This window comes from Chlorocebus sabaeus, chromosome 14 (genome assembly GCF_047675955.1).
Source record: "Chlorocebus sabaeus isolate Y175 chromosome 14, mChlSab1.0.hap1, whole genome shotgun sequence".
In the NCBI taxonomy this organism is placed as follows: Eukaryota; Metazoa; Chordata; class Mammalia; order Primates; family Cercopithecidae; genus Chlorocebus; species Chlorocebus sabaeus.
Window position 1 is genome coordinate 104,015,026 of NC_132917.1, and position 72,089 is coordinate 104,087,114.

The window sequence follows — 72,089 nt, forward strand, 5'->3', positions numbered from 1 at the left end:
TCACCTGGCTCCCTTGTGCTTAATCCTCTGGCACTGATTTCTGGTTTGTTTGTTTTCTCAGGTGCAGTTGATGGCTCCTGCTTCTAAACCCACGGATGCACTTTCCTGTGGTGGCTACCTACTTGGAGTTCAGAATTTCACCTGTCTTTGGACTGCCTGTTTCTGAGTTTCACTCGCCTTTTGAGACCTATTGCTACTTGTTCTAGACCTCCTGTCACTCTGTTGGCATTTGTCTATTCGTTCATTATCAAATTTTTCGGATTGATAGGTTATTCTGCCTCCTGGTCCCCAGAAACTCCCCAGGTCTACTTCAAGATTATGTTTACCTAAATAATAGGTCAATTTTTACATTCTTGTTTCTCTCAAGACCTGATCATCTCAGTTTATTTATACAGGTTATTGATAGTTATTCATATAAGTCAAACGTATCAACTGCCTGCCATATAATGAACATGATAGATTCAGATTATGATTTTTCTTGAAACTCAGGAGGGTAATTACAGACAAAAACAAGAGAAAGTAAGCCATGGTAGAACCTTAAGCAGATAAACGAGTTGATGTAGAGAGTATTTACAACAGAATAGTCTAACAGTTCTATGAAGAATAGATTGGCAAATACGGCAAAATGGCAGAGATCAATAAAAGCCATTTTAGTAAAACAGTGAAGAAAATAGCATGTGGGATTGAGAAAGAAAGGAAACTATGAGGTATATTTCAAAGGAAAGAGTGATAGCTCTTTATTCATTAATCCTTCATCAGGCAGTCATTCAGTAAGTCAACACAGATTGAGCATATTTGTTAGGGGTGGAATTATATGCCCTCACACCTGTGTTGAAGTCTTAACCCCTAGTACCTCAGAATGTGAACTTATTTGAAAATAGGGTGCTTGCAGATGTAATTAATTAAGATCAGATAAGAAAAATTCTCTTATTTTTCCTTAAATATTGAGTAAGGTGGACCGCTAATCTTATATGGCTGGTGTTCTTATAAAATGGGGAAACTTGGGCACAGACAGACGTGCATAGACAGAAGATGATGTGAGAAGACACAAGGAGAAGATGGTCATCTACAAGCCAAGGTGAGAGGCTTGAAACAGATCCTTCCCTCACATCCTTCACTTGGAATGAGCCAACTCTGCCGACACCTTAATCTCAGAATTCTACCCTACAGAACTGTGGGAAAATAAATGGTATTTGACCCACCCCATGTGTGGTATTTTGTTAAGGAAGCCCTAGAAAATTAATGTAACATCGAAGGTGGGAAATACTCTTCTAGACACAGGAAACATAATGGGTGGGGATGTCCACAGCTTGGAGGAACCACTTAATTCATTGTTCAGGCAAATAAAAGTACACACCATGGTGACTGTCACTGCAGAAATAGGAAGTAATTGCACCTGGAAAAGAGGCAAGTTCCACTGAAGAGGTGATATTTGATCTGGAATTTAAGGATGGGCAGAGGCCAGGGTTAGTGGCTCACTCCTGTAATCCCAGCACTTTGGGAGGCCGATGTGGGCAGATCACCTGAGGTCAGGAGTTTGAGACCAGCCTGGCCAACATAGTGAAACCCCGTCTCTACCAAAATTACAAAAATTAGCCAAGCATGGTGATGCATACGTGTAATCCCGGCACTTTGGGAGGCCAAGGCGCGCAGACCCTCTGAGGTCAGGAGTTCGAGACCAGCCTGGCCAACATAGTGAAACCCCCCTCTCTACTAAAAATACAAAAATTAGTCAGGCATGGTGGTGCACACCTGTAATCCCAGCTACTCAGGAGGAGGCTGAGGTAGGAGAATTGCATGAACCCAGGAGGCAGAGGTTGCAATGAGCAGAGACCGCACCACTGCACTCTAGCCTCGGAAACAAGATCGAAACTCCATCTCAAAAAAAAAAAACCAAAATAAAAATAAAAGGATGGGCAGAAATTTATGAGGAGGAAGCGTATTCCAAAAAGAGGCAAAGATATGGGACTTGAAATGACTTAGAGAGCTACAAGAATGTGAGGGTGGCAGGAGGGGATGTGTCCCGGGTGGGAGCTGAGAGATGACAGACCACCGAAGGCCAGAATAAGGGTGGTTCAGCTAGAAAGTGTTTATCCTAAAAACGAATCTGGAATTAGGATTCAGAATTCGAATTTAGGATTTTTATCCAAAAACTAATTAAGAATAATGAACATTTTAGAATCAGATCAGTGACATGAATGTATTGGATATTTTTGGAGGATAACTTTAAGAGGAATGTAACAGGTAGGAGGAGTGACAAAAGAAAGCAGCCTGGGCTGGGACAGGAGGCTGGCCAGGTGTCCGGTGAGAGAGCATGAGGCAACAGACTCAAGCAGTATCAGAGTGGTTAGAGGGGGAAAGGCAAGAACCCAGGGGCATTTATGAGTACAATTAGCTTGAGTTAGAATCCGAGGATGCAGGTGGTGAGAGGCAGGAGTGAGATGAAGATAATTCTAAATTACCTAAACTTTCAGGACTTAGCATAACACCTGGCAAATAGCAGGGGTTCTACAAAGGTTAATTATTCATGTGACTCCCAGTCACCCCAGGTAGAAACCTAGGTGTAAACGTAAGAGGCAGGATCCACTTAGAGGAAGAATTGGAAGGGGTGAGGTTGATTTGTTCCTTCACTCATTAAAAACGTACATTGAGTGGCCGAGTGTGATGGCTCATGCCTGTAATACCAGCGCTTTGGGAGGCCGAGGCGAGCAGATCACAAGGTCATCCTGGCTAACACAGTGAAACCCTGTCTCTACTAAAAAAAAATATATATATATATATATATATTATATATATATTATATATATATATTATATATATATAATATATATATATATGCCGGGCATGGTAGCGGGCGCCTGTAGTCCCAGCTACTTGGGAGATTGAGGCAGGAGAATGGCGTGAATCCGGGAGGCGGACCTTGCAGTGAGCCGAGATTGTGCCACTGCACTCCAGCCTAGGCGACAGAGCAAGACTCCATCTCAAAAAACAAAAAACAAACAAACAAAAATTACATTGAGTTTCTGTTCTCTGCTGGAGATTGAAAATGGATAGAGAGTTTCTTTTAAAACAAAGTAGATTACAGTATCAGGAATATTTTGAGAATTAGTAAAAAACACATATTGCTAATGCTAAGAATATTCTGATCTACAGTTGACTTCCACAAAAGCAAGAAACAAACAAAAAACAGAACTAGATAATTTTATGCTACATAATTTATTTCAAAGTCCTATTTTTTTTTAACCACTCAATTCATCTTAAAAAGTTGTCTGACTGAAATCTTGGATAATGAAACCTGACATAAATACCGCACATGCAAAAGAGGACACTCAACCAAAGGAGAAAAAAGAAAAACTCCAAAATAATTGTAAAACAATCTGATGGAAGAGAGATATCAAAAATCTTGCCATCAAATTTTCAAATGCCAGAGAGATTTCCAAATCCAACTCACCTTCCTCCTTTTCTGTTGTCACCACAGGTGGGCTGTTGGGTATTCTCAGATACCATTTTCTCCACATCAGCCCTGGATCCCATCCCTCATGAAGCTTAAGCCCCTATCACTAACTCCTTTCTCTCAATCTCTTCCCATGATCATCCAAGTCTCTCCACTCTTGTAAAAAGGCTCCCCGCTTTGCTGCCACTTTTATATCTCTGGTCTACCTTTGCATGGCCAGGCTTCTTTAAAGTGTCTACAAGGCTACTTACTCATTCTCCTCCAACTACCTCCTTCCCTCCTGCTCCATCCCCACCCTTCACTCAAGGCAGTCCGTCTCCTGATTCCCTGACACCACTGAAACTGCATTTACCAGAGAGATACAAGCAAAATATCTGGGTCTGACACAATAGCAATTCCTACCTTTCTTACTCAAACTTTCAGTCACATTTGTCATTATTGATCACTGCCTCTTTTTGAAACGATGTTATCCTCTTGTTTTTCCTTAAATTTCCCTAATTCTTCCCTTTAAAACCTTCTCCTGAGTTTTTTTCCTTTAGTAAGCCCTCAGATCACTAGTTCGAAAGCTTTAATATGAATATAAATTGCATGGGCCTCACCGTAAGAGACAATGGTTTTATAGATTTAACAAGCATCAAATTGCTTCTAAGTCAGGGGATTCCCTTGGGAATCTCTGCCTTAAAGTTAGTGTTCATCAAGAATCCATCTTAAGCCATGATCTGCCCTGATTCCACAACCACCCCTACTGAAATTTTCATTTACTCCTGTAGCTTTAATGCCTATCTAGACCTTGATGGCTTCCCAAACTCTGCTTTCATGCCATAACTACTCATGGCTCCCAGAGCTGATATCCAGCTATCTGCTCATTTCCCAACTTGAATACATAGATCTACATAAATCACAGCCCTCAAACTTCACATGCTCAGACTAGACTCATGATGGTCCCCTCTCAGTATTTCTTCCCTGTTTTTGTATCTAAGCAAATAGCTAGTTGCCCAGGATACAAGCCAGTGCCTCATCCCAGAGCCTTTGGTCATCAAGTGCTGTTTTCAAATGTGCGCACTCACCTCACTTCAGTGACTCAGTATATCCTTTTTTTGTGCCTAACACATGATTGTGCCTAACACATGACTGTTCCTATTTATCCTTCAAGTCGTTTAGATTTCTATTCCCCTGGGACCATTTTTCACATTGTTTAGGACCCAGCTAGGTTCTTCCATTATATTTCATACATCAATATCACAAGATGTAATATATTTTATTGTAATTATTTATTTAGCCTTTGGCCACCATCTCTAGATTGTCATATTATTACTGGGAGGGTTTGTGTTTTACTCTTTACCATTAGTATCTTGCACCTATGCCTCATTTGATGGAAAGTAAATAATTTATGGTTGAATAAATGACTACATAATCCAACATGACAAACAAAATGTAGGCAAAAGTCCTTGCAGAAGTTTTGGCCTCCCGAGTAAAAAGGCATACCCTCATCAGAAGAAAGTGGATTGTCCTTTGTCCTATCTGGAATATGAATGTGTGCTAACTCACCAGTAATATACTTTCAAAATCTTCAAAAAGTTTATTTTTAAATTTTAAGGAAATTTATCAAACATTCTAAAATTTCTACGTTACATTTTCTTCCTCTCTTTTGGAATCTGGTAATTTATTTTCCTACAGGTTCAAGGACTTCTCTTTCAAAGGCTTTGTTGGTGATTCTGGAACGGAGTTAATATGTCTCCTTTCTTCTCATAGGATACAAATGAAAATTATTCTAACATTTCTACTTTGAAGAAAAGTCTGTTAATCTTAAAAGAGAGAACTAAAGTTCAAATCAAAGAGTTTCTCTTTCTCTTTGTTATCTGTTGAAATTATCACAACAATTTCTAACTAGGGTGCTATTTCATTTGTTATACTTAACTGAAAGGAAATATTACTGATCTTTGGTGTTTTTAATTGTCTGAGCTTCTTAAATGTCTGTGTTCTTTTTCGTACACATTCTTGAAGAAATTCATTATATTTCTTTTACTTTTGAATTTGATTTTTTCATTTCACCAAAGTGAAATATTTCCACAAGCCTTACAATGAAAATTCACCAGGACCTTGTCCTTTCTGTTTCAGTCTCCAGTTTCCAGAGGCCATAATTTTCAACAGTTTTAGTCGTGCCTTATGATTTAGACTTCCATAATTTTTACTTGTATTATAATTGTTATTTCTTTTTCTATACTGTATTTTTAATGATTCCATTTTAGTATGATCCAATGACTTTCTAATGTGAAATATTTAGGTTTTATGCCAAATATTATTTTTGATTGCATCAACATTAGATAATTAAATTATCATTTTACAAATATTATTGAAGGTAGGCTATGAAGAATTCAACAATGCATTTTATTTCTTTTGTTTTTTACTTATTTTTACTTTTTCTGTTCAAAATACTTTTAGTTGTTATTATAGTTAATAATTTTCCATTTTTGCATATGTGAGATCGTGTGTATTATAAAACTATTTTCTTTTTAATAGATTATGTTTCTGTTATTTTTGCATATATCCAGCTGTAGGGGTTAAATATGCTATTTGAATTTATTACAATTCAACATAAATTGATATTCCTGTCACTTCCCAGACAAAGCAAGAGGCTTAAATTCCTTAAATTCAACTATACTGCTCCTTGTGCTATTTTCATGAATTTTAAATTTATGTATCTCTAAACTCCACATGATTTTCTTATTGCTATTATTGTGTACAGTAAATATTCATATAGATTTATGAAAGTATTTACTCTTTGTTTTTCTCTTTATTCTTTCTTGCATTTCTGTTTCCACCTAGGTTCATTTTCCTTCGCCTAAAAAATTACTTTAGTATCACTTTTTCTGTGGGTTTGCTAACAATACATTCTGTTTTCTCTTATATGAAAATGTCCTCATTTTACTTTTATTTTTTTAAGGACCATTTAGCTGGGTATAGAATACCAGTTCACCACTTATTTTTATTTTCTTTCAGCTCATTGTTTCCTGGCTTCCCATGTTTTAAAAGAAGTTAATTGCCAGTCTTACTATTGCTTCTTTGATAATAATGTGCCTTTTGGTTTTTATCCATCCTTGGCTTTGTCTACTCTTTAAGTATTTGGTTTTCTGTATTTCTATTCTTACATGCTTATATATTTTTTCTTTTATATTCTTTTTGAAAGCTGTATTAGTTTGTTTCTGGTATTTATGCTTAGAGTTTATAGTGCTTTTGAGATATGCAATTTGATATCTCTCACTAGTTTTAAACATTTTCAGTCAGTATTTTTTCAGATACTGCTTCTATCTCATTGTTTCTTAGACTTTTGTGAATACAATAAAAAATGAATTAGATATTTCAGTATAACAAACACACACACATATAACACATTTCTTATTCCCTTTTCATTATTCTTTATTCTTTTTTGTCTGTGCTTTACTCTACAGAGTATTCTGTATTTCCTACAGAATCATCTTCCAGTTCACTGATCCTCTCTTCAGCTACATGCAATCTGCTTCTAAGCACATGTAAGATCTTATTTTTTCTAGACAAATTTTATTTAATTCTAATTCTCTTTACTTCTAGAATTTTCATTACATTTTATTTTGATTTTGAAAATATTGGTACAAATTCTCTATTTGTTTAGTATATAATTCAGTTGCTTTAAAGTCCAAGTCTGTTCACTATAACAGGGATGTGTTTGTTGTTGTTGTTATTGTTGTTGTTTGTTTGTTTTTGTCTTTATTATTGGTAGGTCTTTGATTTGTCTGAGAACTTATTTTCCATTCCAAGAGCTGACGGGGTTTGATATTCCACCACACTTGTAAACCATTATGGGAAATCTCTGTTTAAGATAATACAGAAGAGGTCACCGATTATATCAAGTCATTGTACAAATTAGAAAAGGGTTAACATCCTGGAAGGACTCAGACTTGAGGGCTTAGACATGAGGGGTCTTAAATTAGTGAATTGACGGCTTTCTGTGAAGAATAAAGTAACTTTTCCTCTCTCACCTAATACAACTTAAAGACATGAAGCATGGTAAATACAAAGTAAACTGAATTTCAGTCTGTACTCATTCTGTCAGTGAGGTTTTTTTGTGTAAGGTGCAAACTAAGAAGCCGTTCATCATGGTCCCACATATGGGTTGCCATAAATAAAATATGATCCACAAAGTTTGAATGGAACCAAAGAATTTTTCAAGCCTATTCTGGGAATATGAGGTCTGAATCTATTTAGTCTATAAAGTTTAAAATTAAATAAACATATATACAGACATACATATACCTATAGAATATAAAATTTGCTATTAAATTTTGATATAACTAACATGTAAAAAAAATTATCAATGTAGTATATATTATTATCAAAAACACATATAAGAGACTTTTAGAAATGTTGGCAGGGGAAACTATGAACTGATACAGGTAGTTAATATCAAAAGCTCTGCCAATTTCTTTCATTCATAGGATAGTCTCTTTTGTTGCACAAATAAACACTTCCACCAAGACAATGAAGACAAAAATGACAATTATATAGGAGAGAGAAAATTACTGGAGCAGTTTTGTGGACTGGATCCAGTTATAAGTGCCCATTTACTGAAGCTTAATATAGAGCCTCTACACTGAGCTTTTTAGACAATTTATAAAAGAAAATAATAAGTGACCAAAATAAGCAGTAATGCTTCTTTTTAGGGAAATAGCTAAAAATTATCTCAATTTCTTGGTGAGTCGCTCATATATATTTATAACACATATTATGTATATTCATCTTTTATTTTCTACTTCACTGATGGGGTTGCTTATACTGTCAGGGTATCTGACTCTGAGAGGTCCTAAGAAAAATCATATAAAGTCAAGAGAAGAACAGTTTTTTGTTTGTATGTTTGTTTGTTTGTTTGAGACGGAGTCTCGCTTTGTCCCCCAGGCTGAGTGCAGTGGCGTGATCTCGGCTCACTGCAAGCTCCGCCTCCCGGGTTTACGCCATTCTCCTGCCTCAGCCTCCCGAGTCGCTGGGACTACAGGCACCGCCACCACACCCGGCTAATTTCGTTTTTGTATTTTTAGTAGACATAGTTTCAGTGTTTACACTCCAGTTAGGAGTTTCTTTAAATAGCTATTTCCTTCTATTTCTTGTCATCTTTAAGAATTGTAAAGGGTCAGTTCTGATGTCTGTTTAATCAAAGCTATTTAAATGAATAGCCTTTTTCTTTTTTCTTTCTTTTTTTTTTTTTTTTTTTTTGACGGAGTTTGGCTCTGTCGCCCAGGCTGGAGTGCAGTGGCGTGATCTCGGCTCACTGCAAGCTCCGCCTCCCGGGTTCACGCCCTTCTCCTGCCTCAGCCTCCCAAGTAGCTGGGACTACAGGCAGCTGCCACCACGCCCGGCTAACTTTTTTATTTTTATTTATTTTTTGTATTTTTAGTAGAGATGGGGTTTCACCATGTTAGCCAGGATGGTCCCAATCTCCCGACCTCCTGATCCGCCTGCCTCGGACTCCCAAAGTGCTGAGATTACAGGCTTGAGCCACTGCGCCTTAACATAATTTTTTAAAGGGCCATTTCAGAGGCAATGTGGAAGCAGATGCAAGGATTGGCTGTATACTATCATTAAGTTAATGGTGTGGGTGACACTTGTTTTTCTCTGCAAGTATCTGTTTTTCCTCAGCTTTCACATCAATTATGTGTCCTTCATTTCTCTGAAAAAGTTCAAGGAAAATTCTTAATTTAGATTTCATCCCGCTTTTTTCTCCTAAGGGTGGGACATTTTTAGCTTTCCTATATCTTCAAGATGAGCTGGAAGCCCTATATGCTACATATTATTTTTAACTTTTTCTCATTTGAAATATCATAGATTTATTTCTAGTAAAATATATTAATATTTAACTCCATTTATTTAAATAGCTGCATAATATTCTGAGTATGCATATTGCCATAGTTTATTTAATCAGTCTCCTACATATAGGCATTCAGTTTTACTAAACTGTTTGTTTTTAACCATTATTACTCTTATTACTTGTTAGCACCTTTATTTTATATATGAAGCACACACATCAGGGTAATGGAAACCAACTTCCTTTTTTTCTGTTTCAGCCTCCATATGCAAATGGACTGAGGCATGACTCAGTCATAGAGAACCAAACCAACTATGGCATGCAACAGATGGCAGGATTTAGAAGATTCCACTCTGTATCTCCAGCACCTAATGTAATTGGGAACACCAGTGGTTCGTGGTCCAAGAATAATGGAAATGTCTCATGTGACAATTGTGAAATATTTTTGGACCATTAGAGCGTACTAAACAAATTTATTGAAACTTTGAATCTGGGCTAAAAGACAGACAAGCTTTAGAAGTTAATTTATGACTGAACAGATAATATTAGCTTCCTGGAATATTTACATTTTAATGGTGCGGGGAGGAGAGAACTCCAGGAACACAGGGATATTCCTGAATTATAGAGCAGGGGACTTGAATCTTGTCTTTCTCCTGATGGAAATATTTTACATTTTAAAGGGTTAGAGTAAGAACCTAAGCTCCTTTCCGTTATGTTTCCAAAAAGGCTCTCAGAAGAGGAAGGGTGAGCAGTCATGTTTATCTTATATTTAAACATTCAGATTCACGTTTTAGGGGGTTACTCACCTACAGCAAGAATCCCTTACATGTAGGATGACATCTGTCTTTTATCACGTCACCTCAAGAGAAAAAATTTGGGTGCTAGGGAATTTTGTGAGTATTTTTTACTATAAGTAAATAGCACTAATCTGTTGTGCTACAGAAAACTTGTGAGTGAATTACGAATACTATAATAAATATAGGTGTAAAAAATTTAACATACACAAACTTCAAACTACAGGAGCGAGAGAAAAAACATATAAAGATGTTATGTTGCTGACTTTGAAGGAGAAGTCAGGGGTCAGGAGTCAAGGTATGAAGGAAACTTCTAGAAGTTGAAAATGGCAAGGAAAATAATTTGGGGTAGTAAAGAACTGTAAAATTAAATAACTTAAACTTAATTTAAGCTTACATCTCTTGCAACTTTAAATTATCTTGAGCCATGAAGGAATGTGGCTATGCAGCCTGAGACATGTGACATGCAGCTGCCAACTTCTGCCTTTTTTTTTTTTTTTTCCATAAGTAATTAAGACCAAACACACCAGAGGCAGAACTACCTGGCGTCAGAAAGTAATAATCTTCCCTGGAATGTCGCAATCTGTAACCAACCAAACCACTGTGACACATGCACCTGGTCTTGTATAGAAAATGTTGTGATTCTGCTGAAACTTCTTTATTTCTACCTACATAAGTGAAACCTTAACTCCTCCACTTGGGGAATGCTGAGCCCATTCATTTAGAGCCTGTGTTTCTCGTATGGCTATCCTCAAGCTCTGTGCTTGAATAAACTTTGTGTTTAATCATATGTTCTAAATCTCATTATTTAAGGTTGACAAAAGGTAAAAGAAAACCAAACGGGGGCGGCTTTGAAAAGCTACGACATGATTCTGGGAATCCAGAAGGCCGTGTGCATGCCCATTGCCATTCATGTGCATAGAAAAAACCTGAGAAGGCCCTAATCTCTCACTTCTGGCTTTGATGCTCTGTACAAGCAAGTTGCAAAGACTAACACAGAGTTGTAAACCACCTGCGGAAGCACTAAAGGCGTGCCCCAACACACAGACCCACCTCAGCAAAGATGGAGGATGCCAAAAGGAATTGAAAAGTGAGTATCATGAACAATTCTCTGCCCACAGATTGAACAACTTAGATAAAATATACCAATCCCTTCACAGACACAAACTGCCAAAACTCATTCAACAAAACATAGATAACCTGAATAGTCCTATTTTTTAAGAAAATTAAGTTTGCAGTTAAAAACATACCAAAAATTTTTTTTAAAAAAAAGATGGTTTTACGACTGGATTACGCTAAACGCTTAAGGAAGAAAATAATACCAATTCTCCATACTTCATCCAGAAAGTAGAATGAGAGGGAACACTTCCAAATCATCCCCAAACCAGACAAAGACATCACACACACAAAAATTACACAATCTCTCATAACTATAGATGCAAAAATCCACTAAAATGTTACCAGATTACATTTGTAATATGTAAAAGGGTTAATACATCACAGCTTAGTTGGATTCTCACCAGCCCTATGAAGTCACATTTAGCACTGAAAAAACAATCAATACAATTCACCGTATTAATGGACTATTTAAGAGAAAACATATAATCATATTAATAGATGCAAAAAAAGCTTTTATTAAAATTAAACACCCATTCATAATAATAATTAAGTAAACCTCTCAGCAAACTAAGAATAAAAAAGAATTTTTTTCACTTCACAAAGGATATCTTCAACAACCTACATCTAACATTATATTCTATGATAAGAGACTGGATGTTCTCATCTGCCATGGAAGAATGTATGTTCTTACCACTCCTGTTCAACTTTGTACTGGAACCTAGTTAGTGCAATCAGACAAGAACACAGAAAAAGAAAGAAAAAACAAAACATACAGATCTGAAAAAAAAAAAAAACTGTCTCTATTCACAGATAATATATTTGTCTATGTAAAAAGAGCCCCCCAAAATCTACCAAAAAAAGCTCCTAAACTAATAAGATTAGCAAGTTGGCAAGAGGCAAGGATTCCATATTTGGAATTTAACCATATTCCTATATAAGAGCAATGAACAATTAAAATTTGAAATACAAAACAAATACCACTTACAATTGCAGAAAAATAATAAAATAGGTAAAAATAAAATAAATGTAGGATCTGTCTCCTAAAAATACAAAACATTGATGAAAGATATAAATATTATTAAATAAACAGACATACATACCATGTTCATAGATTAGAAGACTCGGTATAATTAAATTGTTAAGTCACAGAAATTTGATCTATAGATTCCATGCAATCCCATTGAAAAACTCAACAAAGAAATTTTTATAGCTTTTTACAAGTTAATTTTAACATTATATGGAGAGTCAGGTGACTTACAATATGAAAAAACAACTCTGAACAAGAATAAAGTTGAATAACTCAAACCATCTAATTTTAAGGTGTACTATAAAAATATTGTAATCATTACAGTAAAATATTGATGAAATGATAAATACATAAACTGATGGATGAAATAGAGGACCCCAAAATAGACCCATACTGATATAATTTATTGACTTTTGATAAAAGTGCAAAGACAATTCAATGAAGAAATAATATTTTTGACAAAAGGTATTGGAACAAATTTGTATACATATGTGGAAAAGTAAAGTTTAAAAGATACATTACACTTTTTATAAAAATTAACTCAAAATGGATCATAGGCTTAAACATAAATATATAGTAGCATAGGAGAAAATCTCTCTAATTTGGCATTTGGCAATGATTTGAGGAATATCACACTAAAAGCACAAACTAGAAAGGATAAAACAAAATTTGATAAATTACACTTGCCCCAGATTAAACTTTTATTCTGTGAAAGACACTGTTAAGATAATAAAATGATGATTAACAGACTATTAGAAAATATTTACAAATCATTACTGATAAAGAATTGTCTTCATAATATAGTAATAGTCCTTAAAGCTCAACACTATGAAAACAATAAAGGCCGGGCGCGGTGGCTCAAGCCTGTAATCCCAGCACTTTGGGAGGCCGAGACGGGCGGATCACGAGGTCAGGAGATCGAGACCATCCTGGCTAACACTGTGAAACCCTGTCTCTACTAAAAAATACAAAAAACTAGCCAGGCGTGGTGGCAGCCCCTGTAGTCCCAGCTATACGGGAGGCTGAGGCAGGAGAATGGCGTAATCCCGGGAGGCAGAGCTTGCAGTGAGCAGAGATCCCGCCACTGCACTCCAGCCTGGGCGACAGAGCGAGATTCCATCTCAAAAAAAAAAAAAAAGCAATAAAAAGTGAGGAAAACATTCTGAACAGACATTTTACTAAAGAAGGTATATGGATGGCATGTAAGCATACGAAAAGATGTTCAACATCATGAGTCATTAGGAAAAAGGAATTAAAACTATAATTTGACACCATTTGAAACCTATTAGAATGGCAAAACTAAACTAAACGATGATAGCAGCAATAGAAACCTGACAATACTAGTGATGCAGGCAACAGGAACTCTTATTCATTTTTGAAGGCAATACAAAAGGAAATACAACCTCTTTGAAAAGTAGTTTAGCATTTTTTCTCATGAAGTTAGACATACTCTAGGACCAAGCACTTTTACTCCTATTTATTCAAACGCATTAAAAACTTATATGCACACCAAAATGTGTACATGGATGTTTATAGTAACTTTGTTCATGATATCTCAAAATGGAAAATCACCCAGATGTTAAGAGGCATATGGATAAACACACTGTGGTCCATCTATTTTTTCTCAGCAACATAAAGGGAGAAGCTATTGACTTATGCAACTGTGTGGATAAATGTTCAATGCATTTTATCAAGTGAAGGAAGCCAGACCCAGAGGCTACATATTGCATGGTTCCATTTATAAGGCATACTGGGAAAGGCAAACTGTAGAGACGATTACCCTTTCAGTGGTTTGTTAGGGTTTAGGGATTGGGGAGCAGCTGACTACTACAGAGCTTCATGGATGATGGAACTGCGCTAGGGATGGTAGATACATAACTGATTGGATCCTGGAACAGATCCATGGGACTCTACATCTTAGATAATCGCTTTAGAGAGATATGCAATGTGATAGCCCAGATTGGATCCTAGAACAGAAAACAAGGATGTTAGCGAAAAAAACAAATTGCTGGAAATTAAATAAAGTCTGTGATTTAGTTAATATTATTAAATTGGTGCTAATTCTTAGTTTTGCTAAACGTGCTGTCGTATGAAAGATACCACATCAGGGGACCTGGGCATGTGGCATACGAGAATTCCCTGTGAAATGTTTGCAACACACCTGTCAATCAAAAAGTACTTTCAAAATCAAAAGTTAACAAATAATATGCATAACAGAATTCCATTAAAAAAACTAAAATCATGAGCATATTTCTATAAGCACAGACAATGGTGTGAGAAAGCAGGGAAGCACAGGAACATCTCTAGGCTCTATATTGCTTGACTTGATGCAATGCACACAAATGAATTTTCTATGAGCTAATAATCTGTATTTTTCATCTCGAGTCTACTAAGATGTAACGGTAAAAATCATAGCTCAATTAAGGTATTTTGTTCAAAATCTCTGCATTAGAATTAGATTTGACCCATCTGACTCCATTACTCACTCTTACTTGGACAAGTTTTCTAAAAAAAAAAAAAAAAAAAAGCCACATTTTAATGACAATATGGTCACAAGAATAGCACATTTCTCGTTTACTGTTTACATATTTGCTCTTATAGATACAATCATGTCACCAAGTGCTTCCATAAATAACACGTCAATAAGTAACACATAATCATGACACTAAGAATGCAGTACATTCGGGTTTCAGTTCTTAGGTGCAACTACCTGGAAAAGGACACAGGGTTTAATTATAATAACTAAACAGAATATAATGTAGGAATGGAAAAGTGATATTAAGCCTGAGAAGAACTGAGTATGCTAGGTATTTGGTATTTCTCATGTTACATAGTGAGGAGTCAGAAAATGCGGTCCAATTGGCTGGCCACAGTGGCTCATACCTGTAATCCCAGCACTTCAGGAAGCTGAGGCAGGCAGATCACTTGAGGTCAGGAGTTCAAGACCAGCCTGGCCACCATGGTGAAGCCCAGTCTCTACTAAAAATACAAAAATTAGCTAGGTGTGGTGGTGGACGCCTGTAATCCCAGCTACTCAGGAGGCTGAGGCAGGAGAATTGCTTGAACTTGGGAGGCAGAAGTTACAGTGGGGTGAGATCAAGGCACTGCATGCAACCTGGGTGACAGAATGAGACCCTGTTTCAAAAAAAAAAAAGACAGAAAGAAAAAAGAAAAAGAAAATGGTGTCCAAGTATAATGGGTGGAAATAAGGCTTAAGTGTATTATTTAACATTTCATTGGTGACTACCATCATGATTAAGAAACATTGAGATGAGAAAGGGGTGGTAAAATAGGCCACATTTCTCATTTTTCTTAGTAAGCTATTAGTAGATGACATTTACAGTTGATATACCAAGAATTACAAGTATTGGCTTAATACTGTAAGTAAGCACTAGAAAAACCTAAAACCAAAGCAGTCCAAAGAGATGGCTCTAAGGAGCGGGTCTGTGGGTGATATGCTTTTATTGTGTGGGCCAGTTATCAGTTGATTGCCTCTCAGCTCTAATTTCCTCCTTTATTGCCTGGTCTGTGAAAATGCATCTGAGCCCTTTGAATGTTTGTTTTTGCCAGCTAGCACAACATTAAGTTTTGTTGGTAGAGGCCTCTGGAGAGATACTACAGGAGAAAAGGGCTATGATTTTTGCTTCCACTGTACTCTCTAGCCAGCTCCTGCAGTGCCCAGAGCTTCCCAGTGCTTGGCTCCTGCAGCATGCCAGCTTCTCCAGCACAGTGTCCCTACAGTGCATGGTGGCCAGCAGCGTTCTATGGCTAACAGCCTTCCTGACACCTCCGTGAGGTGTGTTTGTAGAGGATTTCCTCCAGTGAGACTCATCCCAGGGAACAGTTTTCCTTAACACCTTAGTGGGTGGATTTCCAGCAAGTTCCAGATAGACACCTGTTAATACCCAATCAGCAATCCCTATACCACAAATTCAGGACATTGGAAGTTCTCATTGGATATCTGTGAAATAAAGTATGTATTTAAGATGGGGGGCCCGTGACTCACACCTGTAATCCCAGCTCTTTGCGAGACTGAAATGGGCAGATCACTTGAGGTCAGGAGTTCAAGATCAGTCTGGCCAACATGGTAAAACCCCGTCTCTAGTAAAAATACAAAAATTAGCTGGGTGTGGTGGTGGGTGCCTGTAGTCCCAGGTACTCAGGTGGCTGAGGCAGGAGAATCACTTGAACTTAGGAGGTGGAGGTTGCAGTGAGCCGAGGTCGTGCCATACTCCAGCCTGGGCAACAGAGCGAGACTCTGTCTCCAAAGGAAGAAAAAAAAAAAAGATATATATTTAAGGTGAAAATAAGTTTTGATGTATTGGGTGGTCGTGGTGTATACCTGCTGTCCCTATGTAATTATTAGGAGCAGCTCTTCACTTCCAAGTATATCCTATTTGGGAAACTAACTATACACTTCCTCTAATTGTACTATTTGGTAAGAGTACATAGTATTCGTCTTTATCTGCAAACCTTTATTATGTCCCTATATAATCTATATGCTGGGTTCGCTTTGTTGTTGTTGTTGCTGCTTCTGACTAAGAGTTTACCCCACCAAACATATGAATGACTTTGTCTTTGGTTCCCAATATTTCTGTACAGCACACAAGTTAAGTCACCTTGCCCTATATCATGAAACTATTGCAGTGACAGGAACTGCCCTGTGGCCAACATCAGCAAAGTCATGCCTGGTCTCTCTCCAACCAGCTCTCAGCTCTTTGTTGCCTTATGTCTGCAGTGCTCTGCACTGGGCATGAATTCAAAGGTTGTTGCCTTGCTGTTCTTCCTGACTTCTAATACTCAACTAAAGGGCACGTTGGCAACTTCCCATATTCCTGGAAAGAGCTTAAAACTGGTTTAGTGTCCTTTGTCTAACTGAATAACTCCACAACCAAGAAAAACAGGCCATAGTGGTTAACAGAGTAGACCAGAAAGATGACACTGAGATACTAACTCTAAGGCAAAGAAAACAGAATTGACAGCCAGGTGTGGTGGCTCATGCCTATAATCCCAGCACTTTGAGAGGCTGAGGCAGGCAGATCACTTGAGCTCAAGAGTTTGAAACCAGCCTGGCCATCATGGTGAAAACCCATCTCTACTAAAAATGCAAAAATTAGCTGGGCATGGTGACGGGTGCCTGTAATCCCAGCTACTCTGGAGGCTGAGGCAGGAGAATTGCTTAAACCTGGGAGGCGGAGGTTGCAGTGAGCTGAGAACGTGCCACTGCACTCCAGCCTGGGTGACAGAGCAAGACTCCAACTCCAAAAGGGGGGGAAAAAAAGCAAAAATGAAAACAGAATTGGTGAGAAAGGGCAGAAGAAACGGGAGCATAGAATCATTGGGTTAAGGATGGGGAACAATGGGGCAAAATGGGGGACATACTGTGGTTATTTATCAGGTAGCAGAGTTGAAACAAGGGATAATCAGGTAAAAGTCAAGATAAATAACAGAGAAAACAAGTATTGGGAAATTTAGTTGGTGGCCAGGCAATTACTTTTTGTCATAAAAAGTCCTGCAAATAGTATGTAGTACAAAGAATCTAGGAATCTAGGAAGAAATGCTATTTTGTTTGTGTTAATGAGCACTGTCCAGCTATAGCTGCTGAGAAGCTCTCTCAGCTTCCTGGCCATGAGGGTAGGAGAGTGTCCATGAAGTAGTTACACCACCTGTTGAATAAAGATGGTTGAATAACGATCTTTAACTACTTAAGTTAAAGATTCTTTAACTACTTAACGAATAAGTAGTTACACCACCTGTTGAATAAAGAATCTCCACAGTCAGCTCCCTCTCATTTTGGTCTGAGGAAAGGGCCTCTTCTCTTATCTCTATGGCTTACCTGAAACCTTGAGAACAAGTCAAAGGGGCAAAAAAAGAAGACATTTAATTGCTGTGTTTTATAATTTTCCTTGACAATTTGGTTGAGGAACATCGTATATTGCAGATCATGGGACAACCTTTTGAGACCACTTACATCCAAAGATCGAGTTGAGTGAGTGCTCTTTGGAAAGGTGAGTAAGGATGGGAGTGAAGTTAGGACGCTATCCTTACGACCATTGATGACTTAAGTTGCCAGTTCCCCTCCGTTAATGACAGATCACACTTGACAACATCCTGAGGCACAGAATTCCATTTTCTGAAATTACTCAGGGCATAAATTTACCCACTTAGCACTGTCATTCCTACTTGAAATGGCCAAAAGGAAAGAAAAGTTTCTTTTTATCAGAAAACACTGAATTCAATTACGGAAAGTGAGTGAGCTTCATTCTGAGAATGCATATGTGGTTCCTGTTCAGGTTCGCCTCTGGTGCCTGGTGTCAGTCAGCCACAGTGTTGAGCATGGGGGCAACGAAACCCAGGGCGGTCAAAGAGATCTCTGCGCTTTTGCATTGGTGGCTATTGTCCAGTAAGGGCCAATCTGAGCTCTTGGATTTAGTTTAGAGAGGAGGCACTGCATGCATAGAGGCCAGATAATGACACATTCACTCGCTCAAACTTGCAGCTGCCTCAAGATTTTTAAATGAAATTTCAATGAAAATGTTGGTTTGGTGTTTTCATGGATTCAGGCAGGGAGTAATCGCTTCTGTCCAGTTAAGAGAACAAATGGGATGTGTGTTTACCCAAATCAATAACAGCAACTGTAAGTTTAAATCTTTGAAAATATTTATCCTGATAAGAGACTGTAGAGGTGTGAGTTAAAAAGTAAATTACATTGAAATGGATAACATGCATCAGATATCCATGTTGGGAAAAAATCCTATGTATAATGTTTTTCTTAACCTATTCAAAATATCTTAAACAAGGGTTTACAATTACTGGTTCAGAAGCTTCCCCTGCCTTCCTTCCACCCAAAAACTTACAGAAAAGCAAAACTTTACTAACACAAATAAGAGCTCTGAACAACATTTGAATTCCCATCACACCACACCTGGTAAGAATCAGTCTACCACAGCGTCATCAATCATGCTGAGGCTGTCAGTTTTGACATCCTTTAAGTCTATGTTGTGTGCTTAATGACTACATGACAGAAAATGTAAACAGATACCACAAATACAGGTATTCAGTACATATATGTATGCGTATGTTTGCATTTGAAATATTTGGTATAAAGAAGTCCAAAAAATTACAGCACACAAAACTGTCCATTAAAACCCACACATGCACACATGAATGCATGCCTGCCTCTAAGAACAAGAATCAGAAAACAACAAACAGAACAAACAAAAACAACCAATTTCTCACACAAAACCACAAAGCTCATTCAAATAATTTACCCAAAGCAAAACGAAGTAGATCAAGTAACTGATATCAATGTATACCCACTGATGAATAGATTATATTCTTATTAGCCAGCCCCTTCACCCTTCATAGTGACATATCAAATTGTGACTTACTAATAGGCATTCAGAAATAGCTGGCGAGCTCAGCACAAGCCCTGTATTAATAATTCATCAGGTGCAAAAAACATGATGGTGAAGTACTTGAATATTTGAAAGCCCCATGTGCATTTTTGGTTCAAACACCACCACCACCAATGACAACAAACTCAGATTCTAATTTTATTATTAGCAGATTGCTCATTTTAATTGATTTTAGGAGAAATGTTATTCTTTTGACAGTTTAATATTCTTATAGCATACCACAATTATTGAGTTTAGCAATTTTCTCATATTTCAGAAAAAGGTATCATTTGATGTTTTGCAAAGTGTCTCTTTTGAGGGCTCAGTTACATATTTATACCTGTAAAACCCTCTGATTCTCTTTTCCCATCCTGTACAACATTTCCTCCTCCCAATCAGGGGTACAGATGTAAGAAAATTTGGAATGCTAAATGCAGAGCAACAAAAATAAAAATTCAAGAATTAAAACTCCAGATTGAACCATTCTCTTCCACAAAAGTCACAGAACCTGTTTTGCTGCCAGGCCATCATTTTGAACTTTGAAATATAAGGTAAAGTTCAACTATTTTCTTTTATTTTTGATTTCATTTTCTCATCTCTAACTTAGTAGATTCAAGTGTAACAGTTTCTGTAAAACTGAATCACAGCATGAAATACAGTATTCAAGTTTATTGAAACATTCTCAGGATGTCAGACTTATTTAATAGTAAAATTATATCAATTTAAAAAGCATTGGAAATGCAAGAAGAAGATTATGTATACACACACACTCACACACACACACATTTCCGCGTGTGTGAAGAAAAGTTTTCATTTCTATGTAATTTTTTGTTACCAAACCAGAATGGTAGACTCTGCTGTTAATTTTGCACTGTCAAATAATTTGTCTCAAGCAAGACTTCTCAAAGTTCTGGAATAACCAACCTATCTGGCCATCTGCTTGACTTACTCTATGCTCTGTCAGATCTCCACATGGACATAATATACAGCAACAAACATTTCCTCCATGAAAGCCTAGTTTCAAGGGATAATTATATGTATCCAGATAAAAATAATAAAATACTCTCTCAACTCTTTTCATGCTTCAAAAAATTAAGAAAAGAGTAAGCAAAAGTGGTAAAAGGAGAAAGTATGTGAAAAATAATCTATAGCTAGACGTCTTTAGAAACGGTATATTACTTTACATTTTAGATGTGTTTTATATTTTAGCAGATGTTTAATTCCTAGAAGGATATTAGGTATGTTAGATATCCAGCTTTATAAAGAAATCCTAATGACAACAAAATGTTGCTATAAAATGATTATCTTGTGTTCCCCCGGAAAATATTATTTTATTTTGCTTTTTCAAAAAATATAGACCTGGCATCTGGTTAGGTAACTATTTGAAACTAAACAGTTCCACATGGGGTCTAGCTTCCTGCTAATGCTCACATTAATTCAAAGTCTAGTTTCTTATTTAGGATGAATCTTTCTCATTACCTCATTACTTAATCTAACAATGGCAGTGAGCCACAGGGACCCCCTCCCCACAAAAAGAGACATCTTTCCATTTTCGTTTAAAACAACAGAATATATTACAAGTTAAAATTCACAAGGCAACTTCAGTGTAGAAGGGGAAACAGCATGCATCTGGCCCGGCGAGCTGTTTTTTTTTTTTTTTTTTTTTTTTTTTTTTTTCCCAAAGGTTATCAGCAATCACTGCTTTCAAAGCCGTTTTCACTGCATTTCAGATGCCAGAATATACTTCGTACAGTATTAATAAAGGGTTGCACTAGAATTAATGAAAAGTTTCCATGTTCACGTATAATAAATAAGTACCTAATTAAAGGCATGGTTAAGCCAGAAGTCCCGATATTGTCTTTTATATTAATATCTATTATATTTTAGCATTTACTATGAGCCTCTTCAACTGACTGGTGCCTGAAGGGAGAACTAAGAAATCGCTCAGCTGGTGGCTGGCACTGGTCTTGAAGAAAGCTAGTAAGGAACACTTTGCAGCCTTTCAGAGTTTCTCCACCAGCTGTCACCAGCTATGGGTGCTGAAAAGATCCTGTCACTTCATCCAAAGGGATTTACTTGGTCAGAAGGAAAATTTAAATACAAAGCATGCAGCTAAGAAGCCAGTGAAAAGGATTATGAGCGTACAAGAGCACATGTGTATACGACACTAATACATCTTTAGGAAATTTCAGATCCCCAAGGCCAGGATTACTGCCAGGGGCAGGGTGGTGGACCTATGCAGCGACATTTACCACTAGTGTTATTATCTTCCAACTATTCAATGCAACTTTATAGGTCTTTCACTGAGGCCATTAAAAAAGAAGAAAAAGAAAAGAAAAACTGCCATCCCCTCAATGGAGAGCAATAATTCAGGTTTTCTTATTGTTGGGAGTCACCTGCATGCAAAGTACCCTGTTGCCTTGTATACGTGGTCTAATTTTCTCGCCCTTGTCCAAATTTACCAATGGGATACATCTGATTGTTTAAGGATGGTAAAAGCAAATCAAGGTATGAGAACTTTTAGGCTCACCGCTCTGCACACCAAGAGACTGAGGGGCTCATCCAAAACAAGACAGCAGGTCACCGAAATGGCCACAGCCAGGATGCTTGGGGAAGAGGTGGTGGTGAAAAGCCGGCCCCCTTTTGTAGGATAGTCAAGGACAAGGTTAAAAGTCCCTACCAAGAGTAAGGAAGTGGGAGGAAGAAGCCTACAGAACTGAGGATGCAAAAAAAAAAAAAAAAGAAAAACTAAAGGTAAAGTTCATTTTATCGAAAGAAAAAGAAAAAAAACACAGTTCGAGTGTGGGCACCCAACATTAAAAGTGCGTATTTCCTTGTGCCAAGTGGCAAGGCAGTTGCATCCAATTCATGATAGCAGCAGGTGGCTCGGACAAAGCCTACCCCTCAGAGGAAATTTATACAGCCTCTGGAGCATATTGTTAGCTCCAGGAACGCAGGAAAGGGAGCATTACATAGCCAGCCAGCTGTGTAATTGCCACCAAGGCAGAATCTTGGCACAGGGCAGTGGAGGTTCTCACCCAAGGTGTGGTTTACATACTTTAACCTGGATTGGCCTCAAGACGAGGCCAAATAATTGTTAAGGGTCTTAGTTTCAGAGAAGACAACCTTGCAGTAGCGACAGAAGTGATGGAATATTGTACACAAGAGAGGAATTCACAGATGGCAAGAAAATTCCCACTCTCAACGATATAGACTGAGAACAGAGAAGACCTGAGGTAAAGCTGCTTTGTGCAGATTTTAGGAGAAATTTGTCAGAAGCTATCATTAGAAGCATTGGTAAAAAGGAGCAAGCTGTCTGGAAGTGCAGTACCAGTTGAAGAGTCTGCCTTTAGATGTCACTACAACCTCACTACTGCATTTCCAAAATTCCCGTGAAGAATCAGAATAGTTCGACTCCAGCCCATGTACACTGTCCACAGTTCCAGGAGATACTGCATAAGGGTCTTTAAACTTCTTCACAGAGGCTATCATGTGGTGGCCCAGCAAAGCTGATTAGGGATTCAGCTTGACTCTGCTACAGCCTTTCTGCCACCTCCAAGCTGTTTCCACAGTCACCTTATTCACTGCAGAGGCAGGCCCCCTAGCAAGGCTGGAACACAACAAATGCAGATGAGATGTGCCCTCCCCGACTTAAACGGGATGGCAATACTAAGGAACAGCTTCATGTGCACCCACAGTGATTGTTACTTCCTCTCTTTCTCCGAGGGGTTGAATTCTAATACACTCTTCTAAAACTAACATTTCTTCTGTAGAAATATGGCTTTGTTTTGTTTTTGCTTTTATCCTAGAGGATATCTATCTGATGATATTTTATCTATCAGATACATAGATGATTGATAGGTAGGTAGATAGATAGACAGACAGATAGATAGATAGACAGACATAGACAGTACATTTAAGGAATAATAGCATAGCACTTCCAGATTCCTGCAAATCCAAAAGGGTTATTTTTTTTTTTGAACAAATTCACAACAGTTTCTTAGAAAAAAAAATAAGCCAACAGAAATTGACCCACATCATCTCAGACTTATTTTGCCTACTTAAAAGAGGTATTTCTTTCTGTGGCAATGTGACATTTGTGCTTGAATTATTTTTCCACAGGAAGGCATGGCAAATGCTCACAATTTAAGAGCCATGTATCCAAGGAAGTCCAACTAACTATTAGACAAAAAACTCACTCTGATAACTGGCATCCAATCTAAAATCTGGGAAAAACTTAGACAAATCAAATATCCAGTGAAAACATTACCAAATGCTGCACGATGCAACTGCCTATACATTTCTAATCAGTATTCATTTCCTGTCCTTAAAATAAACAGAAAACAGATTTCTCCATTTTCCCTAAAATCAATCTTTTGCAGTATCTGTCAGTTGCTTTCACCCAATTAGTATTCTACATTCATTTATTTTCTTTGTAAGTTAATTTTTTTTAACATACCTTGGCATGGGTGTTTCATTCAATACTTGTAAATGAAATGACAGAAAAACACTGTGTTCCTTAAGGCCCTCAAACTTGTAACTTTGTTAATGAATTGAGATGAATCAAAGACACCTTATTAATTATTGCTTGCCTGGTAGGTTAAGCTTTGGCTTTTCACCTCACTGGCCCAGAGAACAAGATTGCCGTTGGCCATGTCCGAGGGGCTCATTAAGGCATCTCTGGGGAATGAGAAGAAATTGTTAGTGAAAAGCAATGGTCAGTTTCTCTTCCAGAGACCCAGCAGGGAAAGGAAGCCCTCATCACAGAACTAACAAGCCTGTGTGTGCTACACCTGTAATCAAACTGGCCTGAAAATGCCTAGAGACCACTGTGCTGTCTTTGCGATTTGGAAAGTTATCTGAAAATGCTGAATCCAATCCATAATTGGTGTGTGCACGCAATTATAATCCTCCAGATAGCTCAAAAATGTTGCAGTTACAAGCCTCAAGGAGTGGCAAACTTTAACATGCATGGCATAAACGAAGATATTTGATACAATAGAAGAGAAAACTATTCCGGCAGCAGAAAAGTAATTGAATGTGCCTGTTTTTTCTTAACGAGCGTAATTATATGCAGCTTTTTGACAGCTAGTAGACTACAATACAGCCAGTATTATAGAACATATATTTCAAGTCATTTATATTGTGCGCATTTCTATATGTCCATCGTTTCTATTCTGCATGAAGTGGAGAGATGTCTGCTGAGTGAGGTGAATCATGGCATTCATTGGAAACAGAGACGTGTGTTCCTGCGAGTTTGGAAGGATTGGGGATTGGGAATTCTAGCAATGGAGTCATCATCACCAGCTACTTCATTCGCTCACTCATTGTATTAAAAATATTTGTAAAACTTTCAAAATGGCACGTCCCCCAAGATGGTTCCGTAATGAGGCTGCAGAGTCCATGAGTTGATATGTTGGGTGCACCAACGGAGGTCAGTCAACAACGTGTATTGATTGCTCACTGTGGGCTGAATGCTAGGCCAGGCCAACCTGCTTGTGCAGCACGAAGTGGTATTGGATGTCAATGAAATGGAAGCCCTGAAATGTCACCAGTCCTTTTTGCTGAGACAGTCACTATACTGAATATCTCCCTGAACACATTGGATCAAATACATTGGAAAAGAGAGGACATGGCTCCCTATGCATATTCCCATGTATATAAATTTTTCTTAAAGCAAAATCTCCAAAACTTCTTTCTCAAGGTCAATGAAGAATAATACTCTTAATGGTGATGATGCTGAGAAAAATGGTGTCTAGCTGCAAGGCAGGCCTAGAAAAGTTTCTGGTTTACTCAGCCCAGACTGGACTTCTTGATTTTCAAACATTCCTTGTCATTATCATGGGAGAAAACTACAGCATGATTATAGATTAAAAACATAGGAACACAAGATCTTCTCATTATTAAAGTATATCCCTAAATATTTACACATTTGGTTAAATTAAAATTTTATGTATTTATCTTGAAAGTTGAGTTCTAAATGAAAGCAAAACCCTTGAATTTAAATTAGTGAGAGTTATAAAACAATCCCATTAGCCAATAAATGTCAATTTTTTTTTTCTAAAACTCCTCTCTTTAAATACTGTTTATCATTTGAAATTAATACCTAACTTCGTTAGCCTAAGGAAAAAGCATGCCATGCAAAGTTCGAATGAATTCAATAAGTTATATTAACAAAACACACAGATCTACAGATTATTTTTAAAATTCTAAGTTTGGAACTTGTAATGTTTCACAAGGTAGTCAAACAATCCGACGAATTAATTGTGTTATTTTTTCTAAAAACTCAAGTATGCAATCTGAGCTTGCAGACAAATTGTAATAGTAAGAAGTAAAATCTATTCAAGTTTTCAATTCAAATATGTGGATCTTCTCAAGCCATCAGTCTGACAAACCTAATAAAATAATAATAAAAATCTTAATATTAGATTTGGGAGTGTTGAGATAGGACCTATTACATATAAAATACAAATGGGAAATACATATGCTTGAGCTAACTTCTGGTCAATACACAATTCTTATGAAATGAAATTCATGCAACCTTTTAGAAATTTGCTTATACCAGTGATCCTCAGGGTTTATTATTTGTTTTATTATGACCCCTAAAGAGCCTTTGCAGATATTTTATTTCTAATTATTTCCCTCCCCATGAAATTGTATTAGTTCAGATATATTGTGTATCCATTGATGTACTGTAGTCCTTTAGAGAGCCATAAAAGGTTTTAATAGCTAAGAATTTTTGCAGCCCCCCTACCCCCAAGAATCAATTTCACCCCCTTGGGGGCGATATTGTCTCTGTTGAGAATACATAGCATTCACTAATTCTAATTTCCAGACGGGATGGATATATGTTTTCTGTAATAATCTCATCTTTATTTTCTCTTATCAATATATCATTGCTAAATGATAAGCAGGGGAACTTTGCAAACTGTTTTTGCAGATCTCAGAAGGGAAAGTGGCATGAAGGAATGAGAGAAATCAATCTGGGGGATCGTGTGGCAGATGCAGGTTCATTCTATATGTGCATCCAAGAGCAGATTCTGAAAGCAGCACCTCTAATTTGAGATACGGCACATACATTGCAGGAACAGTGCATGTCAGCGGCGCAAATAAACAAACACCCGCCCACGCCATCCTGGCTGGTCACTTGACCTGCAAGGCTGCGTTCCAGCCTGTGGGCCGCATTCGGAAGTCAAGCAGGTGACGAGCGGTGAGAGCGCTTTTGATGTTGTCAGCTCCCTTTGCCACCCAACTTTCTTCCCCTCCAAAACCTCTTAGCAAACTTCAAAGGCCTCCTTGCTTCTTGCCTTAATCCAGTGCACTGAGACCTCTAGTTCAAAGAACTTTCCTTAAACCCTCTTCTTAAACGGCAACCCAAACTTTTTTTCTTTCCTTTCCACAAAGTAGCAATTACAGCTCCGTTGCGTGGCGATTGGGCTCGGCCGATCCGCTCCTGCTATTAATTAATCTCACAAAGGGGGCTGATTTCCTGGCATTCAAATTGACAAGAGACCAGAGAACAGAAAACCCTTTCAAGCAGTTTCAGCTCACCGAGGGGAAGAGGTATCAGAGGAGAGAACCCCACAGTATTTGAGGCGGAGGGCACATTTGATACTCCCTGTACATTCTGCTGATTGAATGATTTTTGTTCACGGAGAGCTCTTTACTAATCTTTTACCTGCAAAGACTTAAACAGAAGGCAATGCAGCAGAAATGTAGCTAAATTTTTGACAGAGGAGGTTTACAGGAGCCGCTTCCCGATCTCAGCCTACCGAATGCATCTTCTTGAATATCACACTTCACTTTAAAACAGAAAGTGTTCACTTTACTCACACAGAAAAGCCCTTGGAAGAGGAGGAGATGAAGAGAGGCAAGAAAGCAGCATAACAGACAAGAGATTAAAGCTTTTTATTCAGTATCTCTTTCGTATTCAAATTGTGCTAAGGGCTCTGTGAAAGTTAGAAGCGAGCTTGTTCAGGAGGGCTTCTAAAGTGTGTACATGGATTTCATGGGAATAGAAAAGAAGCCACAGCCTGGGTAATGAAAGAAAGATAAGATGTCCTATATAAAACAACTCAAGAGTGGTTCAATTACTTCAGCAAACCATCAAGGCAAGCTTTGAAGATTTGAGAAAACACTGTTAAAATTTAACAAAAAACTCATGTTGCAGGTTTTGTACCAATAAATGTTTGTATACTCTGTGAATTGCTTAAGTTATATTCCCCTACGTGAATATTGTTTACTTCTTTGGTTTGGGGGTGGAGGGGACCAGTGCATTTTGACGACACCAGCTATAGAAAGGGAAAGTCCTTTATCAAAGAAAAAGGAAAAAAAATACTCAGAATTATTTAGAGTCAGAGATTCAAAAAACCAGGTGTCTTTGATTAAATGAAAATATGCTTGTGAATCAGTGGTCTCTCAATGCAGTTTTAGTTAACATTGAGTGGCTGTGTTTTAACACAGATATAATGCATACAATGAAACCAAGTCTTTATTAGAGAAAAGGGCTTTTTTTACCTGCCTACATCTGTAAGGTTGAAAATACTTTTGTCAAACGAAAGCAAAAAAGCTTCTTCTTGTGTGTGGAACAAGATAAGAAGGAGTCTTAAATGTTGTTTACAGAGGAAACTAAAGAGTTATGGTCTTCAAAATTCTTCAAACCTCAGTCACATTTAACAGGGCATTGCCATTCGTTTTGCAATGTGGATGCATCCTCTAAGACATCTCTTTCTTTTGTTAGCATGAGCAGTTGCCTTATTTGATATTCAACCCCACCATGATCTTATCTGTATCATGATATTGAATCAACTTGGGACTTTTTTAGGGTTTCTTTCTGTTTCTTTTCTTGGTGGCATCTTTGTGCCTTTATTGACTGTTCTTCATAACTCCAATCAGAAATGCAATAAAACTTACAGCTCATGGAAAATTCTTGGAGAGAATGTTCCAAAAGCATCTTAAATAATTTTGAACAGTGTATACTTTAGTCTGTCTTAAAGTTTGGTCCAAAAAAGTATTAAAAATAAGCTCGAACACGGATCTCATATGCAGTTCAAAAATTAATATGGAAATTTTCATTTTTAAATCAAAGGCTCTCTTAAAAGGTAATTAAACTTATCTCAAATCATCTATCAAATGTTATGTTTTCAATTACATTAGGGGAGGGTTTCTGACTCCAGTCAAACGCAACAGATCTTGTGTAACTAAAGTCAATATTATAGAACTAAATTCATGGTGCAGGCCTGTGAAATGTAGAACGAATTTAAATTTTACATTTTACACCATTGCAATTAATTTTTAAAAATTTTTTCTAAAGTCTATATGACCCAGAGTCTATATAAGTAAGCTACATTTAGTTTTATGTCTTTAACTGGAAAAAGAAATGTCATCCTCAAAAGTAGAGCCACATGACCAACTGTTAACTTAAAAAATAAAGATAGCAAATTTAATTTTAAAAAGGAAAACAGTAGCTTTATGATAAAGATACCCTTGTGTAATTGGAGACCTTGGAAACCAGGAAGTCTCTGTGGCCCATGACCCCAGCTGAGTCCAGCACAGTATTGAAGAGTCACCGGAGCGGGAACAGGTGGTAGTCTGCAGGTGGCAGGGGGCACACAGGTCCTGCACACTGATCTTAGGGTTTCTTAACTCTGAGTTTAGACCATGATTTCACTACTGCAATTGTGTGAGTGTTTCCCTTGGCCAAAGCCTTGGCCTTCCCAAGTGAGCAGAGCAGGAGAGGTTCTGAAGACAGATGCAAAGGATGCTGGAGGCAGGAGCAGCAGGCAGAAACAATTAGCACCTCATGTTATTAAGGCCAGTTTCTGTAGTCACACACTGTACAGAGGCCGGTCTCCAAAGCCCTGGAAGTGTGTGTCTGTGTTTGGGTAGGGGAGGTGTAGAAAGAGCTGAGACAGATCAGGAAACAGAGACAGAGAGGTAGAAAGGAAAGACACTGAGCTCAAAAAAAGAGAGAGCAGAAACAGAATAAAGGTAAGCTTCTACTTTCTGCATTTTGATTCATTTGCTTAGATTTGGTCTCCTCTCTGAAACAAGAACCCCATATCATTCTGTTTGTCAGCACCCACATCAACATTAACTGGTGTTCTTAAGAAGCATAGAAGATTTGTCAAAAAATAAACAATAAAAAAGATAAAGCGGCCCTCAACAGAGCACAATACTCACAGAGTTTAAACTTATACTTTTTGATGATATTATTATATATGAAAAATATTGTGGAAAAATAATTAGATGCAGAGCAGGTTTTTGTTCCTGTAATTGTCATATGGTTGTAAACTCAATGAGTTTTAAATACAAAACCTTCCTGGCAACTCTAATCATTATCAACAACCTACCCACAAAGGTGCATTATTATGAATACATGCTGCGAAATATATCCACAACAGCCAGGCCTGAATACTACAGTCTGTTCACCAGTTGCATAATCAATATTAAATGCTGTATGATCAAATCGACTGCAATACTCAGTGCTACAGAGAGGACTAAACTGAAAGAAATGACTGGGCTGTAATCCAGGGCTGCAGTAGCCATAGAAGATAATAATCAAAAAGTAACTTGAGAAGATAGGGTAATATATTTTCCCACTGAGAAATCAAGCTGTAATTAGATTGTACAGTGAATTAAGGAATTCGCAGAATCTTTTGTGCAACAATAAAATAAAATCAATTTTAAATATTACTTATCAAACGCCCATCTTTTAGCTTATGCATTTAGAGAAAAAATCTAGGCTTGGAGAAGATGAATAATAGTTCTCCTAGACACAGCAACTCTGGAAGTTGAATTCTAAAAAGAAGTTACCCCCTTGCTGAGAAGCATAACCACGTATTTCTTTCTCTTGCTTAATTTTGTGCAAAACTCTCACTTTCTATCTCTTTTGCTGTCTCTATATCCCTTGCACTTTCTCTCTCTCTCTCTCTCACACACACACACACAAACACACACACACACAATCATCTGAGAAACTGCAGTACAGGTACTCTGTCAGTTAGAGTTTTTGACTATTCCTCCTGTTTAGACTTAAATATATCCAAATCTGTCCACATATTATTGAAAGAATCAAAAGAGCAGTGATAGGTAATGTTGAAACCTGAGGGGCATTTCCCTACAAATATGGAAGGATTTAGATTTGAGAGGGGGGCTATCATCTTACTAAATAAATAAGTGGTATCTTGAGTTCATTTTAAAAAGAGATATGTAACTTCATTGTTTATGAGAAGTCTATTTTAAGAGCTAAATTGATTCTAGACTCTGCCCATCAAATCTTTAGAATGTGAAATACCTATTTTTCCAAAGTAAGAATATATGTTGAAATCAATAAATACAAAATTGAGTAGGCATTCTCAACTATTGTTAGATGAGCATGGATATATTATAGAGAGGATAAATATTAAAAGGGAGACTGCAGTAGGAATTTTTTTTTCCTAAAAACAAAAAATAATTAAATCTTATTCCTTTCTTCAGTAAGCAGCTATCTAAACCATTAATTGCACAAAACTCTTCTGTGTAGGTATTAAGGCAATCTTTATGCTTTTGAATGGGAAGTAAAGAAGAGTACTAAAGCATCCTAATGGATACCATTAGATCTTTACATTACAGAGATACAATCTTGCGCTTTTTTAGTAAAGGCTTAGTTTTTAAAAGACAAAATAATAATATTCAAGTTTGTTTAAAAAAATCACTCCGAAGGATTTCTAATTTACTTACAAATGGATTTCTAACTTCACTTACAAATGGATTAAAAGGGAAACTAAGTCTTTTACAATTGTTAAAAGAATATAATAGATTCTCTGGCAAGTGTCTTGAAATTCTTATCCTTAATTTATTGATGAATCTTGATTCAGCTTGATTGCGTCCTTATAAGCTTGGAGTGAATTTAATTTTTATTGGGAAACATTGCTGCAAGGTCTCTAAAACACATGCCAATGTAGCCCCTAATACGAAAGGACACTGGCCTTTTCTACTATTAACCCCAGGATAAAGCTGGAAGAACAAATTTTTCATTGAAACACAGTAACACTGTAAAGACCACCAGGAAATTCAACTTAAATCTGAGCAAACACTTATGACCAAAAGTATTGGAAGGCCCTCCCACTGCCACTTCCAGAATGGAATCATCCTGTAGGCAGGGGCTTCATTCTCTTCACAACAGATTTTCCAGAGCGTAGAAGAATGCCTGGACTTAGCAAATGCTCAATAACTACTTGACGCATAAAATCTAAGGGGTGTTTGTACCCATGCACGTAGATTTCTCTGATTCAGAATGTGACATTAGTAAAGTGAGGCTAATATGTTATGTTTTCATCCCCTTTCCCAGTAGATTTACTAGACAGGGTGGCTTACGTCATTTCTTCAAGGAGATACCAACTTAGGAACAACTCAATAATACCTTATCCTCTGACATGGGGGAAATAATTGGCTATGGAAACCAGTGATGGCTAGCATGTTCTTCTTGCCGAAGACATATTATCCTGAAAATGTGCACGCTTTGGTTTTAAACTGGGAGAATCTGGAGCTTCATTTCAAACCATAGTGCTTTCTACCTTACAAGTAAGTCACAAAAATAACTAATTTTGAAGTAAGGTAAATGGAAGCACAATGGGTTTCTTACACTCATGGAACCGTGGAAAGGCACAGAGGAATTTTTTATGCCATACATAGGGTGGTGGCCACTTGACACCAACTTCTTAAAGCAATGGCAGTTTTAAATAAGGGCAAACAAAAAAATGTCAGTCCTACCCTTGAGATTTGGCACGGGTGGGTCACTTGTATACTCAAACTATATGTTTCAGAAATATAATTTTCCAATATGGTAGGGAAGTATTTGAGTTCAGAAATCTACATGAGATGTTTCTACATATCTTTATCATATACAAGGATAAAATTGAATACACAGATATCTCTACAAGTATTTTGGCCTTTTTCATTTGCAGCAGATTTGTGATTTTGTAGGTACGAAAAAGGGAATATAAATAAAATTTTCTTTACCATTTTTACACAGGTCTTATTTATCATAAGATTTAGCTGAGTTACTTAGAAAAATAAAAATTGAATAATGCAAAATAGAAAACACTTTAAAAGTTAGTTGTAAATTTTTAAGAAGCAGACAAGAATGCTGCTTCATAGAAACTTTACCTTTGTATTGAGGTTGTTATTCATTATAGACACGGCTTTTATAGACACTGTCTTTTGCATTTAAGTACAAGAAGACGTAGAGTAATCACAATGATTAAGGTCATTTTAACAACACCAAAAAACCCATTTATTTGATATCTCAAATTTGGTTTGTTTGAGTGTTTTTGTTTTTTCATTATTAAACAAATTTGATATTCTTTAAAAAAAATTGTTAACTCTAGAATACATTTTAATTAACCTTTCACGACATATACTTGCAAGGCATAGAAATCTTATAGTATCATTTCCTATCTTAGAAGCAATATAAGAAAATTATGAAATGGAGATTTTGAAGTCAAATTTTTCGTGTATTTCCGAAGATCATTTATAAAATGTAGATCTGCATGGAACAATGCTCAGTTCCCTCTTGGATATAAATGGTTCTGGTTCAGTAAAAGTTAATTTGAAAGTTTAAAAGGGGATATGTTTCAAAGTGCTTGCAAAAGAAAACTGGGAAAAAAGTAAATGTTAAGTTATTCAATAAATTAGTAAAAAGTATCACTATGGAAACCTTTCAGCAGCCAGCGGAGAGAACTGTGTCCTGCATGGTTCCCTTCTGGGCACTCAGCTGTAGGCTGTAAGTTTCAGGTGTGGGGTCTGGTAGTCCCAGGGCCTTTAGCTTTGACTCGATTAACCCATCATTTCTTGTCTCTTTTGCAATACTGCCGATCAATGTGTGAAGTCCTCAGCTCCTCTTTTGATGACATCGAAAAGCCATTTATGGATCACAAAGCTATGCCAGTTCTAGAATAGGTTTCGGCACTTTAGGCCCAGTTCAATAGTGGCTCTATTATTATATTTGGTGGTTAAAGGTTACCAAGGAGGCATTGTTTTTTAGCTGGTTCAATGAGTTTGATGCCATTATTTATTACTTGAAAGAACATGTTTTTTGTTACAGATATGTGTTTTGGAAAAAATGACTGCAATTTCATGGTATTGTGATTTACAGAGTATAATTTCAGCATGAACTTGTATAGTCCCTTAGCTTGGTCAGCCATAGCATTTATTTTCTGGTGATTTAAATTATTTGTTTATGGAGAACATATTTACTGACTTAAATTTTTTTAAATTATACTTTAAGTACTGAGATATATGTGCAGAAAGTGCAGGTTTGTTACATAGGTACACACGTGCCATGATGGCTTGCTGCAACCGTCAACTCATCACCTGTATTAGGTATTTCTCCTAATTCTATCCCTCCCCTAGCCCTCCACCCGCTGAACAGACCCGATGTGTGATGTTCCTCTCCCTGTGTCCCCATGTTCTCATTGCCCAACTCCCACATATGAGTGAGAACATGCTGTGTTCAGTTTTCTGTTCCTGTGTTAGTTTGCTGAGAATGATGGTTTCCAGCTTCATCCATATCCCTGCAAAGAATGCGAACTCATCCTTTTTTATGGCTGCATAGTATTCAGTGGTATATATGTGCCACATTTTCTTTACCCAGTCTATCATTGATGGGCATTTGAGTTGGTTCCAAGTCTTTGCTATTATGAACAGTGCCACAATAAACATATGTGTACCTGTGTCTTTATAGTAGAATGATTTATGGTCCTTTGGGCATATAGCCAGTAATGAGATTGCTGGGTCAAATGGTATTTCTGATTCTAGATCCTTGAGGAATTGCCCCACCGTCTTCCACAATGGTTGAACTAATTTACACTCCCAACAGTGTAAAAATATTCTTATTTTTCCACATCCTCTCCAGCATCTGTTGTTTCCTGACTTTTTAATGATCACCATTCTAACTGGCATGAGATGGTGTCTCACTGTGGTTTTTATTTGCATTTCTCTAAGGACCAGTGATGATGAGCATTTTTCATGTTTTTTGGCCACATAAATATCTTCTTTTGAGAATTGCTATTCATATCCTTTGCCCACTTTTTCATGGGGTTGTTTTTTTTCTTGTAAATTTGTTTAAGTTGCTTGTAGATTCTGGATATTAGTGCTTTGTCAGATGGATAGATGGCAAACATTTTCTCCCATTCTGTAGGCTGCCTGTTCACTCTGATGATAGTTTCCTTTGCTGTGCAGAAGCTCTTTAGTTTAATTACATCCTATTTGTCTATTTTGGCTTTTGTTGTCATTGCTTTTGGTGTTTTAGTCATGAAGTCCTTGCTTATGCCTATGCCTATGTCCTGAATGGTATTGCCTAGGTTTTCTTCTAGAGTTTTTATGGCTTTAGGTCTGATATTTTTAAGTCTTTAATTCATCTTGAGTTAATTTTTGTATAAAGTGTAAGAAAGGGGTCTAGTTTCAGTTTTCTGCACATGGCTAGCCAATTTTCCCAACACAATTTATTAAATAGGGAATCCTTTCCCCATTGCCTGTTTTTATCAGGTTTGTCAAAGATCAGATGGTTCTAGATGTGTGGAGTTACTTCTGAGGTTTCTGTTCTGTTCCATTGGTCTATAAATCTGTTTTGGTACCAGTACCATGCTGTTTTGGTTACTGTAGCCTTGTAGTATACTTTGAAGTCAGGTAATGGGATACCTCCAACTTTGTTCTTTTTGCTTAGGATTGTCTTGGCTATACAGGCTCTTTTTTGGTTCATACGAAATTTAAAGTAGTTTTTTTCTAATTCTATGAAGAAAGTCAGTGGTACCTGGATGGGGATAGCATTGAATCTATAAATTACTTTGGGCAGTATGGCCATTTTCACAATATTGATTCTTCCTATCCATGAGCATGGAATGTTTTTCTCTTTGTTTGTGTCCTCTCTTATTTCCTTGAGCAGTGGTTTGTAGTTCCCTTTGAAGAGGTCCTTTACATCCCTTGTAAGTTGTATTCTGAGGTATTTTATTCTCTTTGTAGCAAGTGTGAGTGGGAGTTCACTCATGATTTGGCCCTCTGTTTGTCTATTGTTGGTGTATAGGAATGCTTGTGATTTTTGCCATTGATTTTTGTATCCTGAGAATTTGCTGAAGTTGCTTATCAGCTTAAGGAGATTTTGGACTGTCATCTGCCCACAACCAATATCATACTGAATGAGCAGAATCTGGAAGCATTCTCTTTGAAAACTGGCACAAGACAAGGATCACCACTCCTATTCAACATAGTATTGGAAGTTCTGGCCAGAGCAATCAGGCAGGAGAAAGAAATAATGGGTATTTATATAGGAAGACAGGAAGTCAATTTTTCTCTGTTCACAGACTTAAATGTGTTAAAGCATTCACTAAGTCACAATGTGGATATTTATCAGATATAATAGCTTGAGACAGGAGAATTAGAGGAAGGAAAAAGGAAAATGGAGAGCAGAGAAAAAGGAAAAGAGTAAAGAGAAAATAAATGGGCATAATTGATTTTATTGGAAACAAGAATAGTTTGAGGCTGAGAAAAAGGGTAAGTCACATTTTCTCTGGAGGATTAACTTATTCGTACTTACTCAGGCCTGTAGACCAACAAGACAATTTACAGTGGAGGCCGTTCTGACCTCCAGACATCTAGCCTTCTGCTGCTTCTTTGTTTTTATGTGTGTTTGTTTTTTGTTTTTGCTTTTGTTTTTTTTGTTTGTTTGTTTGTTTTTTGGTGGAGTTTTTCTCTTGTTGTTCAGGCTGGAGTGCAATGACATAATCTCAGTTTGCTGCAACCTCCGCCTCCCAGGTTCAAGTGATTCTCCTGCCTCAGCCTCCTGAGTAGCTGGGATTACAGGTGTGCGCCACCACACACAGCTGATTTTTGTATTTTCAGTAGAGATGAGGTCTCACATGTTGGGCAGGCTGGTCTTGAACTCCTAACCTCAGATGATTCTCCTGCCTCGGGCTCCCAAAGTGCTGGGATTGCAGGCGTGAGCCACTGTGCCTGGCCGCACAGGGCAGATGTGCCACCCAACTTCCTAGATCCCTCTCTATCCCCAATTCAGGATTTGTGTTTCTTACTGTTATAATCTAAGGGACCCAATTTTCTGTTTCTATTCTGAAACAATGTACAAAACATATGTTATTTATTAAATTAGAATACTTATATTATAGTATTTATAATTTTTACAATTTGAAGATTGCCCACAATTTTAAATTTACTTTGCGAGCGATAGCCTTCTGATGAATAAGGGAAGGTTAAAGGTTTCTCAGCTTGAAGATGAGCAAAAATGTGGGGTGTCACTGGGTCAAGAATGTTCCAGGAGCAGAACTTGACAAAGACCTAGGGCTAAGGACAGGGACAGGGCTGGACTGGACATACAAAGAGACGAATTCAAACTAGCCCACTCTTGTGTTGTTAAAACCAAATGAACATAGTAAACCTTTTTTTCTTTTTTTCTTTTCTTTTTTGTTTTTTTTTTTTTTTTGCTTAAAGTCGTGCATATCAAATCAGTCTCTTGGTTGATCAGACCAACCCTCCTCTGTCTCCTTATGCAACTAATGCCCAGTTCCACCATTTCACCCAGAATATTTTGTTTTCTAAACATCGAACTCTGTTGTACATTCTAATAATTTCGTGAAGTATCTTTTCTTTATCAAATATCAAGATTTAAAAAAAATCATCTCATCTTTAACTTATAAAAAACCCTTGCCTTTCTAAAAGAAGCACTAAGACACTCTTTAAAACCTAATAAATGAATGTCCCAGTAAAGCAGAATAACAAGTTCATCTTTCTCCAAAGAGCAAGTACAGTTTTGATAAAAATAAAATAACTGAACAGCATTATGTTACACAGAAAGCAACTGAGAAAATCTTAGAAATGTATAAGTAGAACTTAAATAGGAAGTGGGGTCACTCTTCCCTCTAATTAAAAAAAAATTAGATTTTGACTATAAGACTTAAAATTATTTCACACTCTTTTTCTGTTTTATTTAATATATTGCACTATTTAAACAATTTTATTTTTGAAATTTGAAATTATTTGCCATCGAAATTGTATTAAAGCATATATACATAGATTCTAAAAAATTGTATTGCCTTAACTCTATTAGGGATCAAAAAAAAATCCCTTATGCAAGAAGCAAAGAATTTTTCAAGATAATTAATTTTGAAATTTACTTGTATTATTTTTACATTTTAATAAGATACTTATTATTATAAGATCAGCAAAGTACCCAGATGGAGCTGTATTTGAACATTGGTGAGGATAGAATACTGTGCATTTTTCCAATGGACTCCAATTATAGAAACACCTGTGCTATATAAATTTGTGCTGACCCACTGTGAAATTATGTTGTGTTCAATAGGCCTTAAAATTTCTCATTTCTCACCTGTTGGTGAAGTGTTCTACTTGCTGTCAGGTTTAGTATTACATACTTGTACTGAAGAAGATAAACCACATGAAGCTATTTAAAATATTTTGTATTATTCATCTCACAATATGCATTCTTACTTAAATGTTTCTGTCATTTTAAACTTACTAAATGAATATTTTAAGTCTAGTATAAAATCATTCCAAAAATCTCAAAGAAGACAAATATTTCCTTTTTTTTTTTTTTTTTTTAGAACTAGAAATTCGAAGTCTTTATTTGGAAATAGTCAAAGGTAAATGTCAGAGTTCCAAATGTTTCAATTTTTTAAATTCACATTTCTGTTTAAGAGAGAGGAATATATATGCTGTCAAAGTAACTAACCAAGTCTGGTGAATACAACACAAAGCCTGGATACAAAATAATCCATCATGTTGGTACTGTGCCATCAACACAAAAATACTAACCATGAGAACATTTCTGAGTTTTATGATAATAAACTGAGTGTTTCTGTTTTTATCCTGATATTTAGAGTTGAGTTATTGCATCTACAATTTTTAGGTTGCATAAGAATTTTTGGATTGCATAATGGAATATTGCAGTTTTCATAATTAAAATGTAAGGCGATTTGTTTCCATTTTATTTTAAAAACCTATGTCAATTATATGTGTGACAGAATTGTCACAAGAAAATAAGATGCAGGATTTTATCAGATGGACAAATGCACCAAGTGTGTGTGTAGGCCAGATCTCTGTTGCATGCTCTCATCTTTAGCCTGTCATCACTTCCAGAAGCACATTCAATTGGCTCAGGTTTTCCACGTCAAGTAAAAGACTATCCTGAAGAAATAGATTGTTGATCTAGAGGAGGTTTCCTGCTCGAATTAGTTTAAAAAAGAAATAATAAATACGAGTAAAGTGATTTTCTGATCTCATTTGATAATTATTTTCTGTACATAGGGATTATTTCTGAGTCTTCTGCACTGACAAACAGCAAACCATATGCTGCGCTCTCCTAGGCTGTGCAGACCATGTGCAGCTACTTGTTACGACAAGCATAAATCAATGTGAAACTCATAGACTGTAACTTATATCCGATTTATTACTATAGACACATTTATTGGGATAGAATTTTTACAGTCTCATAATATTCTGAGAAGCTCACCATAAACTATTAACGAGAGAGGAACACTATTAATAATGAACATCCCCAAGCAGTTATTTTCAGAAAGTTTTTGACCCTGAGAATGAAATTAGTTAAGCTGGGCTTGAGATAATCAACATATACCCTTAATCTGATAAAATACCTGAAAAGAATTGTGTCCATCTGATATCATCATCTCAGAAACAGCAGTTGCATTAAGAATTTTGTGAAGTATGAGCGGAGGCTTTTAAATATTGATACCTTTGTATTATATTATAAAATATTTATTCCCGTTCCCATTTTGAATGTGTTGAACAATTCCTGATTTTCTGCCATCATTCTAGGGCAGGTTGGTGTTTTAAAAATCATCTTATAGACAAAATTGCATTACTTCAGATTACTTAATTTAGGTCATTTAGTTTAAATGATTTTTAAAGTGTAAACTTTTAATTGCTATTTTTTTATCAGTGTGTTTTTTTAAAAAATATTGTTCACACCAGTTAAGTGTATTATCACTGAAGTATCACATGTTATTGCAACCTTAATAAAAGTGACTTAATTAAGTTGTCAGGCTTTATCAACTGCTGAGTAAATAGATAAGCTCCATTTCAGTGGTTTTTTTTTCTTTCTTTTCATTTTGCTTGTGCTGATCCTGACTGCCTACATTGCACTCAATTTTACAGACCTTTCATTGATCTATTACCAAAGAATCCAAAGGACAATGCCTTTCTACATGTAATAGGACTCTGTCAGTGTGCGTGTGCCCATGTACCTGTCTTCATAAAGTATTATGGACTCGCAAGATTTCTCTTTTGCAATAACATTTAGGTTAAATCATATGAAATTGTCTGTATTTGACTGTTTTGACTTATGATGAATATATGATTTGTGGATCAGTATAATTGCTTGTTTCTCCTCATGTTTGTTTATGATTGAGCAAGAAAAAAAAAAAAAAAAAAAAACGTACTCTGACTTCTGATAGTCAAAACAATTCCCCTGATCATGTATGTCTTGCCGAGCAGGGACCATGTAGAAAAATACCAACATTTCAGGTTGCATTAAGGGCTGCAAAATACAATTATAAAATTGGCATCTGTATGTAGTTCTCGATAAGTTTGTTTATTTTTTCCTTCTTTTTTTTAATTATACTTTAAGTTCTAGGGTACATGTACACAACGTGCAGGTTTGTTACATAGGTATACATGTGCCATGTTGGTGTGCTGCAAGCATTAACTCGTCATTTACATTAGGTATATCTCCTAAAGCTATCCCTCCCCCCATCCCTTCCCCACAATAGGACCCGGTGTGTGATGCTCCCCTTCCTGTGTCCAAGTGATCTCATTGTTCAATTCCCACCTATGAGTGAGAACATGCGGTGTTTGGTTTTCTTTTCTTGTGATAGTTTGCTGAGAATGATGGTTTCCAGCTGCATCCATGTCCCTACAAAGGACACAAACTCATCCTTTTTTATGGCTGCATAGTATTCCATGGTATATATGTGCCACATTTTCTTAATCCATTCTGTCACTGATGGACATTTGGGTTGATTTCAAGTCATTGCTATTGTGAATAGTGCCACAATAAATATACATGTGCATATGTCTTTATAGCAGCATGATTTATAATACTTTGGGTATATGCCCAGTAATGGGATGGCTGGGTCAAATGGTATTTCTAGTTCTAGATCCTTGAGGAATCACCACACTGTTTTCCAAAATGGTTGAACTAGTTACAGTCCTGCCAACAGTGTAAAAGTGTTCCTATTTCTCCACATCCTCTCCAGCACCTGTTGTTTCCTGACTTTTTAATGATTGCCATTCTAACTGGTGTGAGATGGTATCTCATTGTGGTTTTGATTTGCATTTGTCTAACGGAGAGTGATGATGAGCATTTTTTCATGTGTCTGTTGGCTGTATGAATGTCTTCTTTTGAGAAGTGTCTGTTCATATCATTTGCCCAGTTTTTGATGGGATTGTTTGTTTTTTTCTTGTAAGTTTGTTTGAGTTCTTTGTAGGTTCTGGATATTAGCCCTTTGGCAGATGAGTAGATTGCAAAACTTTTCTCCCATTCTGTAGGTTGCCTGTTCACTCTGATGGTAGTTTCTTTTGCTGTGCAGAAGCTCTTTAGTTTAATTAGATCCCATTTGTCAATTTTATCTTTTGTTGCCATTGCTTTTGGTGTTTTAGACATGAAGTCTTTGCCCATGCCTATGTCCTGAATGGTATTGCCTAGATTTTCTTCTAGGGTTTGTATGGTTTTAGGTCTAACATTTAAGTCTCTAATCCATCTTGAATTAATTTTCATATAAGGAGTAAGGAAAGGATCCAGTTTCAGCTTTCTACTTATGGCTAGCCGATTTTCCCAGCACCATTTATTATCCATTCTTCCATTCTTTTTTCAAGGTTTTTAGTGTCTTTGTGCTGGGTACATAGTTCCTCCTTTAACTCTGAGAAGTTTGATCAACTGAAGGCTTCTTCTCTCAGCTCGTCAAAGTCATTCTCCGTCCAGCTTTGTTCCATTGCTGGTGATGAGCTCTGTTCCTTTGGAGAGGGAGATGTGCTCTAATGTTTTGAATTTCCAGCTTTTCTGCACTGCTTTTTCCCCATCTTTGTGGTTTTATCTGCCTTTGGTCTTTGATGATGGTGACATACTGATGGGGATTTGGTGTGGGTGTCCTTTCTGTTTGTTAGTTTTCCTTCTAACAGTCAGGACCCTCAGCTGCAGGTCTGTTGGAGTTTGCTTGAGGTCCACTCCAGGACCTGTTTGCCTGGGTATCAGCAGCAGAGGCTGCAGAAGATAGAATATTGCTGAACAGCGAATGTTGCTGTCTGATTCTTGCCCTGGAAGCTTCATCTTAGAGGTGTACCCAGCCATGTGAGGTGTGAGGTGTCAGTTTGCACCTAGTGGGGGATGTCTCCCAGTTAGACTACTCAGAGGTCAGGGACCCACTTAAGCAGGCAGTCTGTCCTTTCTCAGATCTCAACCTTCATGCTGGGAGAACCACTACTCTCTTCAAAGCTGTCAGACAGGGACATTTACATCTGCAGAGGTTTCTGCTGCTTTTTGTTTAGCTATGCCCTGTCCCCAGAGGTTGAGTCTACAGAGGCAGACAGTCCTCCTTGAGCTGCGGTAGGCTCCACCCAGTTCCAGCTTCCCAGCGGCTTTGTTTACCTACTTAAGCCTCAGCAATGGCGGGCGCCCCTCCTCTAGTCTTGCTGCCACCTTGCAGTTAGATCTCAGACTGCTGTGCTAGCAATGAGGGAGGTTCCATGGGCATGGGACCCTCCCGGCCAGGTGTGGGATATAATCTCCTGGTGTGCTGTTTGCTAAGACCTTTGGTAAAGCACAGAATTAGGGTGGGAGTTGCCCGATTTTCCAAGTGCTGTGTGTCTCAGTTTCCCTTGGCTAGGAAAAGGAATTCCCTTCCCCCTTGCGCTGCCTAGGTGAGGGGATGCCTCGCCCTGCTTCAGCTCTCGCTGGTTGGGCTGTACCTGCTGACCAGCACCAACTGTCCGACACAACCCAGTGAGATGAACCGGGTACCTCAGTTGAAAATGCAGAAACCACCCGTTTTCTGTGTCGCTCATGCTGGGAGCTGGAGGCTGGAGCTGTTCCTATTTGGCTACCTTGGGCGCCTCCCTATTTTTTCCTTCTTTAAAAGCATATGTGTGCAAAATATTTATGAATAGGCCAATTTTCTAGGAAAAACATCTAAAGTAGAAAATGGAAGTTCCCTCTTGCTCATCCAACTCCAGGTCTTTTTTTTTTTTTTTTTTTTTTTTTTTGAGACAGAGTTTCACTCTGTTGCCCAGGTTGGAGTTCAGTGGTGCGATCTCAGCTCACAATAGCCTCTGCCTCCTGGGTTTAAGCAATTCTCCTGCCTCAGCCTGTAAGATTACAGACACTCGCCACGACGCCCAGCTAATTTTTGTATTTTTAATGGAAACGGGGTTTTGCCATGTTAGTCAGTCTGGTCTTGAACTCCTGATCTCAGATGATCCGCCTGCTTCAGTCTCCCAAAGTCCTGGGATTACAGGCATCAGCCACCACCTCCGGCTCCAAGTCCTTTTTTTTGAAGCATGTATTTTCCAGGTTTTCTTCCCCTTGAGTTTACACAGGTGGACACACACATACATACATTTCACAAAAACACGATCATGAGAAGAACTCGTTTGTAAAATTTCATTGTTCAATATTGAAAGAGACTTCCTAAAGTAAGTAAAACTGCCAAATGCAACTAATGATTGGAGAGAAGCAGCAGGAAACCATGGCAGAGACGTGGGACCCAAGAAACCCTGCACACCTCACAATGACACTGTCATGGAAGGGGAGCGGGAAGCCCATTCATGACTTTTTCAGGCCTTTTGCCACCTCTTCCTGAAGTTTTCCTAAGCCAAGTTTGTTTATATGTCTCATGTATTAATTTTTCTATTGCTGCTATAAAATTGCCCTCAAACTGAGTGGCTGACACAACACAAATTTATCCTCTTCCAGTTCTAGAGGTCAGAAGATGGAAATGGATCTCACTGGGCTAAAATCAAGGTGTAGGTAGAGCTGTGTTACTCCTGGAAGATCTGAAGGCAGGATGCATTTCCTTTTGCTTTTCAGCTTTCTCACATTCCTTAGCTCATGGTGCCTTCCTCCACTTCAAAGCCTGCAGTGTACATCTTTATATCTCTCTCTGATTGATTCTCTGCCTCCCTCCTCCATGTATAAGGGCCCTTTTCATTACAATGGGCCCACTCGGATTATCCAGGATAACCTCCTCAGGGTCAGTTTAATAACAGCCTTAATTCCATCTGCAACTTTAGTTTCCCATTATGTGCAAACTGACATACTCACAGGTCTTGGTTTTAGAATGTTGAGTTCTCTGGGGACCATTATTCTTCTTTCCACTCCTCTGTACAGCACCAGGTCAGGTCATGATGCTCATGAACCCGCCTCATGAAAGCCTTTACCCAAATGCCAGCCTCTCTGTGAGGTGCTCCCTGCCAGTCCCCCAACATGGCAGCAGCCTTGCCTCTGTTCTGTTCCCTGCAGTATTTTTCTTTATCATAACACTCATCACCATCTCATACTTTACTCCTGTTTCCTCTTCAAGATGGATCTTCACCTACCAGAATGTTCATTCCATGAGGGTGAATATTTTTGTCTTTTGTTTATAGCTATATCTGGGACACCTAGAAATACTCAATATGCATTTGTGTAACTAATGTCCTATGGCCCATGCTGTCGTAGGCATCCTCCGGCATGTTAAAGTCCCATATACATGTATTATAATCTCCATAATCCCTGCGTATTAAAAGTTACATCTAACCACTTATGTACTGTAAATTAGGTGCCAAAAATTCAACAGTCAACAGTTTTAATCAACAAATGTTTACTGAGAACTACTATGTCAGGCATCGTATCTTATCAGAGTTAGCCTTATTTTTAAAAATTGACCTACTGGCTGGCGCGGTGGCTCAAGCCTGTAATCCCAGCACTTTAGGAGACTGAGGCGGGCGGATCACGAGGTCAGGAGATCGAGATCATCCTGGCTAACACAGTGAAACCCCGTCTCTACTAAAAAATACAAAAAAACTAGCCAGGCGAGGTGGCGGGCGCCTGTAGTCCCAGCTACTCGGGAGGCTGAGGCAGGAGAATGGCGGGAACCCGGGAGATGGAGCTTGCAGTGAGCAGAGATCCGGCCACTGCACTCCAGCCTGGGCGACAGAGCGAGACTCCATCTCAAAAAAAAAAAAAAAAAAAAAAAAAAAAAGAAAAAAAAATTTGACGTACTATGGCATATGTACATGCTAAATTTAAGTATTGTTTTGAGACATATTTGTATCACAAGTTTGTGTGCCCATGTGTGCGATTGTGTTTGGGCTCCATCAAGAGTTCATTTCTGCCAGTACACAGGCTGCATGTGCTTTGGAGAAAAGGCTCCTTACTTGTGCTGAGTAATAAAGTCCCTATTGATTAAAAAAAAGGTTATTTCTTACTGTATGGATTGTCCAAATCTTTACAAGACACTGCCATGGAGTCAGGGCAAGTATGCAACAGTACCAAAGGATGTAGAGAGAAAATAATACAATGGCCCTAAACATGAACAGAATTTCCAAAGAGAAGAATGCTGGTAGCTGAAAGGAGAATATCAACATTTAAATTCAGCAAAATTATCTAGTATAGCAAAATCACATTTTAATGTGCAAACATAATACCCTCCTCTAATTGGTAACTAAAATGAGATCACATTTGCATTATAATTTTTATGAGAAAACGCTCAGTAATCATATAATCATGGAAAACATTGGTACTATTTGATCATATCTGAGTCACCACCTTAAAAAGTTGTCAATACAACCAATCTTTAAGTTTTTACTATTTTGTTTTCTTTAACTATACCCATGAGATATTTTTTTGATATAAAATTTTGGTCTTCACAGACTCACATATGAGCGATGTTTAAATTCATTCAATCTGTCAAATCCAGGCAAAAATACCTGTACGATATTTCAACATCAAATCAAATAGCATTTTGTGGCTCTAATAAACTGAAATAAAGAAGGTATTGATGTACAGATATAATCATCCTATAACTAGAATATGCCCAACTGTCCTATGAATGCGTGAGTATTCTGTAATACACAGCTTTGACTGATGCACTGTCAAATTGTTGTGGACTGCAGCTTTTATTTCACTATATTGTTTGTAGAATTCATAGTACTCTTGATAAATAATACAACTATATTATTTCCATTATATTCTCAGTTGTGTCATTTTCTGTCTTACATTTGGGGTAGAAATGTATTTTGAGGTAGTTTGTACTTGTTGAGTTGAATTGCTAATGAACTCACAGATAAATAAAGACTTGAGATTAAAGCTCCAGCACAGACAACCTGCAGTGACCCCTGTCCACTCTTCCAGATCCCAACCTCATCCAGACAGGAAGAGGCTGCTCCTTTGAGAAACTTCAGTTTAATCAAGGGAAGAGCAGAAAATACGTGGAAAACATAATCAATAAAATCAACTATTTAAAATAGGATAAATGCTAAGGTGAAGAAAATACATTAGAATAAAATGTTACAAGACTATCTGTGGTTGCTTGGGCTGGGGTAATGAAGCTCCTTTGCCCTTCTGGCAAGAAGAGACATTTGAGCTAAATTTCAGAAACAGATTTTGTCAACCACTTATGTTATTAGAAGGAGGAGGTAACATGGTCGGGCACTGTTGCTCAGGCCTGTAATCCCAGAACTTTGGGAGCCTAAGATGGGCAGATCACGAGGTCAGGGGATGGAGACCATCCTGGGTAACACGGTGAAACCCCGTCTCTACTAAAAATACAAAAAAATTAGCCGGGCGTCGTGACGGGTGCCTGTAGTCCCAGCTACTTGGGAGACTGAGGCAGGAGAATGGCGTGAACCCAAGAGGTGGAGCTTGCAGTGAGCCGAGATTGCGCCACTGCACTCCAGCCTGGGCAACAGAGTGAGATTCCATTTCAAAAAATAAAAATAAATAAATAAATAAATAAAAAGGAAGAGGTAACATATTAGAAGTGGATATGTGGGAATCCATCACGACCAATGGAATATGGTAGGACAGTGCAGGAACATGGCCTTCCATGATAGGTGAAAGTATTTCATTGGATGTTTGAAATTCAATGTGACTATTGCACATATTCCCTCGCTCCCTCTGCAGACTTCCAAATAACTTTGTTCCTCTGTGTGACCATTAAAGTTGTCACTATTGAGAAAGTTATTTGACTCTCTGTTTCTGCTACTAGAATCGAGTTCCTGCAGAGGAAGGGGCAATATAGTGTTAGCACTCTACCATTTGCAATGTCTATGCTCCTCACTCAAAGTTACCATTTAGGAACATTTTCTATTAAATGTTGACACTCACAGGTTTTTAAATTTTAATTTAAAAATTGTATCTGTTGTAGTATAAATGTAACACATCTGAAAATTATCATTCATAGATAAGTGGACACAAATTCTGCCTTCTGCATGTGCTTTCAATGAGTAGAAACCTCTATAGCAGTTAAAAGGAAGTTTTATGTTTGAGAAGACAACTTAATGAATACAAATTTTACCAATACACAGAAAGGACCTTGTGGAATACCTGTTGAACAAATGATTCTTCACCTTTCTAGAATTAAATGGTTTCATAAGAATGATATTCATCTGTCCCTAGTTTCCCTTTTTCCTCTTCTTTTTTAAAATATTTTATTTTATTTTAAGTTCTGAGATACATGTTGAACGTGCAGGTTTGTTACATAGGTATACATGCGCCATGGTGGTTTGCTGCACCTATCAACCTGTCATCTAGGTTTTAAGCCCTGCATGCATTAGGTATTCATCTTGATCTTCTCCTTCCCCTTGTCCCCCACCCCACAAGAGGTCCCGGTGTATGATGATCCCCTCCCTGTGTCCATGCATTCTCATTGTTCAACTCCCACTTATGAGTGAGAACATGTAGTGTTTGGTATCTGTTCTGTGTTAGTTTACTTAGAGTGATGGCTTCCAGCTTCATCCATGTCCCCGGAAAGGACATGAACTCGTTATCTTTTGTGGCTGCATAGTATTCCATGGTGTACATGTGCCACATTTTATTTATTCAGTCTATCATTGAAGGGCATTTGGGTTGGCTACAACCCAAATAGCAAAAGTCTTTGCTATTGTGAACAGTGCTGCAATAAACACATGTGTGCATGTCTTTACAGTAGAATGATTTATAATCCTTTGTGTACACACCCAGTAGTGGGATTGCTGGGTCAAATGGTGTTTCTGGTTCTGCATCCTTGAGGAATCACCACACTGTCTTCCATAATGGTTGAAGTAATTCACATTGCCACCAACAGTGTAAAAGCATTCCTATTTCTCCACAGCCTCTCCAACATCAGTTGTTTCCTGACTTTTCAATAATTGTTTTTCCTCTTCTTAAGTCAGGGTCTTTAAAGCACAATTGACATAAAATAAAATTAATATTTGGGGGGTAAAGTTGCACATACTTTCATAAATGCATATGATCATGTAACAATGACCATGGTAGAAAAACAGGACAACTGAATTCTATCATATCAAAAAGTTACTTCACGCCCTTTTGAAACCAGTTCCTTCTCCTCTATAGCCATTTCCCTAACTGATCTTATTTGTGACCTTATAGATTTGACTTTTTTCAGAATTTCAAATGAATAAAATAATACACTGCATATTCTTCTTTGTTTGGATTTATCTATTTACCACACTAGATTTGAGCTCTATAATTTAAAATGTAAGAAATTTTAAAATAAAAACTATTGCTTTTTGAAGATCTGAAGTTACTGGGTTCTGCACTTAGAATCTGTTTTATGCTAAACAGTCTTGATGAAACATGATAGAAAACTAAATTAGGAAAAATAATACATGTTAGACAAACCATCTTAAATATCCCTTGCTGTGTAGAAACGTAGCATAATGCATCTTACATTTGCCGTGATTTTATGTATGGCAACTCCACAGAAGAGCACACATTTCCTTAGATTTGATGTTCAAACCCAGAAGCAGTTGGAAAATCTGCCACAGACTTTATTTTTTAGATTTCCCATTTGAACGCACCACAATGGATAAAGGAGGAGCAAACAGTCTGACATGCTATTTATCCAGCTATAAAATTATCATAATTAGAGAAAGTGAGATATTTTGGTATTTAAAAGAGCTTATTAGTTCTTTGGATAATATTTATAAACAAATATTTGCATTTAAAATATATATAATTATATGAAGCATAATCGAAGAAACTCGTTTTAGGGTTGTAAATTAATGGTTATTTATAGTTGCCACGAAATTGATAGGGATTTTAGATATTAAAAAAAGTGTCTGTTTATATATGAGTCATATTTACTCCCATGGGGGCATGAGAGGTATTTAAGGCTTCTCACAGATGTTCCAAGATCAATTTATGTAGTGCAAAGAACTAGCGACATATATATGAACGTTACGGAAGGTGAATCAAATTGTTTAAGCCTTAAAAATGAATTCATGCACAACAGCAGCAAAGAGTCTGGGAGATATTCTATATTTGCATATGTCAACCCAGCTGCAAATCTACAGAATTGGTGACTGTCTGTCATTGTTTGATTAAGAATGTTAATAAAGGATGACGCCCATCTCAAATCAATAAAGCTTTGATATTAAAACAAACCACAAGTTCTATAGAGGAAGAGTTTCAGAATTATATGTTACGGAATCTTCACATCTAATTTTGTTTATGTTAATAGAGTTTAGGGTTAAAAGCATTGAGTAGAAAGTACAGAGAATTCCCATAGACTTCCCTCTACCATGCACACAGCTCCCCCCTTATTCACATCTTGCCTTAGTGTGGTACATGTCTCACAGCTCCTGAGCCAATATTGATACATTATTATTAACTATAGTACATCGTTTACATTAGGATTCACTGTATGTGTTATGTCCTACTCTGGGTTTTCACAAATGCATCATGTTACGCACCTATCGTTAATACCATGCAGAATAGTTTCACTGTCCTAAACTTCCCCTATATTCCACCTATTCATTCTTTTCCTCTCCCCTCTATCCCTCCCTCACATTCCTTGCAACCACTGATCTTTCTATTGTCGCTACTTTTTGCCTTTTTCCAAAAGTCTAGTTGGAATCTGGCTTCTTTAGCAACGTGCCTTTGAGGTTTCTCTGTGTCTTTTTGTGGCTTGATATTTCATTTATTTTTATTACTCAGTGATTTCTCATTGTCTGGATGTACTGCAGTGCATTTACCCATTCACCTGTTGAAGAACATTGGTTGCTTCCTATTTTTGGCATTTCTGAATAATGCTGCTATAAACATTCATGTGCAGGACTGTGTGTGGACATAAATTGTCAACTCATTTGGATAAATATCAAGAGTTGTGATTGCTGGGTGGTATGGTAAGACTATATGTAGCTTCATAAAAAACTGCTCAACTCTCTTCCACAATGACTGCACCACTGCGCGTTCCCATCAGCAATGAATGAGAGCTCCTGTTGCTCTAGCTTCTTGCTAGCATTTGGTATTGCGCTTGCTTTAGATTTCAGCTTTATCATGCATGTGTAGCGACATCTCATCGTTGTTTTAATTTGCAATTCCCTAATGAGGATTGAGCACCCTTTCATACATTTATTTGCCTTGTCCTTGATGAGATGTCTGTCCAGATCTTTTCCCTACTTCTAAACTGGGTTTTTTGTTGTTGTTGTTTTCTTATTGTTGAGCTTTTTGAGTTGATCGTATATTTTTCAAAAAAGTTCTTTGTCAGATACGTCTTTTGCAAATATTTTCTCCCAGTCTGTGACTCATCTTTTTATTTCCTTTTGAGTCGCTTTTGAAGAGCAACTAAAAAGTCATCAGCAAACCCACGGTAACCAAAATGATCTTCTATGATGTCTTCTAGAAATTGTATAATTTTGCGTTTTATATTTAAGTCTATAATGCATTCTGAATTAATTTGTGTGAAAGGTATAAAGTTTCTCTCTAGGCTGAATTTTTGGCATTTTTCTTGAAGACAGAGTATCAATGCTTTGATTTTTTTCATTGTATTGCCAACTATTCTGAGTCTTTTGCCTTTTCATATACAGTTTACAATCAGTTGGATTGTGTTGAATCAATACATCAAATTAAGAACTGACAACTTAACAATATTTGTCCTCTTATCCAAGAACATGGAATATCTCTCCAGGTATTTAGATCTTTAATTTCTTTCATCAGTTTTGTAGCTTTCCTCATATAGAACTTATACATACTTTATTAGATTTATACCTAAGTATTTCCATCTTTTTGGTGCTATTGCAAATGGTATGTCTTAAATTTTATATTCCAGTGGTTCATTGTTGTTATGAAATGAACAGGAAAGCAACTGACTTTTACGTATTAGGCTCATATCCTGACACATTGTGTTTTCCATGTGTGTGTGTGTGTGTGTGTGTGTGTATATGTTTTTATATTTAGACTCTTGCTCGGTTGCCCAGGCTGGAGTGCAGTGGCACAATCTTAACTCACAGCAACCTTCGTTTCCCAGGTTCAAGTGATTCTCCTGCCTCAGCCTCTGGAGGAGCTGAGATTACTGGTGCACACACCACGTCCGGTTAATCTTTATAGACGGAATTTCATTATGTTGGCCAGGCTGGTCTCGAACTCCTGACCTTAGTTATTTATATGAATATTATCCGTGCACATAGAGTTTTATTTCTTCCTTCCCAATCTGCCCTTCTTTTCTTTCCTTGTCTTACTGCATTAGCTAAGACTTTCAGTACAATGTTGAAGAAGAGTAGTGAGAACACACTTGGCTTGCATCAAATCTTAAGAGGAAAGCATTTAATTCTTACAATCAGATATGATGTTAGCTACAGATTTTCTCTTTCTACTCCTTATCAAGTTGAGGAAGAACCAGTTCTTGGTTTCATTGATTTTTCTATGCTGATTTTCTATTTTTAATTTTCTTGATTACTACTCTAATTTTTATTATTTATTTTCTGCTGCTTATGTTAGATCTAATTTGCTCTTCTTTTTAAACTTTGTAAGGTGGAATCTGAGATTATTGATTTTAGAACATTCTTCTTTTCCAATACATGTATTTGATGCTATAAACTTCCTGTAAATACTGCTTGTGATGCATCCCACACATTTTGGTAAGTTGTATTTTCAATCTAATTTAATCCAAATTGTTTTTAAATTTATCTTGAAAATTCTTCTTTTACCTATGTGTTATTTAGAAGTATGTTGTATACCTTCCAAATAGTTTGGAATTTTGCAACTATCATTATCTTATTGTTTTGAGTTTCATTCCATTGTAGTCTGAGAACATACGTTGGATAATTTCTATTATTTAATTGATTTTAAGTTTGTTTTATAGCCACACTGTGGTCTATTATGGTGAATGTTCCATGTGAACTTGAGAAGAATGTTTCTTCTACTGTTGTTGGATGAACCATACTACAGATGTTAGATAGTGTTGATTGACGATGCTGTTCAGTTCGACTATATTCTTACTGATTTTCTTGATCTATCAATTATTGACAAAGGAGTGTTGAAGTCTCCAGCTTATAATAGTGGATTTGTCTATTTCTCCTTGCGATTCTATCAGTTTTTGCCTGCTGGATTTTGGTGCTTTGTTGTTAGGTGCATGCACCTTAAAAATTGTTATGTCTTCTTGGAGTTTAGAACACTATTTCATTACATAACGCCCCTCTCTATCCCAGGTATTCTTATTTGCTCTAAGGTTTGCTTTGTCTGCAATTAATATAGCCATTCCATTTTCGTTTGCTCTTGCTAGCATGATACATCTTTCTCCATTCCTTATCTTTAATCTGTCTTTTTATTTATACAGTGGGTTTTCTACAGGCAACATATCATTGGATCTTACTTTCATCATTTGTTTTTATTTTGATTCATTGTGACAACCTCTGTATTTTAAATGGTATATTTAGACCATTCCCATTTAAACTGATTATTGATGTAGTCAAATTAATGTCTACCATATTTGTAAGTGCTTTGCATTCATTGATCTTGCTTTCTTCTTTTCTTTATTTATTTGTTATCCACTTTTTTTGCCTTTCTGGTTTTAATTGAGTATTTTATATGATTTTATTTTCTCTTCTCCCTTAGCATATAAACTATGCTTACTGAAAATAATTTTAATGGTATCCCAAGAGTCTGTACAATGCACTTACTACTAATGTATATACATTTTTAAATAACACTATGATGCATCATGAGTAGTGAAGGTACTTTATAATCAAGTATTACCAATGCCTCTCACCCATATGTTACAACATTCATGTCATGCATTTTATTTTTCAAAAACTATAATAATCCAATACATAGTTTTTATTTTTGGAATATACTGTTACCCTTTAGATAATTAAGAGTAGGAAAATTAAAAAAAAAAGATTTTATTTAACTTTCATTTATTTTATCTCTAACACCTTTCCTTTCTTTTTGTAGGTCTGAGTTTCTGACCTATATCATTTTTGCTTTTTATTTTTTGGAGGACTCTTGTAATATTTATTGCAAGTTAGGTCTACTGCTGGCAAATGCCAACTATGCTTGTTTATCTGAGAAGTCTTTTTATCCCCTTCATCTTTTTTTTTTAGGGATGAGGTGTTGCTCTGTGGCCCAGGCTGGAGAGCAGTGACATGATCATAGCTCAGTTTGAACTCCTGAGCTCCAGCAATCCTCCCAACTCAGCCTCCTGAGGACATGGAATTACAGGCATGTACTGTCACACCTGCTCCACTTCACATTTGAAGAATAGGTTTTCTGAGTAGAGAATCCTGAGTTGGTGATTTTTCCTTTTAAAAAAAAAAAAGGTTTAGGGGTACGTGTGCAGGTTTGCTATATAGGTAAACTGTGTGTCCCAGGGGTTTAGTGTACAAATTATTTCATCACTCAAGTAATAAACACAGTATCTGATAGGTAGTTTTTCAATCCTTAGCCTCTTCCCACTCTCCAAGCTCAGGTAAGCCCTAGTGTCTGTAGTTCCCTTCTTTGTGGCCACATACACTCAAAGCTTAGCTTCCACTTATAAGTGAGAACATGTGGTATGTTCTGTTTGCAGTTCTATATGTAAAAAGCTTGAAAGTTATCACTCCTAGCATCACAACTAGAAAAACAGAACAAACTGACCTAAGATCTTAGATCTATCAAAACATAGAATTTGCAGGGTGAACTACACCCCTGAAGAGTGGAGAGAGACAGAGAGAGAGAGAATATAGAGAAGAAGGACATTTTACCAGGGTCAGAAGCAATGCTGGAGCCAGGAACTTGTAAGAACATTTAAAGGCAATTGATTAATTTTCTGGTCCTGCTTAAGATAAGGCTTCCAGCTTCGTCCATGTTGCTGCTGAGAAATCGTTATATCCCCTTCAACTTTTTTTACAGGTAAGGTCTTGCTCTGTGACCCAGGCTGGAGGGCAGTGGCATAATCAGAGCTCACTGCAGCCTCGGACTTGAGCTCAACAAAGGACATGATCTCGTTCTCATTCTTTTTTATGGCTGGAAAGTATTCTATAGTATATATGTACCACCTTTTCTTTATCCAGTCTACCACTGATGGGCATTTAGGTTGGTTCCATATCTTTGCTGTCGTGAATAGTGCTGTGATGAACATATGCATGTGTGTGTCTACAGTGGAAGAATTTACGTTGGGTATACGCCCAATAATAGGATTGCTGCGTCAAATAGTAATTGTTTAAGTTCTTTAAGAAATTGCCAGACTGCTTTCTGCAATGGCTGAACTAGGTCACACTCCCACCAGCAGTGCGTAACCATTCCATTTTCTCCATAACCTGGACAGCATCTGTTATTTATTTATTTATTTTTAAGATGTAGTCTTGCTCTGTTGCCCAGGCTGGAGTGCAAAGGTGCTCATTGCACTCACTGGCTCACTGGCTCACTGCAACCTCCACCTCCTGGGTTCAAGTAATTCTCCTGCCTCAGCTTCCCGAGTAGCTGAGACTACAGGCACACACGACCACGCCCAGCTAATTTTTGTACTTTTAATAGAGACGGGGTTTCACCATGTTGACCAGGCCGGACTCTGGTCTCTAACTCCTGATCTTGTGATCCACCCGCCTCGGCCTCCCAAAGTGCTGGGATTACAGGTGTGAGCCACCGTGCCTGGCCAACCTCTGTTATTTAAGTTTTAATAATAGTCATTCTGACTAGTGTAAGATGGTATGTTATTGTGATTTTGATTTGCATTTTTCTAATGATTAGTGATGCTGAGCATTTTTTTCATATGCTTGTTGGCAGTGTGTATGTTTTCTGTTGAAATGTGTCCTTTGCCCACTTTTTAATGGGATTGTTTGGTTTTTTGCTGGTTAAATTATTTAAGTTCTTTATACGCTGGATATTAGAACTTTGTCAGATGCAGTTTGCAAATATTTTCTCCCATTGTTTACTCCGTTGAGAGACTCTTTGGCTGTGCAGAAGCTCTTTAGTTCAATTAGGTCCCTTTTGTCAATTTTTGTTTTTGTTGCAATTGCTTTTGGTGTCTTTTTCATAAAATCTTTGACAGGTCCTGTAACAAGAATGATATTACATAGGTTGTCTTCTGTGATTTTTGTAGCTTTTGATTTTAGATTTAAGTTTTTAATCCATCTTGAGTTGACTTTTGTTTATAGTGTAAGGAGTGGGTCCAGTTTAAAACTTCTGCATATGGCTAGACAGTTATCCCAGCACCATTTATTGAATAGGGAATCTTTCCCCGTTGTTTTTTCTTTTCTTTTTTTTTTTCCTTGTGGATTGTTTTTGAAGACCAGACAGTTGCAGGTGTTCTTATCTCTGGGTTCTCTATTCTGTTCCATTGGTCTATGTGTCTATTTTTATACCATTACCGTGCTGTTTTGTTTACTGCTGCCTTGCGGTATAGTATAGTGAACTTCTGTTAATGAGCTGTGATGTTTACCAGTAATTCTCAGTTTTTCTTTTCTGCTATAGACTCAACTGTTTTCTATAAAAATTCATATGGTGAAGCCCTAATATCAACGTGATGGTATTTGGAGATGGGAGCTTTGAGAGGTAATTAGGCCGATATGAGGTCATGAGGGTGAGGCCCTCATAATGGGATTTGTGCCCTTAAAAGAAAAGACACTGCAGAGTTGGCTATGGCTATGGGAGAACACAGTGCACGTCTGCAAGTTGGGAAGTGTGCCCTCACCTTGCTTGCACCCTGGCATTGGATTTCCACTTTCCTGAGAGGAAACAAATTTCTGTTGCTTAAGTCACCCAGGCTATGGTATTTTATGAGAGCGCAAACTGCCTAACACATCTTCCTTGGGTCAGTCAGGAAGGCTAGAGAGGATTGGAATGGAATATTTTATTTCCTTTTCCCCAGGTTAGTTAGGCTCTGATAAAACCCATATTTGTTAGGTTCAAATAAAACAGTTTCCTCTGAGGGCAAGCCCTTACTAAGGGGAACAAAAAAACTCCAAGCATGTTAGAAAATAGTTACCTTTCTTTCCCTACCTGAAGCAGAAGGGGATTTTTTTCTCTGATCTTCACATTTAAAAATGCTTGGAGCTCCTAAGAGGTAAAACTCAGAAGCGAGAAAGTGGGAACCCCTCATAAGACTGGCTCCCCAGGCATTTTTATCTCTCAATCTGGTCTACACTCAAGCTCACTCAGGGAAATTAGTCAATTCCCTTAAAATGTTCCTACAAGTTCCTGGCTCCGGCATTGCTTCTGACCCTGGTAAAATGTCCTTCTTCTCTCTATTCTCTCTCTCTCTCTCTTTGTAGTTCACCCTGCACATTCTATTTTCTGATCGATCTAAGATCTTAGGTCAATGTGTTCTGTTTTTCTAGTTGTCATGCTAGGAGTTATAACTTTCAAGCTTTTTACATATAGGACTGCAAACTACAAGTCCCTCTACATTTAATTTTTAATATTTGTATATGGATGGAACACCCTATTGCAAATTCCAGAACATCTTCCTGAAAATATATTACTTTCTATGTCTTTCTATGATACATTGATTTATATGAAAATATTGCAGAAACTAAATAGATAAGTTTGGACAGTCACTACAAAGTACACATAAAGGAGCTGAGAAAACACTAGCCTTGATTCTGAGTTTATTGAGTTTGCTTACAGGAGGACAGTGTCAAAATACAAATATATCTCCTCCAAGTCACTTCGAGTATTGCCTGAAGCAAAGAAGAAATTGAAGAAAAGCCAGGAGTTCAGGACACTGACAACTTCGCCACAATTATTTTTTTCTTTCTTCCATCTAATGAGCATCAAAAGGGAAGATATTGCTCAGCTACCCCAGAGGTATGTGAAAAATTTTTCTCAACAGCCAGTTCTGCTGCTTCAGAGAATCTGGGAGAAAAGGAAGCAGAATTCCACGTGGCAAGTAAGGGTATTGGTGTAACCACCCAAATATAAAGGGAGACATGAATCCAAACATGAAACAACATTTTTGATAAACTTTTGAAACCGCTAATGAAGTGAACTTTAAAACTGGAGAATATATAATCACTCACATCATCTGTAAGACAAATATTTATGTGGTCCACTCTAACACTGTTTAGTAGGTGCCAAATAATTATGGTACTTTTCCTCACTTTGTTCTCTTGTTTGAGGAAATAGTAGAACTGATAACAGTAAATAAGAATGACAGAGTGTATCTACAATTGAGTACATATGTTGCTAAAAACAATAAGCGTCTAACATAAAATGTATGAAACTGAAACCAAGGTCTACTTTTTTGTACAATTAATAAAATAATCTGGATAAAAATAAACTCCAATATGGAGAAAAATGAGTTTAACATAATATCTAGACAGCTGGCTAGGTGAGTGCAGCTGAAAAAAATGCATAATTACATGTCTAATTGTTATGTTTTTATAAAACACAAGTCACAGGTCAAATGTAAGCATTTGTTTTTATTTTGCCAAATGATCATGTCCAGTACACTATGTAAAGCCAAGCTAACTAAGATTAATGCACAATCCTAATTCAGTGTGATTGGAACTTCCTGCTGGCATTTATGTATTGGTTTAAATCCATTAGAAAGCAGAACATCTATTATATTTAGTAGATGATTGAATGAATCCTATTTGTAAATGCTAATAATCAATGTGAGTTTAATGAAAACCATATCATTAAAATGAGGGCATATACTCAAACCTAAAATTCACATTCTGTTCTCAACCGGAATTAGAATGGCCATAGTCTCAAAACTTTGCTCTTGTAACAAAATGAATAAAAAACAATAAAAGGTTTAATAATAATCTATATTTATTGAATTTGCTATTGAAGTATTTTTAATAGCAAGAGTCTGGGATAATATGAGAGAATAACTAAACAGCAGTGTGGGGTGATGTAAATAACCTCAGAGTGATCTGGATTCTTTCTATTCTTATTTCTGCATTAATTCACTGGGTTAATGACTGGTGACTTTGCACCAGCCATTTTTATTTTTCTGTATAAATTAATGTTTCCTTGTCTTTAAAGTGAAGTAGTTAAACAAAACTTTAAGTTTTGACTGTTGAAAGATTATCTGAACCTATGACATTGCTAACAAATCTAGCAGGACTCCCATTTCCATAAACTATTTATTATAATTACTATTAAAATGGTCACTCTCTGATATTGGGGCTTTTGTGACAATTTTGTAGGATCCTGCGCCTGTCACAGAACAGGGGACTAGTAGAACATTAGTATCTTCAGGTTCACTTTCTACTGTTGGTCCATATTCAGTCTTGAGTTGTAATTTCTATATATTCTATGCATGGAACTCGATTATTCCCTATTTAAACTTTCTCAAAACTCAAGGAGTTCATTTTATTCTTATATACATTTTGCAAATATTTGCCTTTATTATTCACCTAACAGTCATCTTTCTTCTATATGACCTGATTCTGACTCTCTCTCCCCTTAAGTGGATTCTATGTGGTAATGGGAAAGGTGTCATACTGCTTGCCTTTTTGATACAAATAATGGCATACTTCATTTTATTGTGCTTGACTTTATCATACTTTGCAGATATTGTGCTTTTTACCCACTAAAGATTTGTGCAACCCTCCCTCCAAAAAGTCTATAGGCGCCATTTTCCCAACAACATGTGTCCACTTCGAGTTTTTGTGTCGTGTTTGCAATTCTCACAATATTTCAAACATTTTCATTATTGTTATATCTGTTATGGTGATCTGTGATCAGTGATCTCTGGTGTTACTATTGTAATTGCTTCAGGACACCAGGTGCAGCATCCATAAAAGACGACAAACTTAATTGATCAATGTTGTGTGTGTTCTGCCTGCTACACCAACAGGTCTCTCTGTTATCTCTCTCCCTCTTCTCAAGCCTCTCTTTTTCCTGAGACATAAGGATATTGAAATTAGGTAAATTAATAATCCTGTGATGGCCTCTAAGTTTTCAAGTAAAAGGAAGAGTCCCACATTTCTTACTTTAAATCAAAAGCTAGGAATGATTAAGTTTAGTGAGGAAGGCATGTCAAAAACCAAGGTAGGCCAAAAGCTAGGCCTCTTGCACCAGTCAACCAAGTTGTTAATGTTAAATAAATGTTCTTGAAAGAAATTAAAAGTGTTACTTCAGTGAACACATGAATGAGAAGAAAGTGAAACAACCTTATTGCTTATATGGAGAATGTTTTAATGGTCTTAATAGAAGATCAAACCAGCTACAAAATTCCCTTAAGACAAAGCCTAATCTAGAGAAAGACTCTAGCTCTCTTTAATTCTGTGAAGTCTGAAAGAGGCAAGGAAGCTGCAGAAGAAACGTTTTAAGGTAATAGAAGTCAGTTCATGATGTTTAAGGAAAGATGATATCTCCATGACATAACAGTGCAGAGCAAAACAGCAAGTGCTGTTATAGAAGCGGCAGCAAGTTAGCCTGAAGATCTAGCTAAGGTAACTGATGAAGGTGGCTATGCAAAACAACATACTTTCAATGTAGATGAAGCAACCTTCTATTGAAAGAAGATGCTACCTAGGACTTTCATAACTAGAGAGCTTGGCTTCAAGTCTTTAAAGAATAGGCTGACTCTCTTATTAGGAGCTAATGCAGCTGGTGACTTTAGGTTGAAGGCAATGTCATTAACCATTCTAAAAATCCTAGGACGTTTAAGAATTATGCTCAATCTACTCTGTCTATGCTCTCTCTATATAATAGGGGTTTGAAAGAAGTTTATTCCAATCCTCATGGATGACTTTGAGGATTTCAAGAGTTCAGTGGAGAAAAGTAACTGCAATTGTGGTAGAAATAGCAAGTGAACTGGAATGAGAAGTGGAACATGAAGAGGGAACTGAACTGCTGCAATCTCATGATCAAACTTGGTGAATGAGGAGTTGCTTCTTATGGATGAACAGCAAAAGTGGTTTCTTGAGGTGGAATCTGTTTCTTATGAAGGTACTGTGAGAACTGTTGAAATGACAATATAGGATTTAGAATTTCATTAACTTAGTTGCTACAACCATGGCAAGGTTTGAGAGGATTGAATCCAACTTCGAAAGAAGTTCTAATGTGGGAAAATGCTATCAAGTGGCTTCACATACTGCAGATATTTCATGAAAGGAAGAGTCAATCAGTGAGGCAAACTTCTTTGTTATCTTATTTGAGAAATTGCCACAGCCACCCCAGGCTTTAGCAACCACCACCCTGATCAGTCAGCAGCCATCAGCATGGAGGGAAGACCCTCCACCAACAAAAAGATTATGACTCCCTGAAGGCTCAGATGATCTTTAGCATTTTTTTTTAGCAATAATGCATGTTAATTATGATATACACATGTATATTTTTAGACACAATGCTATAGCACATTTAATAAACTACAATATAGTAAAAACGTAACTTTTATATGTACTGGAACACAAAAACAATGCACTTGACTAACTTTGTCACCATATTCACTTTTTTTCTGGTGACTTGGAACTGAGCATGCAATATCTCCAAAGTATGTCTGTAGATGGCTTTATCTAAAAAATATTTCCTATGCACCTACAATAGACCAAGTCCTTTCAAGTTGAGTATGACCTAACAAAAATTACATGACTCAAAAGCAATTTCACCAGGCTGTGTTTTCTATCTAGTGTTAGTCAATATTTTTCTTTTCTGGTATGTGTGAGTTGCAATATGATCATAAGGACCTGCTGCTGGACACAAAATAAGATCTCGCTAATGTATTCATTGTAAGTTAACAGCCGGTTTTCTGAGAGAGTATACATTTTTACTAGAAATATTTTCTACCAATGTGCCCAAGAAATATTGAATATTTAATGAAGCATGCAGCAGCTCACAGGAAACCCATAATAATTATTGTCTTAATATAAAATAAAGATGGATTTTTAAAAATTTTCTTTTTTCTCTCCAGAAATACATTGCTTCAGTGGAGGAGTTGATGTTCATAACTGAGGGGCTGTACTTTTTGTATGTAGGCTCTATTCTCTCAAACTAGCAATAATATCTTAATATATTTTACAGATAGTGTTCAATATCCATTTAGCATATCCTTAGCTACATATGTTATCTACGAGAAAACACACGTAAGCATTAGAATACATACCAAGATAAATGAAATCTACTGGGAAATAAATCTAATATGAGTGTGACCAGAATTAAAGAATGAAGAGATACCGGAACATTCCAACCTGTGTTGCTTTTTTAAGAGCTGAGGCCATTTGGCATTGGACTATCCAAAAAACAAAAACAAAAAAGCTTGGCTTGCAAAGTCTTAGGAGATTTTCCTGTGTTGGAAGCAGCCTGAAAACAAGAATATAAATATCTGTTACATAACCTTCCAGATGAACACTGTTAATAAGGCTTACATGTAAGAAATTGCTTTCTTGTTTACCATTGATACTTGCTCTTGGCTCAAAGTTATTTACCCTTGGAAGAGCATTGCTCAGGAGCTCTTAGAACACTATGGCTGCTCAAATTTTGGTCCTTCTCCCATGACCAGGATTGACAGATCTTACTTATTATTATTATTCACATTTCAAATAGAAGATATTAAAGGAAAATAGTCTGAGATAAAAGCTGCAAGCCATCACTGAGTGGTTCATTTGATATAAAAGCCAATGCAAGATGAAAGTAAAGACACACATTCTCTGTGTCTGTGTGTGTGTGTGTGTACAATATGTATGTATAGGACAAATATATATTATATATGTATATATGTATGTGTGTATATATAACATATCTCTAAAACACGTATATTTATTTATTTGTCCTGGTTAAGAAATAACAACTAAAGCTTCATTCCTGTTATTTATGAGCCAGTTCAAAGTTCCTACCCTCCTCCAGTTCCGACTGAAGTCATTCTCAGTGGTCTTGACTAGATTCTCACTCTATCCCTTGTCTTGTTCCATCAGCAGCTCGGAGGTTTGGAATAGGGTGTAAGAAGACTAAGAAAAGGAAAATGTAAGTAAACAGCGGAAAACAGATGGAGAAAAACTGGGAATGGAAAATGTTGAGGCAACAGCATAATTTTGTTCAGAAATAGAGTGGATACTTAAAAAAGCTAAAAGATCTTTCTTTCAATATTCACTTCCTTTCCATGTGTATGTTTTATTTTGTTAGTATTTTTAATGGACATATTTGTATTTTTTTAAAGGAGTAAAAGAAAATTTAATGAGGCTGTAGAAGTAACTGTGAAAAACTATACTGTAAAAGTTTCATATTATACTCATTGATACATTTATTCAGCTCTTTTACATACGAACATAAGTCAGTGCAGCAGACAATATAAATTGTACCTGGTCGTTTAATGTATTAAACGACCCATTTTAAATAGAACATCTTTGATCACCCAGTGATTGAAAACAAAAGATTAAAGGAAGAACTATTTGTGGCCCCAGACTTTTCAAAGAATCATTGTGTCACTTGTTTTCATAAAATGTATTAATTTAGGAAAATTACAAATCATTTCTGAAAGGTCACTCCATCAAAATACAGAGAGGCATGTGCCACAGAAGACAGAAAGATCAAGCTGCATACAATGTAGTTAGAAAAAGTCCAGTGATCTTATTCATAATGAAAAGATGCAAAGTTGTGATTACATGAATTTTTTTCTAACCTGAAATGCTGAAATTTATTTATGACAAGTTTCGTTCTCAGAACTTCAAAGAACACTTTAAAGCGCAGTGTGATTTTTTTCCTCGTCATGCTGAAAGTATGAAGCCAGGTCTGAATCCTGGCAGCATAGCAATATGCTTGTTGAATTTCATGTGAAATTAAGTTTCTGACAATTTTAAATGTTTTTTCTAAACTTTTTTAGAAAACAAGTTTCCTTTAACTGCCACATATTTTTTATGAAATAGTATTGTATAATACATCAATTCATCTTGTTGTCAATGAAAATTTATTGTACCTAATGATAATCATAATAGTTTACACTTACTGAGTGCTTTTCTGTGTCAGGCACTGTTATAAGAGTGTGGAATGTTTAGTTCACTTAATGTCACAGCAACCCTGTATTATAGGCCCCTGGTGTTAAACTTATTTTGCAGATAAAAAAAAAAAAATTGAGGCTCAGAAAGGATCATTTAAGGGTGGGTAGAACTAAAGGAAGATATTTTTCTGGACGCCAAAGTTCAAGGTGGCAGAAATCACAGTGATAAACACAGTGAGCTATTGATCAGCACAATTGTCCAACAGAATATTTAACTAATAAGGATGTCATATGCTGCTCCTTTCCTACAAGGTACTTACATCTCTCAGTCTCCTTAAACTGTGTATATGAGGCACCTTAATAAAGGCTTCACATCAAGTTAAATGAGTAGAATGGTTCCATACTGTATTGCTGCTAACCATGTAACATAGACATTGTTGTAAGATTGTAAGAGCAGCAGAGACCCACTAAGGTTGAACATAGAGGGACAATAACAACCTTCACAGTTCATATGCCGTCCTCTTGACCTTGAGAAATATTCCAAAATGACCCATGCAGTCTTCCCTTAACATGTGTTCACCCAAGTTTTTCTGTTACAGTGATTATGGCTAAATCAAAAATCTTTATTCTGGCTTCAGAACTTTTCCTGATCTTGGCTTAGAATTCTAGGTTGTGACCTCCAGATGAATTATTTTCAAACTCCTCCGTATCACAGATTAACTAAATGATTAATAGGACTTTGATGCGTCTAGAGTCTTTAAAAGAAAAGGGATGCTGAGATGTATGGAGAGGCAATATTCTCTTGAAAGGTTGTACGTGCAGGGGAGAAACCTGGAAAAGCAGAATAAATGTTTTGTTTCAATAAATTTGACAAATTTTCTGTAGTTTTCTGTAGTTTCTCCTTAAATAAAATGGAAAATGTGTGACTGGAATGTACACAGTGATTCAACTACTTAAAACATCTGAACGACGTAAGTCTACAAAGACTCAGAGAAGTTGCTGATTTTCTTTCACTCCAAAATATCAGCAGATGTAGCTCTCTTGCTTTGTCATAGTGCCACATTTTAAATGAAAAATGTCACTAACATTTTTCTTGTACATTGAATACTTTCTTTTTAAAAAAGAAATGTAACATATTGGGATTGACTTCAAAAGTGATGATTTTTTTTTTTTTTTTTTTCCAGGACAATGTTCCATCCTGCTGGGCTTTTCCCTTAACTACATTATAACATTTTAACATGAAATAACTGTAACCCAGACATGAGTGGATGCGTGAAAAAAATTCATTGGCACGGGAATTCAGTTCTTTCTCTTATTTTTCTTTGACCTTGAATAAATCACCTTGGTTTGCTAGCTTATTAAGACAAACAAATAAGAAATGGCAAAAAACCCAACAGTGATTTTCATTATATATCTCAGGAATGTCAAGATGTTTATTACAATGAAGAGGCAGTAGTTCCATGATCACAAGTTTCACTGGTATAGACTATATCTGATTTACAACTTTTGGAAAAAAAGAATTTGTTAGGTACTATTTTTTTTAAGTTTTTTAAAAAAATATGTTGAGGACAAAATACCTCTCTGAAATATCCTTGAGTTTCCATAGAGTCTGCCAAAATATTGTTCACATACTAAGTTTCCAACAAATGTGCTTTGAATCACGCTAGTGAAAGTCATTACTTTCATTGACTGTGAATAGAGTACAGAGACTCTAAAAGGTCTTTAGAAATACAATTGCAAGACGTATGGATTTCGGATTACCATTCAGATACCTACCATCATAAAGGACCTATCATTTAATAATGTGTGTCTGATACTTTTCCACATCAGATTGAAGAACCAAGCATATACTTTCCAGAACAATATTTGTCACCTTTTAAAATTTTTTAATAGCTAAGTAAATGCATTTCAAATATACTTTTTTTTTTTTTTTTTTTAGAAGAGTTTAGATTTATCGTTTGTTTGTTTTGAGACAGAGTCTCGCTCTATTGCTGGGCTGGAGTGCAGTGGCACGATCTCGGCTCACTGCAAAGTCTGACTCCCCAGTTCAAGTGATTCCCCTGCCTCAGCCTCCCAAGTAGCTAGGATTACAAGCACACACCACCACGCCTGGCTAATTTTTGTACTAGAGTAGAGACAAGGTTTCACTATGTTGGTCAGGATGGTCTTGATCTGCTGACCTCGTGATCCACCCACCACAGCCTCCCAAAGTACTGGGACTACAGGCATGAGCCACTGCGCCCGGCCTAGAAGACTTTAGATCTAAATGATAGGGGAGAGATCCTCATACACCCCATACTCAACTTCTCTTTTTGTTAACACTTTATATTAGTTTGGTACATTTTGTTACAGTTAAGGAACCAATGTTGATAAATCATTGCTAACTAAAATTGACGTATGATTTAGCTTCCTTAGTTTTCGCTGATGTCCATTTTCTGTTCCAGATCTCCATCCAGGACATCATTACATTTCATTGTGCATTTCCTTGGGCTCCTCTTGGCTGTGGTCATTTCTCAGACTCTGTTTTTAATGACCTTGAGAGTTTTGAGGAATCCTGGTCTGACATTTTTCTAGAAAGCCTCTTAATTAGAATTTCATTATGGGTTGTTAGGAGGAAGGCCACAGCGGTAAAGCACACTTCTCATCACATTTTTTCAAGAGTATATATTATCAGTATGACATATCGCTGTTGATGTTAACCATCAGTTGCTGAGATAGAGTTTATCAGCTTTCTCCACTGTAAAGTTACTGTTTTCCCCCTTTTCTGTATCCTACTCTTTGAAGGAAATCACTACGTGTGACTCACTTAAGAAGGGGGGACTTATGCTCCACCTCCTTGAAGACACAATATCTACATATGTAAATAAATTAATCAAAACTCTTCTTCACAGGCAATCTATTTATTCAAACATTTACATCTATTAATTTGGACTCATAGGTATCTATTTTATACTTTGGGCTACAATCCAATACTATTTATTTATTTACTTGCCGAAATTGTTGCATGCCAGTTTCTTGGGATTATACAGATAATAATTTTATCTGTGAAAAAAAGAGAATTTAATTTTTCCCTTCCTATCCTGTATATTTATTTCCTGTCTTTTGCACTAGCTAGAAATTCTAGTATGAAGCTACATAGGAGCAGGATTAGAAGACATCCTTGCTTTGTTTTTGCTTTTAGGTAGAAAGCATCTAGTCTTTCACTATTAAGTATGTTCTTAGCTGTAGGTTTTATTAAGATGCTTTTCACCAAGTTGAGAAAGTTCCCTTATATGCCTGGTTGCTAATAATTTTTTCATGAATGGTGCTGGATTTGTCTTATAAAGCCTTTTCTGTATCTATCGATATGATCCCTTGATTTTTCTTTATTAGGTCATTGATGTGATGAAATACATGAATGGATTTTTGAATATTGAACTAGCCTTGCATATCTGAAATAAATCCCACTGGGTTGTGCTATGTATTTTTTAATACATTACTAGATTTCATATTGCTAAGGATTTTTACATCTATGTTTTTGAGAAATATTGGCTGGTAATTTTCCTTACCGTATGTCTTTATCTGTTTTTCATATTAGGGTATTGTTGGCTTTATACAATGAATTAGAAAGTATTCCCCAAGCTTCTACTTTCTGGGAGATATGATGAAGAATTGGTGTCCTTTTTATTTCTTAAATATTATATAGAATTTGTCAGTGAAATAATCCACCTTGTCATTTTTTGTTTTGAATGTTATTCATTATTGATTTGATTAGTAGGTGTAAAGCCAATTCAGCCTAGTTGTTGCTCCTTGTGTGAGTTTTGGTGGTTTGTGTCTTTCAAAAAATTGGTCAACGTAATCTATATGATATTTGTGGACATAAGCTTGTTATAATATTTCTTTATTATAAATTTTTAAAATTTACTTTTCTTTTTTACTTTTTAATTTAATTTAATTTTAAGTTCTGGGATACATGTGCAGGATATGCGGTTTTGTTACATAGGTAAACATGTACCATGGTGGTTTACTGCACCTATCAACCCATCACCGAGGTATTAAACCCCACCTGCATTTGCTGTGTATCCTGGTGCTCTCCTTCCCATATTTCTTTATTATATTTTTATGTTCATGGGACTCATAATGCCCAATTTTCTTTCATTTCTGATATTGCTCATTTTTTTCAACTCTTTTTTCGTGGTTAACCTGGCAAGAGGTTTGTCAACATTATTTTATTTTATTTATCTCATTGATCTGTTCAAAGAATCAGTTTTTCGGTGTTGACTTTTTCTTTGTTGTTTTCCTACATTCAATTTCATCTCTAATTTTTCTTATTTATTTTATTTTATAATAAAATAAAGCATGACTCTTCCTTTTTTAGTTTCCTAAGGTGGGAGTTTAAGATGAACATTAAATCTTCTTTCATTTCTAAAATATGCATTTAATCCTTTAAACTTCCCTGTAAGCACTACTTTTTTTTTTCATCCCACAGATTTTGATAAAAGTATTTTCATTTTAATTTTGTTAAAATTATTTTTAGATTTCTGGCTGGGCACAGTGGCTCACGCCTGTAATCGCAGCACTTTGGGAGTCCAAGGCAGGAGATCACTTGAGGTCAGGAGTTTGAGTCCAGCCTGGCCAACATGGTGAAACTCTGATTCAACTAAAAAAAAACCAAAATAAATAAATAAATAAATAAATAAATAAATAAATAACCCTGGCATGGTGGCCTGTAATCCCAGTTACTCAGGAGGCTGAGGCAGGAGAATTGCTTGAATCCAGGAGGAAGTTACAGTGAGCCAAGATCATACCACTGCACTCCAGCTTGGGCAACAAAGGGAGACTTTGTCACACACACAAAAAAATTTAAAATTTCCTCTTGAAATTTCTTTTTGACTAATATGATACTTACGGTGTGATTAATCTCCAAATATTTGGATATGTTCAAACTATATTCTTGTTATTTCTTTTTAGTTTAATTCTACTGTGGTCTGACAGCATAGATTGTTGGAGTTCCACTAGTTTGAATTACGTAAGGTGTGTTTTAAGGCCCAGAGGCAGTCTATTTTGGCAAATGTTCCACATGAGATAGAGAAGAATATGAATTCTCCTGGTATTGAGTGGAGCACTATACAAATGTCAATTAGATTAAGATGGTCGATGATAATGTTTATGTCAACTCTAGTCTGACTGATTATCTGCCTGCTCGGTCTATCAATTATTGACAGAGGCATACTGCAGTCTCTAACTATTACAGTGGATTTGTCTATTTCTCCTATCAGTTCTGTCTGCTTACCTTACATTTTTTGATGCCCTGTTGTTAGGTGTGTACACCTAAAATAGACAGATCCACTATTATAGTTAGAGACGTCAGCATGCCTCTGTCAATAATCGATAGACCAAGCAGGCAGATAATCAGTCAGATCAGAGTTAGGATTGTTATGCCTTCTTCGAAAATTGGCTCCTTAATCATTGTGTAATATCACCTTTTCTCCAGTGTGATTTTCCGGGTTCTGAAATATGTTTTCCCTGCAATTAATATATTTGTAATCTTTCTATAATTTTTCTCATAGACAGTTAGTGTCTTGAAACTCTTTTAGCAGTAACCCACCATTAGTATAGCGGAACTCTATTTGTTATGTGAAAAAGTATGGCGGAATGAAAGTTTTATACAGTTTCCTCAATTTCAGTCTTTTCCTTTGCTTATTCTTGACCTGTGACCTTCAATTCTAGTTCTTAGCTTTTGTTCTCCCTTTTACCTGAGACAGGACAGCTCGAGGGAGCTGTGTGGGAGAAATGCCTTTCCCCAGGTAAGACAAGGCTCTGATAAGGGTTTTGTCCCCCTCTGGGGAATGGGCTTCTATTGTCGAGAATGCTTTTCTTGTTTCAGTTGGAGTATTCATCTAGGATTTTTTTTTTTTTTTTTTTTTTTTTGAGACGGAGTCTTGCTCAGTCTCCCAGGCTGGAGTGCGGTGGCGCGATTTCGGCTCACTGCAAGCTCCGCCTCCCGGGTTCTCGCCATTCTCCTGCCTCAGCCTCCCAAGTAGCTGGGACTACAGGCGCCCGCCGCTACGCCCGGCTAGTTTTTCGTATTTTTAGTAGAGACGGGGTTTCACCGTGTTAGCGAGGATGGTCTCGATCTGCTGACCTCGTGATCCGCCCGTTTTTTTTTTTTTTTTCACTGTGGCAATGTGACAATCTGGTGGAGTTCCTGAAAGTAAAACCCATGAAAATCTGAAAACCCCTGACACTGAAGCTCCAGGAGTTGTTCACTGTCATGCTGGTACATATTCAGCCTTCAGCTATTTGTCAAAATTACCGTTTTAAGTTTCTACCAGTTTATGTCTCAAGCAGTTTGTCCTCCAAGTAAACAAATCTTAGCTGGGACTCTAGATTTGCCTGTCTACCCAGATTTCAAGTGATGGTTTGCTAGTATTTCGCCAATGCATGCAAGTAAAACTGTTGAGTTTCTATGTGTTTTTCTTGTAAGAGTTGAAGTGACAATTACTCAGGTCTTTACATTTAGGGTTGAAACAGAAAATCTTGCCACTGTCTTCATATATCTTTTTGCATTCTTACCTACTTTATATTAAAGAGTTAAAAACATAACCTTTCTTCTCTTCGTGGAGGGTATATACACACAATCATTCAGTCTGACTTATTTAGATGAATTATTGATTTGGAAGAATTTTTTTGTTAAATTATATTTTTATTAAAATAGCCATGTTCTTGAACATTCTGTTAATACTATGTTACAGACTTATGTTCAGACATACTCAAAATTTTTATGAAAAAACTACTAGTAAGTTCTGAGTCAACTCTTCATCAGAAATAATTATGTGATAAGCCATTTCAAAGACATAAGGTTATTGACAGAAAGGAATAAACCTAATTTTTCCTTATATAAGCAAATGTAACTATAGTCTTAAAAAAAAAAAAAAGCACTCACTGAAATATTCTGGTTATTTTGTGTATTGGGGCACGAGTTTTCTTCCTCTCTAGGACATAAGAGGAAGCACCTCTTTAAAGATTGATGTGCTGGATCCTGCACAAGACTCTGTTTCTTCAAATAAAATTTCTTAGTTTTAGATATTGTGTCAGGAGTGATTTTGTCCCTGGAAGTTTTATACTTTGTAAAGTTATAACATGCAGAATAATCTCATAATGAGTAGACAGCAGCTATAGAGGTTATATCAGTCTAACATATATATGTCTTTTCTCCTGAGGAGATAGTGAATGGAATAAGAAGGAAAAACAATGGTAAGAAAACATCCATTTTTATTGTTGTTGTTGTCATATAATTTTAAAGTTCCCTTTCCTGCATAAAAAAGGAAATTAGAACTATTAGACACAGCATGAGAAAAGTATTTTATGACACTACGTATTAAAAACATAGTGTTTTTAATGTCTCTTTTTTGTTTTACAGAAATATACATAAAAATCATTACTATTTTGCAACTGTTTTAGTAAAGCATTGAAGCCAAAGGCAAGTCCTGTTTTCTATATTTACCAACTCAGCAAAAAGTATTCCTAAACTGTAGCATGCAACTTTAATTAATTCAGGCATGAAACTAGGCTACCTTTTTCCAGGATATTCTTGAAAGGTTCTTACTTTGTCTCTGCTTCATCCACATTGGCATATTTAACCTGTTTTATAAAAGCTACCAATGATTACGGTTTGAAAATCTTATTGTAAAAATTACAACTACTTTTGAGTAGACTTTTAATGTAACTTTTATTTGAAATAGTTTAAGATTCAGGAGCAGTTACAAAGTACAAAGAACTTCTCCCAATGTATATATACCATATAGTAGTGTCACATCCAAGATATTGATGTTGATTCTAGCAGACTTTTATAAAAGGAGAATATGTACTTATTCCAGCTCACAAAAAGCAATTCATCCATTATGAATCTATGTACTCTATATGTCTATATGGTATGCTAGAAATCCCGGATTAAAAATAAGGAGATAAGTAGAGCAACTGAAAACCTAAGGAAGAAAAAAAGAAGAAGACAGCAACTAGATAACTCTTACTGTCTCATAACTCTATATGCCAAGATTGTTCCATATCCCAGGTACAGCTAAGTTCTTTCTTCCTCCTTTCACTTTTCCCTTTCTCAGGGAGCTCTCTCATGGAACATCCAGGAAAATGGGTCAGCCTAATGACTTCCCAGACCTGTGCACTGAGGAGTAAGAACAGCCAGAAGCATGCACCAAACCTGCACATGTACCCTCTGAGTCTATAATAATAATTGTAAAAGACTGCCAGAAGAACAAACCCATATATGTTTAATGAGCATAAATAAAGTATTTCATGAGAACTAAGAATATTGATATGGCTCCGATGAGTGGAGGAACACCAGGGCTCTTGTCTTGAACCAAACTGGATAAAACCACACGGACACACATGGGGTGGTTTTAAGGAGCGGAGAGTTTAATAGGTGAGTAAGAAGGAAGAAGATCCTCCATACAGAGACAGAGGATGGGGGCTCCAAAGCTGAGAGAGGAAACCCCCGAGGACTGCAGAAACCAACCAGGTATATGAGGAGGCTGGTGGATGCCGTGTCTGATTTGCACAGCAGTCAGGGGATTGGTTTGACCAGGTATGTCATTCACATAGCCCACGACAAAACTGGCCCTCCCATCTTAGCCTTTTAATATGCAAATGCAGGGTGCCATGATGTTATACATACATGAGGATGCACCGTGTGATGTATTTAAAATTTTCAGATAATTCTTTTTGATAAATTTTGCCCCTATCAAGTGATACCTTTTTATTACCTCTAAGTATGATTTCTCACTTTTTGACTGATAAAGTAACTATTTCATGAGTAGTCAGATTTATTTTATTGAAGTGAGGGTGCTTAGGATTCTAGGGTAATTTCTTCCCTACTTTTTGTGGGTCAAATACCAATAATTCCATATGATTAAATGAGTTAAAACTAGAAACATGAATCATGAAATCTAGATTTCTAAGTGGAAACTCCTTTCAGAAGAATTTTTGCCTTTTTAATCTTTGATGACATTTTATCATTAAAAAACACAAAAGTAAGATATTACTGGCAAGATTGAAAGAAATCACTTTGGTGGTGCTCTGGCAATGCATTTTCTGATACTGCTAAA